This window comes from Garra rufa, chromosome 17 (assembly GCF_049309525.1).
Source record: "Garra rufa chromosome 17, GarRuf1.0, whole genome shotgun sequence".
Lineage (NCBI taxonomy): Eukaryota > Metazoa > Chordata > Actinopteri > Cypriniformes > Cyprinidae > Garra > Garra rufa.
In genome coordinates this window covers 9408690-9470251 of record NC_133377.1, presented here as the reverse complement: position 1 = coordinate 9470251, position 61562 = coordinate 9408690, and the positions used below count along the sequence as shown (strand labels likewise).

The 61562-nt window shown below is 36.4% G+C and overlaps 3 protein-coding genes and 1 long non-coding RNA gene across 5 annotated transcripts in view; all 4 read left to right on the top strand.

Annotated features, from left to right (window-relative positions):
* Positions 1-1943: 1943 nt before the first annotated feature.
* LOC141289762 (sialidase-1-like) lies at positions 1944-14310 on the top strand. The gene is made up of 6 exons (XM_073821941.1): positions 1944-2155; positions 3213-3402; positions 3486-3748; positions 3960-4142; positions 12488-12707; positions 13095-14310. Exons 1-6 carry the CDS (start codon positions 2075-2077, stop codon positions 13313-13315), a joined length of 1158 nt encoding a protein of 385 aa, XP_073678042.1. The 5' UTR covers positions 1944-2074; the 3' UTR covers positions 13316-14310.
* Positions 14311-16123: 1813 nt separating this feature from the next.
* Positions 16124-21931, top strand: LOC141290028 (sialidase-1-like). The gene is made up of 6 exons (XM_073822224.1): positions 16124-16288; positions 16740-16929; positions 17030-17292; positions 20768-20950; positions 21069-21288; positions 21487-21931. The coding sequence occupies exons 1-6, from the start codon at positions 16223-16225 to the stop codon at positions 21702-21704; spliced, it is 1140 nt and encodes a 379-aa protein (XP_073678325.1). The 5' UTR covers positions 16124-16222; the 3' UTR covers positions 21705-21931.
* Positions 21932-27547: 5616 nt separating this feature from the next.
* LOC141289182 (uncharacterized) lies at positions 27548-28211 on the top strand. Its single transcript, XR_012339862.1, has 3 exons — positions 27548-27647; positions 27763-27796; positions 27956-28211. It is a non-coding gene; the product is annotated as an uncharacterized lncRNA (long non-coding RNA).
* Positions 28212-47257: 19046 nt separating this feature from the next.
* Positions 47258-61562, top strand: part of LOC141289175 (protein PRRC2A-like) — a 37775-nt gene continuing 23470 nt past the window's right edge. Inside the window, exons 1-5 of one of the 2 annotated variants that reach the window (XM_073821281.1) lie at positions 47258-47385; positions 56678-56829; positions 59492-59666; positions 60064-60160; positions 60404-60479. In XM_073821281.1, the coding sequence (XP_073677382.1) occupies positions 56715-56829; positions 59492-59666; positions 60064-60160; positions 60404-60479 (463 nt within the window). In that variant the 5' untranslated portion in view covers positions 47258-47385; positions 56678-56714. Of the gene's footprint in view, positions 47550-56677; positions 56830-59491; positions 59667-60063; positions 60161-60403; positions 60480-61562 lie in introns of both variants that reach the window. The other variant, XM_073821280.1, reaches the window with a different exon arrangement.

Sequence of the window (61562 nt, the reverse complement as noted above, 5' to 3'; positions counted from 1 at the left end):
ATCTCAATATCATACAGTCATTGTTGGAAAGGGTTCAAATATGCAAAAATCCTGAAAAACTGAAGAATGTGTGGCACTTGAAGATTTTTTTTCTGAAGAACAGCAGGCAGTTTAACTGTTCAAGACAAACAAGGGACTCATGAACAACTATCACTAAACAAAACAAAACAGCTGTGGATCATTCAGGTAACAAGACAGTATTAAGAATCAAGCGTATATGTAAACTTTTAAAAAGCGGCATTTTTATAAATTCAACTCAAATTTTCTCTTGTGGACTATATATACACATCTTTTATGTGAAATATCTTATTCAGGTTAGTATTACATAAAAAATAGCATGCATTTTGTATTACCCCTCTTATTTTGGTCAAATAATTAACATTTTGCAGATTCTTTTGACTTCAACTGTAGTGCAGCACTCACTGGACTGGTCAAAATGTGTTTGAGTAATTTGTTCTTTAAACTGTCTCAAGGTCCTCTGATATCTCTAATGCATTTATTAGTAAAATAATGTATGTTTTTGTCATGTTGTTTGTTATAACAAAAGTCAGGATGTAACCAACATCTTGTGTTTTTTTATTCCATAACAAAAATCATAATCTTACAGATTGCCTGAAGGCTAAAGAGGTTCATTTTAAAATCATTAAAGAAATGTATGTGTGTAATAAGTGCACCCACCTGAAGTGGACAGTCATCTTCCCTCAAGATTCATGGTAAACAGAATTGGTCTCTGCTGCTATGATCCAGCACATAACTCATAGGTTAACAGCTTCACGTGAAGCAAACACTTGTATAGCACTGATTAATCAACTGTAATCAAGTAAAATTTGATCATGGACGCTGACAGACAACTCTTGACCGCTCACTCACTGACTCCACCTGCTGGGAAATAAAAGTAACCACAAGAGTACACAAAAAGAACACTTGGCCTTGTTAACGAACTGAATCCACTTTGCAGGTAAGAGAAATGATTTGGTTGAGATAGGTCTGATACCACTTAATTTATACTCCCAAATGCCGTTTTAACAGCTTTTCTATATGAGAAATCAAAGTTATGTAAACCTTGTCACATAAAATGATTATGTATGATCGTGTATAGGCTAATATTATATTATTTAAATAATATAAGGCAGGGGTCTTCAACTAAAACGGCTCAAGGTCCAGTAATGAACCCTGCTCACCAGCCGAGGTCCGGACAATTATATATAAAAAACTATTTATGGTTTTTGCGAGACCAGGGTATCTGCAGCATATTTTATCTTAAATTCTAGACATTTAAATACCTTTTTAAAGACCTGAACAAAAAATAAATTAAGAAATAAATAGATAATTAAAATGACTGTAAAAAGCATGATTTACAATTCAGATGCAGGTTTCACAAAACAAAAAAGATTTCTTAAATTATACTGACTATTTTTATTTCAGAATTATGCTGATCTTTCTAGATCTTTCTATTCATCAAAGAATCCTAAAAAAAATACTCAACTGTTTTAAATATTGATGATGATGATAATAATAATAATAATAATAATAAATGATTCTTGAACAGCAAATCAGCATATAATGATTTCTGAAGGATCATGTGACTCTGAATCGGGAATAATGAAGCTAAAAATGTAGCTTTGATCACAGGAATAAATTATAGTTTAATATATATTCAAATAGATAACAGTTATTTAAAATAGTAAACACAATATTACTGCTTTACCTGTATTATGAATCAAATAAATGCAGGCTTGACGAGCAGAAGAGACGTTTTTAAAAACATTAAAAATCTTTTGACTGGTAGTGTGTTTATAGTTTATAGTTAATAAAGTCTAACCAAATTAACAATTCGAGTGTAAACAGATCTCCCCATCACATTTGAACTTATTTCCCACTTCCGCTCTATGTAAATTGATTTGGCATGTGACTCTGACGTCACGCAATGGCAGTCATATGACTCTGTGGATAAGGATGTGAGTCGTATTTTGTTGCCATGTAGATGCACTTAAGGATTCACAAGTCATAATAGAGGAAATACATACCTTAATCAAGAAATTGTCGCTTGTTGTTGCAGTCTTTTGTCATTTCAATGGATTTTATTCGACAGATTGGAATTGTAACGTTACTTCTTTTTGCGGTGCTTTCCAGCACGCTTGCAGACAACCCTCAGGTAAATACATGACTAATGTCACATGACATTGTCCTGTTCTGTCCTCTAACTGTAAGTTTATGTTATTAAAGCTCTTAAATACGTGCTGGTAATTTGTTTGACAATAACATGTCTAAGCAGAATAAAGTGTGTAACGTTAATTGAATTTAAGTTTTATGATGCAGTGGTGCATGACTTTATGCATGTGGTTTTTCATCAAAAGAATAGTGTCTTGAGTTTTATGAACAGATCTCTTTAAAGATAATTATATTTACATATTTACATTTACATGTTCACATCTCCTTGGTTTTCCCTGGTGAAAAAAAAAAAAAAACAGCTAAAACCAGCCTAGGCTGGTAGGCTGGTTTTAGCTGGTCTCCCAGCAGGCTGGTTTTAGAGGGGTTTTAGCCAGGCTGGTCTTAGCTGGTCAGGCTGGGAAACCACCAGTTAAAACCAGCCTGGTCAGACTGGTTTTAGTTGGTGGTCTCCCAGCCTGACCAGCCTGGCCAGGCTGGGAAAGTGGCCAAAACCCCTCTAAAACCAGCCTGCTGACCAGCTAAAACCAGCCAACCAGCCTAGGCGGGTTTTAGCTGTTTTTTTCAGCAGGGTTGTGTTCAAATCCCAGTCTAAATCAGTCAAAATCATTATTGTACATCCCAAAACAGTCAGTCACATGTTACATTAACCCATTGTACTAAACTAAGTTTATTTGTCGCATTTACATTATTACAGAGATACTGCAAAGGAACCACCCTGCTGAAAAAAAAAAAACAGCTAATACCAGCCTAGGCTGGTTGGCTGGTCTTAGCTGGTTTAAGCTGGTCTCCCCTCTAAAACCAGCCTGCTGACCAGCTAAAACCAGGCTGGTTGACCAGCTAAAACCAGCCAACCAGCCTAGGCTGGTTTTAGCTGTTTTTTTTCAGCAGGCCAGTAAAACTGAAAAAGCATTTTATGCACTGATAAAGCATGCTGACAACGAACTTATTGTTTTGTCATGTGTTTGTCTTATGAAAGATCCACCCTAAATCATTTCTTGATGCCTTTGCTTCATTATTGTAATTCACCACCCTCCCGACAGATTGACCCACTGATATACGAAGAGCAGTTGTTATGGGTCGGCGGTGGAGCCGGTGAGGTCAACACTTTCAGGATCCCCCTGCTAACCTTCACCACACGTGGAAGTCTGCTGGCGTTCTCTGAGGGCAGGAAAATGTCCTCAGGTGACATTGGTGCAAAGTTCATCGCACTGAGACGCTCTACAGACAAAGGTGGACTTTCCATCCACTTTCACTAGTCATAAATGGCTATTTTAGATGTAACTGAATTGTAATATCATTTGTTTATCTCTCAGGAGCCACCTGGTCTCCCACTTCATTCATAGTGGACGATGGTGCTCTAGTAGATGGGTTGAATCTAGGTTCGGTTGTTGTGGATGAAGAGACTGGTGCTGTGATAGTCGTCTACGCTCTGTGTTTTCACCGTTACTACTGCAATCCCTCTAGCACCATGATGGTGCAGAGTCTGGATGACGGGTACACCTGGAGCGCCCCACGAAACCTCTCTATTGAGTTGGGGGTGAAGAGTTTTGCTCCAGGGCCTGGCTTCGGCATACAGGTGTGGTTAGAGCTGTTTATTTTCTGTTCCTCCTGAGGAAAACTACCGCTTAGTTTTATAACTTTCCATTGTTTATGACGTCTTGGGTTATATAAAATTTTATTGTCTATGTGGTTAATCATTGGTTTATAAGGTAGAACAGAAAACGCTGACATGGTACTTTTCCTGCTTTTTTATGTGCCTTTAGTTGATCACATGCCTGTTTTTACAGAAACGGTATCCTCCCAAAGTGGGCCGCTTGATAGTATGTGGGCACGGAACCATTGCTGGTGATGGGGTCTTCTGCATCCTGAGTGATGATCATGGTAAATCCTGGAGATATGGAGCTGCTCTGAAGAGCATTCCATACAATCAGCCTAAACAAGACCTGGACTTCAACCCAGATGAGTGTCAGGTAATATTAAACAGCTTAATACACAGTGTGTAAATATACTGAAGTGAAACTACATAGCAGGTAGTGGTTTTAATTGAATGTGGCCATTCCAGTGCTTTGTTTATTTGAGTCATTTTTTAGATAGCATTGCACAGAATTTGCACTGTGAGACACGTATGCGTTGCTTGACAGTGTGTGCTTCCACCCGCCGTGTTTTACTTTATATATGCTTTCATTTATGCCGTTTGGAATGCAGTACTATTAGATGCATGAAATTCGTGCACTGACAGAAGATGAAAAGAACGAATGACAACTTTTCTTGTAGAACTGTGCTTCAAATAAAGAACTTAAATTGACTTAAAATACTTTTAAAAAAACTGTTCAATGCGATGTGGTTGAAAATTTGGGTGCACCTAACTTTTGTGCTGAGCCCTGTACAATATGTCAGACTTTCTGCTTCGGAGTGGCTCTTTTTGAGCCCTTAAAGCCCTAGAAGTCAGTGGTTCTTAAAGGATTAGTTCACTTCCAGAACAAAAATGCATAAACAGATAATTTACTCCCCCCTTGTCATCCAAGATGTCATGTCTTTCATTCTTCTATGGTGCCTGTGAGTTTGAACTTCCAAAATGCAGTTTAAATGCAGCTTTAAAGGGCTCTAAACAATCCCAGCTGAGGAAGAAGGGTCTTATCTAGTGAAACGATTGGTTATTTACTTTTTTTTTTTTTTAATGTGCAATATATATACTTTTTAACCTCAAATGCTCGTCTTGTCTAGCTCTACGATGTGCATGCGTACTCTGTGTAATCTGGTTCAATTCAGTTAGGGTAGATTGAAAAACTCCCATCTTATTTTATCCTCCAACTTTAAAATCGTCCTACATCGCTGCAGAAGTACTGACCCAGTGTTTACAAAGTGAACATGCAAAGAAGGGCGATGTAGGACTTTTTTTTTTTTTTTTTTGTGAAAGAACCAATTGTTTCGCTAGGTAAGACCCTTCTTCCTTGGCCTGGATCATTTAAAGCCCTTTGAAACTGCATTTAAACTGCATTTTGGAAGTTCAAACTCACAGGCACCATAGAAGTCCACTATATGGAGAACATTCCAGAAATGTTTTCCTCAAAAAACATAATTTCTTTACGACTGAAAAAAGAAAGAAAGACACAAACATTATGGAGGACAAGGGGGTGAGTACATATTCTGTCAATTTTTGTTCTGGAAGTGAACTAATCCTTTTGGGCTTTTGACTCCAAGGCACCCTATTTTCATATGATTTTTCAGAATATACTTAAATTCTACCCCATAAAGTATTTTAGAGCTTAGTATTCTATTACTAGAAAAGTGTGTATTCATTATAAAAATCCCAATGGAGTTTTATGATTTTATCTATTTATTCCAGATATTTAAGGTTGAAGGAGGTCATTTATTAGAATTAGAATTAAAAGAAAAAAAAAATCATAAATTTTTTTGGTAGCCTATTTTAATGTGTAAATCAAGATGTTCCTCTTGGAAGTTTGCTGAGGCCCCCTAGTGATAAGAGCCTCTAACTACCAGTGTTAGGGGTAACGCATTACAAGTAACACAAGTTACGTAATAATATTACTTTTTCCAAGTAACTAGTAAAGTAACGCATTGCTTCTTAATTGACAAGAAAATATCTGAGTTACTTTTTCAAATAAGTAACGCCAGTTACTTTTTCCCCATGTTGAGAGAAATTGTGAGTAAGATGTTACTTTAGTTCTAGAATAAATGTGAACATGCATTAATTCATCTCACTCACTAAAAAAACAGATACAGTATTTCTCAAAATGAATAAAAACAGTGAAATTCAACGCAACCAATGTCTTTGCTGCTGACCTTAGATGATCCAATTCATCTATACTAATAAGCAAAAATTACTCAAAATAATCTAACATTTGTTTTCCTTTTTTTATTGCTAAGGAGTTGACATTTTTTCTTTTGCGGTCTACTGTACAGCATAAATTTACTTTTCTCTAAGCCTGAGGCTTTTGGTGTAAAAAGGCTTTTACATTTGTCAAAAATAGAACTTTTTATATAAGTAAGTAACGTAATTACAGTCGTGGCCAAAAGTTTTGAGAATTACATAAATATTGGAAATTGGAAAAGTCGCTGCTTAAGTTTTTATAATAGCAATTTGCATATACTCCAGAATGTTATGAAGAGTGATCAGATGAATTGCATAGTCCTTCTTTGCCATGAAAATGAACTTAATCCCAAAAAAAACTTTCCACTCCATTTCATTGCTGTCATTAAAGGACCTGCTGAGATCATTTCAGTAATCGTCTTGTTAACTCAGGTGAGAATGTTGACGAGCACAAGGCTGGAGATCATTATGTCAGGCTGATTGGGTTAAAATGGCAGACATGACATGTTAAAAGGAGGATGATGCTTGAAATCATTGTTCTTCCATTGTTAACCATGGTGACCTGCAAAGAAACACAGCCATCATTGCGTTGCATAAAAATGGCTTCACAGGCAAGGATATTGTGGATACTAAGATTGCACCTAAATCAACAATTTATAGGATCATCAAGAACTTCAAGGAAAGAGGTTCAATTCTTGTTAAGAAGGCTTCAGGGCGTCCAAGAAAGTCCAGCAAGCGCCAGGATCGGCTCCTAAAGAGGATTCAGCTGCGGGATCGGAGTGCCACCAGTGCAGAGCTTGCTCAGGAATGGCAGCAGGCAGGTGTGAGCGTATCTGCACGCACAGTGAGGTGAAGACTTTTGGAAGATGGCCTGGTGTCAAGAAGGGCAGCAAAGAAGCCACTTCTCTCCAAAAAAAACATCAGGGACAGATTGATCTTCTGCAAAAAGTATGGCGAATGGACTGCTGAGGACTGGGGCAAAGTCATATTCTCTGATGAAGCCTCTTTCCGATTTTTTGGGGCATCTGGAAAAAGGCTTGTCCAGAGAAGAAAAGGTGAGCGCTACCATCAGTCCTGTGTCATGCCAACAGTAAAGCATCCTGAGACCATTCATGTGTGGGGTTGCTTCTCATCCAAGGGAGTGGGCTCACTCACAATTTTGCCCCAAAACACAGCCATGAATAAAGAATGGTACCAAAACACCCTCCAACAGCAACTTCTTCCAACAATCCAACAACAGTTTGGTGAAGAACAATGCATTTTCCAGCACGATGGAGCACCGTGCCATAAGGCAAAAGTGATAACTAAGTGGCTCGGGGACCAAAACCTTGAAATTTTGGGTCCATGGCCTGGAAACTCCCCAGATCTTAATCCCATTGAGAACTTGTGGTCAATCCTCAAGAGGCGGGTGGACAAACAAAAACCCACTAATTCTGACAAACTCCAAGAAGTGATTATGAAAGAATGGGTTGCTATCAGTCAGGATTTGGCCCAGAAGTTGATTGAGAGCATGCCCAGTCGAATTGCAGAGGTCCTGAAAAAGAAGGGCCAACACTGCAAATACTGACTCTTTGCATAAATGTCATGTAATTGTCGATAAAAGCCTTTGAAACGTATGAAGTGCTTGTAATTATATTTCAGTACATCACAGAAACAACTGAAACAAAGATCTAAAAGCAGTTTAGCAGCAAACTTTGTGAAAACTAATATTTGTGTCATTCTCAAAACTTTTGGCCATGACTGTAGTTACTTTTTTTAGGGAGTAACTCAATATTGTAATGCATTACTTTTAAAAGTAACTTTTCCCAACACTGCTAACTACTAATATTGTTTACTTGCTGTAGGATAGTCACAGACATACAAACATTCATTCACAGACACACAAGTCACAGATACACACATTCACAAATGGTACTTTCAGTACTAGCTATCTTGTGATTCACTGTAAGGGTCTGGGTAAAAAAAATGATTTACAAATATGAATTGCGATTTAGTCTTCTAGATTCGCATTAATTCACAAATTTCAAAAATTAATTTTCTAGTTAATGTAATAATAATAGTATAATGTTGTCAAAACAAAAAAGCAACAGCAATGGAGGAGGAAAAACAAATACATCCACATTTTCAGGGAGGGCAAGTGTTTTTAAAAATATTATGTTAATTATTGATCTTTTGTTATTATGGGAAGTATTTGAAAAAGGACAAAAAATGAACAATACGTTCTACGGAGCCATTAAAGGGACATGGTTAGCCACTTGATTAAAGCTAAAAAAAAATCGTAAATCAATTTTTAATCGAATCGTGACCCCCCAAGGATCCATTTGAATCAAATTGTGAGGTACCGAAAGATTCCCACCTGTAAATGTAAATGTAAATATGCAAATATATCTATTTAGTAATATGTACAAATCATAGAAGTTGCATAGAAACTACTGGTTAAATAATGAAATGATAAAACATTAAAAAAGTCACACTTACACACAGCCATTAATTCACTGTATTGCAGGATAGCATATTTTACAATTTAAAACCTTAAAGTGATATTTTGTAATGCTTAGTTTATGCTTTATAATACAGGTGGTAAAATAAAAAAGACACATGATGAATATGAGTTTATCATAAAGAGTCTGACCATAAACATGTATAATAGATGGTCTTTATGGCTTTACTACCTTCCTGGGTCAAGACAAACACCATCAGGTTAACACACATACAGAGCTTGCAAATTGTAGTCTGTTACTGATTCCAAATTACATGACAAAAATTGTAGTTAGTAATAATAATCCATTACATTTACATTACACTTTTTAGGTCATTTAATCAGATTACTGATTGCACTCATTTATCACATTGATTTAAATATGATCATCTTGTACCATATTGAAAACATTTCAATTTGTTGTAATTAACAACATGAAGTGCATTAAACATGGGGGGTTGTGAGTTTAATAAAAAGCTAAGAATTAATTGAATCATAAAATGTAAAATAAAATTAAAATTAATTATCTTAAAATAAAAGCAATCAAAACGAAACGCTTAATAAAGAAATGTTTTATTTGTTTAGTTGCATGTCATGTGACCATTAACAATCATCAGAGAACCGTTAACAAGCAAATGTGATGCTTAATTATAAAAATATTTATTTTAAAGGAACACTCCACTTTTTTTTGGAAATAGGCTAATTCTCCAACTGCCCCCGAGTTAATAAGTTGAGTTTTACCGTTTTGAAATCCATCCAGCCGTTCTCCTGTTCTGGCGATATCACTTTTAGCATAGCTTAGCATAGATCATTGAATCCTATTAGACCAATAGCATCACGTTCAGAAATGACCAACGAGTTTCGATATTTGTCCTATTTAAAACTTGACTCTTCTGCAGTTATATCGTGTACTAAGATCGGTGGAAATTGTAAAGATGCAATTTTCTAGGCCGATAAGATTAGGAACTACATTCCCACTCCGGCGTAATAGTAAAGGAAGTTTGCTGCCGTAACATGGCCGAAGCAGGCACAGTAATATCACGCAGCACATTGCAGCACAAGGTGACCAACTGCATGAACGGAGTGTTCCTCGTTGGAAGTTACCTAGCTGGGAACTAATTTCAGGCGCTGCGTGATATTACTGCGCCTGCTGCGGCCATAAAATGCCAGCAAACTTCCTTGACTATTACGCCGGAACGGGAGTGTAGTTCCTAATCTTATCGGCCTAGAAAATAAAAATGAATGTGTTCATCAGTACCTGCAATGTTATAACACTTCTTAAACCTGAAATGATTTTTGTAAATCCAGTGGTCAAATGCATTGTAGTCTGATTAATAACTGATCTTTGTATCAGTGTCCACAGATTTGGAAGACTTTCTGGGTGTATATAAGTGGTAGGCTATTTTATTATGTTCCTTGAGGTTTACTTATAATGTTAATACATTTTTTTGCACAAAAAAAAAAACAAATATATATGTGGAAAAATGATTATTTTCAACCCTCATTCTGACCCTCTGTCTGAAATGAGCTGTTTTAGGGAGCAGATCCTTTGAGGCTTGTCAGTTTTTCAGCCACTGTTATGATATTGCATAGGAAAAAGTATCATTGGCCCCTCGCCATTGCATTGTGAGTGTTTTGACAATATGATAAAAAACCAGCCATTTCCAGACTAAGCATTATGAAATAATTTACTTACAGTTTGTGATGCAGCTGCAGTCAGATCTAGTACCACTTCATCATTCAACAAATGTTTCTTTGTGAACTCTCCATGACACTGTGCCTCGTTTACAAAACAAAACACTCCGGACATTCCTCTGATATGATTCCGGGACGCTAAAGCAAACATTTTTTCACTCCATTTCTCCTATTGACGACCAGTGTTGGGAAAAGTTACTTTTAAAAGTAATGCATTACAATATTGAGTTACTCCCTAAAAAAGTAACTAATTCCGTTACTTAGTTACTTTTTATGGAAAGTAATATGTTATATTACTTTTGTGTTACTTTTTAAATCTGGACAGGGCTTGCTTGTTTGTTTTTAATATAAAAAGTTCTATTTTGTCTGTACAGTAGACCGCAGAAGAAAAAATGGAAGAAAAATGTTAGATTATCTTGCGTCATTTTTTGCTTATTAGTATGGATGAATTGGATCATCGAAGGTCAGCAGGAAAGACGTTGGTTAATAAAATGGGATTAAATACATATTAGGATATTTGTATTATTTAACATATTTAATTATTGCAGGTTTGCGTTGAATTTCACACAAGTTTCCCCTCAACACTGTTGACGACAGACTCAAGCACATAGACTGTGTCTGTAAGCGAACATGCATCTGTATACTGTATCCAGTGTAGACAAGTTAGCGGCAGTGATTGTAATTTCCCTGCTTTTGATGACACTCACATTCAGTGTATTCAAGTGAGCAGCCGTTAAGTGAATGAATGCCAGTGGGCGGGGCCTATGGTGAGAAGATGACTATTCATTAATGCCTTGCTCTGGAGGCAGTGTTTATGCAAATGTTTGTGCCCGGGTCACATCACCTTGCCCCTCAGATCCAAAACGAGTCGTTTTTGGAGCTTGATTAAATAAATGCCTTGTTTATAAAGAGGAGGACATTTTAAGCTATGAAACTTGCAGGATGTTTTAATTAGGGATGCACCGAATGTTCGGCTGGTTACTGTATGACGAATGAAATCGTGAAATGGCCTTAAACCATTAGTAAATAAACTACAGAACCTTATGTTGTCTAATACACACACAAATTGTATTTATTCTGACAGTGCTGCACAAGCTTGTTTGCCAGTGTTCAAAGTCCAAAGTTTGAGCGAAATCTGCTAGATGAGGATCATTCATAAATCTGCTGCTGTCAGCAAAAATTAGTACTGAGGTCGTCTTGTGGGTTTCCACCAAAATAAAAGTCAACATTCATAAATGTTAGTATTGTAATTTTACTTTGTTCTGTAAAATAAAATAAAAAAGTAAGACAAAAGTAATGGTAACAATCATTACAACAGCTCTATTAATACATTTATTATAATATTCTCCTTTGCTCAGCAAGGCTGCATTAATTTGTACATTAAAAACATGCCTGATTCAAGAAGGAGGTCTTAAAAATGGCCACAGAATATTATTTTACTAAATTATTAATTTTAAGTTAAATTGTGGTTTGTTGGTAGGCTATAATGTCCACTAGAATGTTAAAAATGTTCAGTGTTAAGTAAATATTTTTAACTTGTTTTGTAATTGATGTTTTTGTGTGTGTGTGTGTGTGTGTGTGTGTGTGTGTGTGTGTGTGTGTGTGTGTGTGTGTGTGTGTGTGTGTGTGTGTGTGTGTGTGTGTGTGTGTTTTAAAGCAGGACAAAACTGTAAAAAGCACATTTTGGCTATTTAAGTGACGTTTCATTTACGAATTTCAGGAGGAGCTCGCGCAGATTTAAAAAAAAAAAAGAAATTAACACGGCCAATTCATCATCAGCAATCACTCCCTATCCGATCACTCTCCCTATCTAATTACTACAGTCCCTTTAAATAACCAAGCAGTCCTACCTTCAGCTATCTCTGATGTCAGCATCCCTCCCACCCCCCTTTTATTTTCTCCACACCTCCAGCTGGGGGAGCGCTATTGGGTTCGGGCCAAAGGCCGAGCTCGGACCCCTCTCCCTGGGCAGGGGGAGTGCCCCGGGCTCGGGAATGACTACCGAGCTCGGAGCCCTCTCCTGGACAGCATGCCAAACACGCTTAACTTTTACGCTGTTCATTATATGCAAAAGCGAACTAGTGAATTATGCAATGGTGAAAAAAAAATTGTTCAGCGTTTCATTTTGTTCGGCTTCGGCCAAGAATTTTCATTCCGGTGCATCCCTACTTTACTGTATACTCTTTCTTTTCAGTAAAATGTACAAACATGTTTTTACAGTGTAGGCTTGATATTAAACAACTTACGCTAATTGACTTCCTATTTGACTTGACATACTATCTCCTACTATCTTTTATTTGTCTTAACAGCCAGTGGAACTAGAGGATGGAAGTATAGTCATCAATGTACGCAACCAGAACAACTACCACTGCCGCTGTCGAATAATAGTGCGGAGTTTGGACGGAGGCGAGTCTCTGCCCGTGGAGGAGCTGGTATTTGACAAAACACTAATCGACCCCGCTGTTGCAGCCGGAGCCCTGCAGAAACAAGGAGTGATGTACTTCACCAACCCCTCCAACGCTCAGCACAGTAAGGAAGAGCAATTCACATAGTATCCACCTTGTTTTTCCCGTAAGAATGGACGTGGCAATTTGTAAATTTTATGGATGTGGCTTTCGGACTCATCCACGTCCAGGTATTTTAATCTGTACAAAACAGCTTGTTTTGCTGCTTGATATTGTATTTGGTGTGTCTTACCATATTATTTTAATGTATTATCTTAATTATGAACACACTGGTTTGTAGTGCAAACAGCTTTACCGTTTATTGCACTTTGTTATTCTTCTCGTTATTTCCCTATAGCGGCTAATGAACTCATCAATAGGCTTACTTTTGCATTGAAGAATAAGGTGGATTACTCAAAGTATATCAAAGTTGAATGTTCATGGACGATAATGTTTTTTTTTTCGTGCGCAGGGGTCAATCTAACTCTTCGCTGGTCCTTCACTGATGGGAAGTCGTGGGAAAAGGAAGCCATCCAGATCTGGGCGGGGCCAAGCGGTTATTCGTCTATAACCTCACTCAAGGGAGATTCTCCTGAGGACAGCAAATACATCTACGTCATTTACGAAAAAGGCCATAAAGATTACTGCGAAACCATCTCTTTTGCCAAAATCCATTTATATGGCGGAAAATAATATATAGGTGGAGAGAAGCCAAGAAAAAGGGATATGTAGGACTTTTAAAATTAAGTTTATTTGAGGAAATCAAGGTATCAGCCTGATGCTAAATAATTTTTACATGTCTTTACATTAAATCTGGTCTATATGAACTGTTTTTATATGAATTCCACTCCTGAAAGAATCAAGTCATCCCGCTTTCATGTGAGACTGATCTATACAGCAATATAATATAAAAACAACTATGACTGTACCCACTGGTTTTTACTTGTCAATGCACAAAACCTTATAGGGAATAAGTCTCGAAGTTCTCATCATTTCTTTGTGCAGTTGGTAAGCTGCACACTGGTTGCACATGTGTTTTTAGGACTATTGATGGTTTTTGAACCTCTCATTTGTTTCGATGACCCTTTTATTTCATCTTTTAAATACTTTTTGTTGTTGTTGTTTACGATAATGTAACTGAGGTGAGCTTTCATGAAGCTAGAACATTCGTAAAATGGTTGCTTTCTACTGTATAACACTGATTTGATTTGTAAGTCTTGAATACAGAAATATTTCATTTTAATTACCTTGAGGTGTTTCTCCAATCCCTGGTGTTGTTTGAATTAACAAAAGCCGCTAAAATGACTTGCATAAACTGGAAAACACAAGGGTTGGAGACACACAGACACTCTAAGCAAGCACTGTTTGTTCTCCACATTATACAGCTGTGAAGTCAGAAAATCCCTTTTTTATATATTGAACTGCCATTCATGTGCTTCAGGATATGTGGTTTTGTTTACCCATTGTGGCCATAGAGGATGTACATTTGAATGCCATATAGCGGTAGTTATTTTGGTAACCTCTTACTGTAAGTGAATAAAATAGTACATGGAAGTTTGTGCTGATAGTCAGATAAAAGGCTTTCACGGTATTAAATTTCATATTAACACATGACTTTTCACTTGCTTTGCTGGATCACACGGGGACATATTTTATTGTTCAATAAATTTTCTATTTTGATACAGCAACTCCTTGTTTCTTTAGTTCCAACCATATCAAAGACAAATGAGAAGCTTTACCTGACATTATATTTTAGTAGTACATTTAAATTAATCAGAGATCATCACTACAGTGCCTTGCAAAAGTATTCATACCCCTTCGTTGTTTCACATTTTGTTATGTTGCTGCCTTATGTTAAACTGCTTTAGATTAAATTTTTCCACATCAATTTACACTCCATACACCATAATGGCAAAGAAAAAATAACCTCTTTAACATCTTTGCAAATTTATTACAAATAAACAACGTAAAAGATTCCATTGCATAAGTATTCATACCCTTGATTTGGATGGGCACACACAAAAAAATCTGCCTGTAGAGCTTAGAAACAGGCCACACATCTGGGGAAGAGTTCAGAAAAGGTTCTGCTGCATTTAAGGTTGCAAATCTTGATGGGCAAATCTTGTTGCATCATACCCAAAAAGTCTTGAGGCTATAAAGGCGCTTTAGCCAAGTACTGAGTTAAGGGTATGAATACTTATGCAATGTACTTATTACATTTTTTTTTTTTTTTATACATTTATGAAGTTGTGACAATTCTATTTTTGCTTTATGGTGCATGATGTGGAAAAAAAAAGTTATATAAAACAGTTTAAAAGATAAGGCAGCAACATAACAAAATGTGAAAAAAAATTAAATATTGAATATTATCAAAAGGCTCTGTATAATGTTTGTAACACAAATGTACCATATTTAATTACATGGTACATCTCTCCCTCCTCCTGTCCTTACACTATCCATAACTAAAACATACCACACTTAAAAACAGGAAAAATACACAGGCACAGTACTGTTCAGTTAAATGGACAGAGGTTATTTAAAACAGTACAACCTCTTTTCCTCTTTTATAAGGTTAACAATGTCAGATATTTATGAAAACATTTAGAAAATGATGTAATGTCAAATTAACCCTAAATCCTGAAAAACAAGATCTGTTTGTTTTGTAATTTTCTATCACAGCCATGATCAGCTGACACACAGATATTATGTGACCAAGGACCACAAGTGAATTTCTTAAAACGTAGATGTAAACATCAACTGAAAGCTGAATGAATAAGCTTTCCATTGATGCATGGTGTGTTAAGATATTTGTTTGAGATACAACTATTTGAAAAACTGAAATCTGAGGTTGCAAAAAAAAAAAAAATCTAACTATTGAGTAAATCGCCTTTAAAGTTGTCCAAATTAAGTTCTTACAATGCATATTACTAATCAAAAAAATTATTTTGTTATACGGTAGGAAATTTACAAAATATCTTCTTCAAAAGTATTCTTTTCGAAACATGATCTTTATTTAGTATCCTAATGATTTTTGGCATAAAAGAATAATAACAATTTTGACCAATACAATGTATTGTTGGCTATGATACAAATACACCCATGTTACTTAAGACTGATTTTGTGGTCCATGGTCACATATACATAACTACTACATTATACATTATAATAATACATTTACTAATTTTACTCATTTAAACAAGTTCTTTTAGTATCTACAGATGTTATTTACATATACAAAATACTGTTATTTTGTCAAAATAAAAACTAAAAAAACTAGTCAGTTGTCAGTTCATTCTGAAAGCATCCAGGAGTCTTTCATCTAAGTGTATGCTAGATTTGTCGATATTGAACCATATTTGACTTTGTTTTAACTGATGGTGTCCAAGTAAGTTAGTCAAGTGAAGTCTAAAGGTGCAGCTGATTGATTTGCATGTCAATGAAGTGCCTTATGGTTTATCTCAATGCTGTAAACTAAACCGGTCTGTTAAACCAGTTCTTTTGTCATTCGTCGGCTGACTCCTTTGAGTGCTTATGTGGACTTTAAATAGCATTCAGGAAAAACCACAGTAGTTTGCACATGACTTGACAAAACCTGCCGTCATGAATCGGACACTTTTGCGGATTTTGTTTCTTACAGCGCTGTGTTCGTTGGCGCGAAATGAAACGGTAAGCTAATACGATTCTGTATTATAAATATCACATAACGAAGAAATATTTCAAGTATGAATCCACAATACAAAACATTAACTTAGCAAGGTAGCTGTACTGTACTTTACTTGACAAGGTGCGGTGGCTGGTTGTCACAAGACAAGAGGAAGTTTATAGGCTATATATCAATAACTATGTGTTTGTGTCAAAAGTCCACGTTTACATGTGTTTTTCTCTGGCAGTGTTTTTGTGTATTGTGTATAACACTGCTTAAAACTGTCTTAAATGAAAGTATAGTGAATTCTTTTGTTTAATGGTAAGATTTTTGATCCTGAGTTCTATGTGCCTACACAGAATTTGTCTTTAAAGAGTAAACACCGAAGTAATCTCAGCTCAGCTGTATTTATTTATTAATTTGACATAATTTTGACCTGTTTCATTTTATGCCTTTACTTTTGTACATGTACAGATCAATCCAGCTATCGCTGATGAGCAGCTGCTCTGGGTCGGTGGTCAAACTGGAGAAGTTCACACCTACAGAATTCCCCTGCTCACCTTCACTACTAAGGGAAGTCTGCTGGCTTTCGCAGAGGCCCGGAAGCTGTCCTTCAAAGATAGAGGAGCCAAGTTCATAGCGTTAAGACGATCCACAGACAGAGGTGTGTCAGATTGAGATGTCCTATTTCAGCTCACCTGGTGAGATTCTGTTTTCATTTCATTGTCTTCTCCAACCATCTCTTTCTTCTGACACGTTCTCAGGAGCCACCTGGTCTCCCACCTCATTCATAGTGGACGATGGTGCTCTTATAGATGGGTTGAATCTAGGTTCGGTTGTTGTGGATGAAGAGACTGGTGCTGTGATACTCATCTACTCGTTGTGTTTTCACCGTTATCACTGCAAGCCCTCCAGCACCATGATGGTGCAGAGTCTGGATGATGGGTACACCTGGAGCGCCCCACGAAACCTTAACCCTCAACTGGGGGTGATGAGTTTCGCTCCGGGACCAGGCTTCGGTATACAGGTATTTCATTTGATGGCTAATTTGATGTCTGAGTGCCTCTTTTACATAGCCATTTAAGTGGCATTTACGTAGCCAATTGTCTCATGCAGAACATTATGAAAGTTATTCAAGTTATCATTGTTCTGTGAAATTTCAGTACTGAAATCCAGTCATTTTGATAGTAATTTGCACACCATGGAATTTATTGTGCAAACATTTCTCTATTAGGATTGCGCATTAGGTTCAAGAAGGCCATTTAAATCCACCAACAGAAGCTACTTAAGTTGAAGTGTGAGATGTGCACCTCGACACTATTGACAATGGGCATTGAACCCTTTTTTACCTCTGATATAGTGCACAAAAACTTATCTAATGTTACTTTTGTGCCTTAAGACACTAATGCTCCTTCTGAGCTTGATTTACAGTATTTGTATTTTGTATTTAAATGACTTTTTATTTAATTAAAAAATAATTTCAATTAATTTATTATTTAAACTAATTGTTTAAAATAAATGTTTATTTAAATATGTGTGCTTTGCTAAGTATTAGTTCCGTTAATACAAGCAAATGTAGCTAGTTTTAATTCTCATGATTTGAGAATTAAAATGTAATGCATTGAACACAAAATTTAATAGTTGTGTCACAGACTGTTTGCAGTCAGGGAGAGAGTTAGACTTTCACTTTTTAAAAATAATGCCATAGAAGAAGCATTTTTGGTTCCACAAAGAGCCATTCAGTTGAAGGTTCTTTAAAGAACCATCTCTTTCTTACCTTTTTATAATCTTAAGAACCTTTCGCCACAAAGACCCTTGAAACAGAAAGGTTCTTCAGATGTTAAAGGTTCTTTATTGAACTATTTAGACAAACAAAAAAGGTTCTTCTATGGCATCGTGAAGCACCTTTATTTTTAAGAGTGCAGGATCTGTTAGCACACAGTGTATCTAAGAAATAAAACAAAACAATTGTGAGTGCAAGGGAACTGAGAATAGCGAACCAACACTTAGCAAACCACTACAAATACTGAACTGAAACACAGAGCTAAACATACAACAGGACACACAAAAACTAAAGTAGAAACAAAAGGAGTAACAATGGAAACAAATAAGCACATACTTTGAAAACTAGGAAACAAACAGGAAAAGGACACAGACAGCGGAAAATAAATGTATTATCAAAATCAGAGTCCTTGAACACAGAAACCCAGACAAAACAAGCTGATTATGAATAGTGGCTGTTTTAGACAACGTGAATTTTGGCCAATGAACACTGCCATGAATTCCAGACCTTCAGCCATCAGTCTGAAGGTCTGGCTACGCGAGACTAGGGGTGGATATCTTAACTGAAACACCTGTAACTCTTGAACAGAAAGAGATCATTTCTCCAAACTTGGAACATGGGTGTAAAGAGCTCAATCTGAGATCACAGTAAAAAACCTTTAAGTTTAGACACTTGGTGGCAGTATACTGCTGTAAATAAAACCATTTATTAAATATTCTCGATTATGTAAATAAATTACTTTCACAAACTAGTCCTTAGCTTTTTTTAAAAAAACACTGCAGTACAATACTCTCTAGATTGTGGTCAAATGCATGCAAAAACCTATATTTCCAAACCGAAAACTCAAAAATTCATAAAACTACATGAGCACAAGTTTTATGTAAATCTGACCATAGGTGGCGCCATAATAGTCATTTCACGAGTTCGCCCTTACATCTAATCTGCTTGAACATGTAGAAAGCATATTTTGGCATGCTGTCCTGGGGGAGGGGTCCGGGCCCAGAATACAGGCCGAACCCAGAGAACTCCCCCTATCCCTAGTATAGGATAAAAACAGATTAGAAGTGGGGAGTTGGGGTGGAGGAGGGATGCCAAGAAACTGTGGCAGGATGGAGGTAAGAAGGCGGTCTGTTTATATATTTGTTGTGCTGATTACAGATTACAGGTTACAGATTTGCTAAATAATACAAAATGTCTTTTTTCATATCTCCTTATACTGCCCACTCAGTTTTAGCTAGGGCCTTAAAACTACTGAACCCCGATAATTGCTGCTTGCAGCTATATTTGCTTATATTGTTATTTCTTACCACTTAGCATTGGGTTTATCTGAAATAACTGATACCACAGACCAGGGGTGCCCAAACTCGCCCTGGAGGGCTGGTGTCCTGCAGAGTTTAGCTCCAACTTGCCTCAACATACCTGCCGGGAAGTTTCTAGTATGCCTAGTAATAGCTTAGTTAGCTCCCTGATAGCATACTTACATCTTGGATTTACATCTGCAAGACGTAGTTTGCTCATCTGCAATACTGCAATCAGACGTCAAATAGACGTCTATTAGATGTTTTTAAGATGTTTATGATTTAGAATGTATGTAAAACTGACATCCTACAGATGTCTGCCAGACGTTTGTACACAGCAGATGCTTTCCAGATCAATAGATCTTTAACAGACATCTTGCAGATGTACATGTGCTATCTGGGCTGGTTCAGGTGTGTCTAGTTGGGGTTGGAGCTAAACTCTGTAAGACACCGGCCCTCCAGAACCAAGTTTGTGCATTGCCTGCCATTGACTATGCAAAATACACATTTCATTAAAGGGGTCATCGGATGCAAAACTAACGTTTACATGTTGTTTGAACATTAAAGTGTGTTGGCAGTTTGTGTACACAACCACCCTACAATGATAAAAAATCCACCAAGTGTTTTTTTTTTAATCTTTAAAAATAATATCCCCTTTTTAAAATCAGGTCATTCTCAGCTTCTTGTCGGTGTGAGGACACACAGATAGAGGCCTCTCCCACGATAGTTGATTGACATGAGCGCCTTACCTTAGACCCGCCCTCACCGAGCTAAACAGTCCGACTCCGATCACCATTGTGTGACTCAGGTGCAGAGGAAAACAAGAATGTCTCAAATTGAGCAATTGAGGTGTTCTGTTGTTGGTTGTAAAAATGAACATAGCAGTAGTCATTTACTCCCGACATCTGAGCCGCTGAAGACGCAGAGGATAACCTTACTTTCATTTTTTTAAAAGGAAAGCGCAGATTCCAATCTACATATGCGTCTACTGTTCGTGCGAATCATTCCGATACAGTTTCACCCACAGCAGAAGTGAGTATAAGGGTTTTTATGCATCTTTGCAAATTGCCTTTCTTAATAATGTGCTTGTTGGCAAGTTTTGCGTTAAATGCGGCTAAATGCGGCTAAAGTAAACATCACGTCTCATCATCTCACTGCAGAGAGGGGCGGGCCGAGCAGAGCTCATTTGCATTTAAAGGGACCATGCGATAAAATGAGTTGATATTTTGCAGAGCTGATTTTGACAAGGTTAAAGGGTGTTTTTTTGCACTACTATTGAGGATTTTTAACCAAAGTATATTATAGACTTTTCATTAAGACCCTAAAGAATCATATGAACTTGTGGAAAATGGGCATCCGATGACCCCTATAAAAGATTCGTCATGATCTCTGACCACGTGTTCATATAATTTTGCTTACAGAAACGTCATGCGCCTGCAGTTGGGCGTCTGGTGGTGTGTGGCCACGGCAGCATCGCTGGAGACGGAGTGTTTTGCATCCTGAGTGACGATCATGGAAACACATGGAGATATGGAGCTGAATTGAAGAGCCTTCCCTACAACCAGCCCAAAAAAAACCTTGACTTTGAACCAGATGAGTGTCAGGTAGGAAGATCATGAGGTTTTCACTATTCTGTTCTAGCAATGATTGTAATGGTGGTTGTGTGACAGAAATATGGATCAGAATAGTTTTTAAAATCTTCTGTCTTATGTTTCCTCAAAGCCAGTGGAGCTGGATGACGGCAGCATCGTGATCAATGTGCGCAACAATAAAAACTATCACTGCCACTGTCGTATTGTTGTACGCAGTCTGGATGGAGGAGAGTCTCTGCCGGTGGAGCAGCTGGTGTTTGATCACACACTGGAGGATCCTGCGGTTGCAGCTGGGGCTTTAGTGAAGGAAGGAGTGCTTTACTTCACCAACCCAGCCAACACTAATAGCAGTGAGCATGATGAAATGAGAAATCAGTGTTTCTCAGAGCTGGTCTTGGAGTACCACTTTTTTTTTTACATCTTGATTCTATATTATGCTATTATTTTAATACTGTCTACTGTTCTGTGTTTTGTGAGAGCAGCATGTACAATAGTTAATTCATGTTTATACATAATGTGAGTTACTTTTCTATTGCTGTTTTCCTCAGGAGTGAACCTCACTCTCCGCTGGTCTCTGAATCGGGGTAAATCGTGGGTGAAAGATACTCTGAAGATCTGGGCTGGACCAAGTGGATACTCATGTATGACGTCACTTAAAGGCAATGAAACCGCGGATCATAAATACATCTATGTCATCTTTGAGAAAGGTCAAAAAGACTATTATGAGTCTATCTCCTTTGTGAAAATTGACCTGTACAGCCAATGAAGAAAATCATTGATGATCCAGATAATTGACAATGAAACCCAGCTCTGAATATACAGAAAACAGTGCAATATTCCTTAACCCTCAAGCATCCATTGTATACCAGCCCTTAATTGGTCATTTGTGGACAAATTTGGGCATGAAGGTCTCAGGTGTGATCCCTTTTGTTTTTTTGTAATTTTGTAAAATTTCATATCACTATCTTTGATCAAATAAAAATGATAAATTTATGCATTTTTTGTGTTCTTTATTTACCTTTATAAGTACCGCATTTTATTGTAAAATATGCATTTTTTAATTTTATATTTAATTTTGTTTTACTTCAGTAATAAAAAAATAATTCCATTAAGTTCAGACAGCCAAATCCTAAAAATTTGGTGACTTTAGTGACATCTGGTGACATATGATGGCATGAAAGAATCGAAATACCAGTAGCCACTATATGGCTGTAGTACTTACAGTTTTTCACGATTGCTTAGGCACAATTTTAAAAACAAGGCTCATTTTGTCAAAACCCTACACACAATTTGCACATCTACACACACAAGTAGCAGAACATTTCAGATCTTTTGCTAAATGAAACACTTAATTCAAAACTGTACAATAATTTACCAAAAGCCTGTTTTGGTACCATATGGTGCACACATGATTCATACAGTCGGATTCAGTTTGAACCACTTTCACACTGCTGTGCTCAATCGTAAACACTTGTAACATTGTAACACTACCTTTCTAATGATACAGTCTGGGGTTTGATTTTTTTTTTCTCTTTTTTGAGATATTGTTAAAGAATATGAATATATTGTCCAAACACAACACATGAGACAAATATTGCACCTTGATGAAAGTATTTATTTTTCACTACGTGTAAAATCCTTCAGTACATCATTGCAATTAGGCTGCATTTTGCACTGAAAATCAGAACATATTCTAAATACAATATATTGCATAAACATTTGTGGACAAAAAAAAAAAAAACACCCTAGCATCATCTCTTCATGTAGCTGATATGGGCACTTTGTTCACATTACAATCAATGTCCTCCCAGGCAAGACGACAAGGGAAGAATTTTCTCCAATGGCGACTCCATCTTTGTCCAGACTCTGCTTCTATTACATCACACAGGCTTCCTCCAGAGCTTGAATGAGGGGTATAACATAGAGATCATAAACCGTCCACTGCCATGCGTAAGGGAAAAGGGAAAAGAAGGGAGAGTGTTGTGGAAGGGTACTGTAATGATGGAACAAGTTTCTGGTTGCATTAGTCCAATACCTAGTCTGTCCAATAATTAGTCTGTCTAAAAATGTGAGTATGTGCTCTGTATTGTAAGGATATTTGGGCATGCCAGTGGAGGAGCCCATTCTGCATGATTGCAGCATACAGTATATAGTGATGTTCCCACAGCGTTGGCCCGGGACATTCAAAATAGCTTTGTGGCAAAAGATGTTTCTCCCTATTCCTATTCCTCTTACCACAACCCTTTCAGTTTTGTTGAAAACAAAAATTCACCTGTTGCCTTTTTAGAGTGCTTACACCTTGATTGTTGTGTTTACAGTTAAGCACCTAAGTGTCTGCACACCTGATGGCCCTGTTTGATCAACTGGTTTATATGTGTAATGTTTTGGAAAGCAGTGCCTTAAAATGGCAAAGAAGTGACATCATGTTAGATTTCTGTGTCTAATGTAGAGAAGTGTGTTTAGTGTCTTGCAAAACAATGTGTGTAGTGTTTTGTAAAAAGTGTGAGGCTGAGAATGTGAGAAAAAAAACAATTGAGAAAAACTGTAATTTACATAATTGTTGGTAAACTGCTTCAGAACTGGATAAAAGGTTTGAGTTTAAAGGAACAATATGTAAGAAATTTATTTCAGTTAATCATAAAATGGCCCTGACATGTCACTAGACATTAAGAAATCATGTTCATTTCAAATACTTATATCACTGACAACAGTGGTCCGGCCAGGATATTGTCATTTAAAAGTGAAAGTTGCAGCCCACAACTGATGTTATTGTTGTCATTTTGTATAGGATATGCCTTTGACAGATGGAGACGGCTGAAAACAGAGACGAATTTGAAGACAGATGCCAACGTTGCTAATTTTCTCATGGACAGGTAAGATTCATCTGTTTGGCTAACTTACTACTTAATGTAAATAGACATTTCAAATATTCACGACAGTCGAACAAAGGTATGCTCGTGCAAAGTAACGTTACGTTAGCCCCGTGCTTCCGTACACAGTGGATTTTCCACGGTCGCCCGTGCTAAATGCGTTCATAAAAAGCTTTATATCGCACCACTAGCAAGGTATGAAAACAATCTATGTTCCGACTGAAATGTTGTATTACAGTGCATCTTTACGAAATATTTGGCTAATCGCCTTTAGTACATTTTTGCGATACATAATTACTTCACAAAACATCTCTCGTGAAGCATAAACAAGTAACAGAAGAAAAAAAACTTATTGTGTAGGACTCGTCACTTGCCATTGGAAGCACCTTGTAGCAGCCTACAGTCCTGCGGAATCCTGCGAGATAGGGCCGATTGCAGAACAGCAGAACCATACGTCACAGCAGTCACACGGCAGCAGCGCCGCGGCAGCAGGCTCAGCCGGTAGTGGGCGGAGTCTCCGTCTCAGATCGAAAGTGTGTGAAAATAATGATCAACTTATATTTTTTTGTTTTCCTTTTCTTTTTTAATGTTGTTTCTTTATAACGTGTTGTATGTTATTTGAAAAAATAAATAATAAAATAATACAATTAATGATAAACACCAGAAATTGCACTACTTATCTTTGTGAAGTGTTTCAAAGCTGTTAATGTTAAGTCAGTATTTAATTTAAAGTTAAAGTTTTTAATTGAAAAAAATATGTCTATACATATTTATAATATATGTGTGTGTTCGCACCTGTTTAAATTATATATGCATTTAATCGCGCCTATTTAAATTATATATACGTGTGTAAAATTTTTGTTGTCTTAAAAGATAAACAGTATAAACTGAGTACAAACCTTAAACAAAAAACAAAACAAAACCTGAGCAATAGAACGTTTTTATTTATATAGTTAAACTATATATTTTTTATTTAATCATTTCAGTATTAACCAGTTTTTAGTACATAATACCATGTACTATACACTATACGCATCATTAACTGGATTTTCCAAAAAAAAAAAATTTACAAAATTAAACTAAAGTTATAGCACAGAAGGTACACATTTGACAGCAATCATAACCACACATTACTCAACTTAATTAGGTTAAACCTTAAAAAATAAATCAAAACTCTTTAAACATGCAGTTAATCCTGAGGCATGTTTTGTCCACACACTCTTTAAGGAAAATGTCCATATCATCCTTAAATTCAAAGTGACTCTTTGGCCAGCAGACTCTCATCATTTGTTTCTGCCATTCTAAAAGTTCATTATGTTGCTGCACACAAAGAACTTATTTGCTGCACATGAAATATAACGTGGATAACATACACACACACACACACACACACACACACACACACACACACACACACACACACACACACACACACACACACACACACACACACACACACACACACACACACACACACACACACATATATATATATATATATATATATATATATATATATATATATATATATATATATATATATATATATTATTATTATTATTTTCAGGTTACACATTGATTATTTATAACTTAAACCCCTTTCTCTACTCCGTCCGTTGGTCGCGCGTATCCGCCATGTTTGTAGTTTATACTTTTTATGCGTGTTTGTAGTTCTAATCGAATCCTTGTTCACCGCGTAATGTGATGTGGGCAATATAATAGCAGTTAGAGTGCGCATTGATCCGCATATCGTATTCTTAAGTTAAGTAGCAGACCATCTGGAAATCTTTGGAATACTTTAAACATACTACGATTTGGGACATACTAATTCTATTTGCGAATAGTATTTAAGACGGATAGTTTGCGAATTGGGACCTGATTGGGCCGCAGCAGGAGACTCCGCCCACAACCGGCTGAGCCTGCTGCTGCCGTGTGACTGCTGTGACGTATGGTTCTGCTGTTCTGCAATCAGTCATTGTTGAATCCTGCAGCTTAGCTGGCAACCTCGAGTCAGGGGGGAGCGGGAGGGGAAACACCGTTCTACAGTATTTTGAAGGTGATTGCAGTACCTGTTTTGGCCACAATCCTACATACGGTTCCTTTAATGGCTCTACAATATATATTTGATTTGCTATTTGAGTACATACATTTTTGTTCAAAATCATTAAACTAACCAATATTTTTTTTTTCAGGAATCACATAGTGACTAGAATCCTGCATCTAACAGGAAAAGCAAATACAGCCACGGAATAGCTATTTTTGACTCAATTTTGTCAATTTATTTCTAGTGCAGTACAGATCTGGGCCACCAGGTGCCACTATTATAAAGCATGAAATCAAGGTGTCAGAATTTCTGTTACTCCTTTCTGTTACTTTTTTTTTGTTTTGTTTTTTGCTTGTATGACAATTGGACATTAGAAACCAACAATTTAAGAATACACATCGATATTCCAGTAAAAATAATGCCTTTTAATACAGTAAATCTCTCGATGAACATATACCTCATGCCAACTACACGTTTTATCTGGCATTATTAATAATAAAATAAAAAGCGCTATGACAAAAATAAATATGCCTAGCATAATAAAGTTAATATATGTAAAACTAAGCTTTATAAAACAAATAGAGATTTACTGTATTAGAACATCTCTCAGATATGATTAAAGTACATAAAGTTCAGGTAAAATCGATAATCTGTCACCTTGTAAGCTTTACATTTTAAGATGAATGATTTTGGCACCTGATGGCAGAGACTGATTGTTAGAAAGCGAACAAATCATTTTGTAATGTGATGGTTCTTCTGTGAATTCTCTTTTTTCCTGTAAAAAAAGAATGCGGTACCAACGTCTGCCACCAGGTGCCACCATCAGTAAACATGACATGAACATTCATGGTGACACATTCTCAGTGTTCATGTTCGTGTTTTTTTGCAAATCTCAATCAGGAAAAAATGGCATTTGTTGTCATGTTTGACATATGAAGTTGTTTCTAGTTGTATTTCAGAAACTAAACACTCAATAGTGTTATCAATAACGGCATCAATATTCCAGTAGGAATATCTAGTTGTCACACATGAAAACAAATACTGTGGCTGCGTCCGAAATCGCCTACTTCTCTACTATTTAGTAGGGAAAAGCAGTAGGCGAGCAAATAAGTATGTCCGAATCCTAAGTATTTATAAAAGAGTAGGCGAGAATTAGTAGGCGAATGCACTAATTCTCGCGAGATTCGGGCGTACGTCTACTTAAAGTGCGTCCGAATATGCCTACTTACCTACTATATAGTAGGAAAAAAGAGTACGTGAAGAAAGAAGTACGTCCGAAACCTCAGTATTCATAAAAGAGTAGGCGAGAAATCCCCGGATGTCCTACTGCTTCAGCCCAGATCCTGAAGTCTTCATTGATGGATACTTTTCAATCCCAGGAGTCCACAGCAGGCCAAAACGTCATCATCGAACGTGATTGAGAACCACGACGAGGGTGTTTACAAATGTGAGTATTACAACCAAAACACGGTTCCCTGTCTTAAAAATCATATTTGTTGAGCTACTTTATCGTAAACTGCTGATTTGCATAAGGTGCCAAGATGTTATACAGTATATTTGTGATTTCGCTGTTAAAACATGTTTTATGACGTATAACGAACATTAAGCTTCAGGTAGCACACGCACGTCTTTAAAAGCGGATTTACATAAAACATATACATTTGAAAGACGTTTAATAAATGTCTATTTATCAAATGACAGGAAAATGTTCTAGACTAGAGCAACACAAAACACAAAACATCTGAGTGAGTGATGGACGTTATGTGAGAATTCACTGTCACTGCTTTACATTAATGTAAGTAATGTAAATAAACACATACATATAGTAGGCCTAACTGAACTTCAAACTCATTTCAAACAGAGCTATAACAGAACTTTTCTGATTCTTGATTTATGTGACTTTGTTGCAGATGTTTTGTGGTGGAGCAGGACCTGAAAGGAAAGGTGACTGCAGCATTTTTGGGGAAAAGTAAAATCCGAAACTTAATATAAAGATTGATCATTTTGTAACTTCCAATACAGAGATCTAATGACACTGTGCTGTTAAAATGACAGTTTTTGTATTATATTTGTGCATCTTTGTATGATCTGAAATGTCTGCAGACTGGTGTGTGCAGTGACAAAGGAGAAATCCACAGCAGCATCCTGGAAATGAGACCCTCCATCACTCCACCTGCCCTTTGTTTCATCTGGACCAGATGTTGCTGCGGTCTCTTCATCAAAAAGACTAGAAGACCAATATGTTTAATAAAGCTTTGTTCCATGTGTATTTATTTATGTTCATGGTTACTTTTATTATTTTACTAATTTATTCATGTTTCCTGATGTTGTCAGTAAATAAAATATAACATTTTCATAAGCCTATGCATTTATTCATTACTTCATTGAAAAAAACAACAACATTATGCTTGTTTAACTAAAAATATCATTAATTATTAGTCAGCATTTATCATTATTATTGTTGGTAAGTGTTGGAGTGGGCTAGCAATGCATTCTAAAGTTATTTTAATTTCTAAATAGTAATACTTAAATTTTCCGAGTGTAAAATCAACAGTCTTCTCCAAAGGTAAGATCTTTGAGCAACTGATCGACGTCTCTTTTGTGCAGATGTTGTAAACATGGAGGAGAGCGTACTGGGTAGGGTTGTCATGTTACTGATGCCATGAGGTGTCGCTGTCGCTCAAATTTTTGTATTATTATTACTGCAGAATTTATAATTCCATACAAACTCAGGGAAAGACTTAAGTATCTTTAACAAAGAACAATCATGACAGAAAACATAACTATAAAAGGTTTGCGTACATAGTACAAGATTAGATACAGAAAAAAAAATATTAAATATATTTGAATATTCATAAAATCGCAATGAATTAAAAATTGCCTTTGTTTTTGTTATTTATTTATTATTATTTTAAGTTTCAGGGATGAAAGGACAGAGAAATTCAGCAAGAAAAAGGAAAACAAATCAGATCTAAGCTAGTTTTGCACAATTTTGCCCATTAACATATTCAAGACAACAAATTTGGGGGTTTTAGTCATTTTAGTATTGTTAAAAATATAAAAACTTCAATCAATCCAAAATAAGCAAATTTCATCAACATCAAAATGTTTACAGATAGATGAATTAAATCCGTCGCTCGTATCATTTCATGTTGCGCTTGTTATAACGTCATAGGTCACATGATAACGTCAACATGGCGGAACGCATCCATACTCAACGAGATTTGGCTGTTGAGTAGGTACTCTTTTAGCGCTCGTTAAGTAAGTACTTATTGAAATTAGGCTAAGTACCTACTCATTGAGTAGGCGATTTCGGACGCAGCCAGTATTGTTCACCATGGCTGATAGAACCTTGCTCGCTCGCTCCTCAGTCAGACTGAGACACCCCTCGCTGCAGACTGTAGCGCGGTGACGTCAGGTACCTACGTCACGTATGTGTTTACCGCGCATGCGCAAAGTGACGTATGGTATGTATATAACACGCATGCGCGCTATTCTTACTGGCGTTACTGCGCAATGTGCGCATGTGCATGTTCATTAACTTTTTTTAAACTATTTTTGTTGTTGTTTTCTCTTGTCCTCATGTGTCATGTTTATAGTTTTAATTATTATATATAAAAATATATATGTATTGTGGCGGGAGGAGCAAACGACAGACACAGTGGGTGTGGCGTCAGGCCTCGGAGAGGCTTTTATTAAACAGAAAGTAAAAGAAAACAAGTTTCCAAGGGGGTAAATGTGTCCAAATAAAGGGGAATCTGGTGTCCTCGTCGTGAAGGCGCCTGCTCAGGTCCGGGGCGCGAGGGGCGGCGGCTTCTTCAGCGGCATCTTCTTCCTCCGCCTACGCGGCACTTCTGGGGGATGAAACGGCCCGTCAGCCGTCACGGTGATGAGGCTTCATTCAGTTCACGTGCTCCTCATCACACACCGCCAGCCCGGGATGTTTTCGCGACTCTCCTCTCCCATACACACCCACTCCCGTTGGGAGCCTGGAGAAGGGCGGCGAATAAGGGACGGGGTGGTGATGATAATTAGGGGGGAGGCAGCCGACTCGTCACAGTATATACAATTGTATTTTGTTTTGTTGTTTGCAATAAAAGATCACTGTTATCAGTTTGGTTTTTTAGAGGCACCATGCATAAAATGGGATGTAGACACTGAAAATATACTGTGTGTAGTCTATTTAACTTAATACTACTTTATTGGCTTAAATATTCCACAGGCAGAATTGCCAAAGCAACAGAAAAATGTCCATAATTATACTAAATAAACAAGAATCATGACAGAGGAAAGGTTAAAATAAGAAACATATAAGGTGCAGAGTAATGTTACAATATATACAGTGAAATAAAGTGCAACAATGTTAATACCTTGTATATAATACTACACAAATATTACAGAATAAACTCTGTAATTCCATATAATTTTACCTCAGACATGGTTAAAATCATGGATTTGTGCTGTACTACATATTACTGTTTTTTCCCCTTCTTTTTTTTCACCTTATTATGTTAAGTATGCGCATGCGTTTTAATGACGCGTTACGTCAAAAACGACGCGAAAACGCCTAACGTCACCACGCAATGCAAATTACACAGGCATACCATACGTCACTTTGCGCATGCGCGGTAAACACATACCTGACGTAGGTACCTGACGTCACCGCGCTACAGTCTGCAGCGAGGAGTACTTGGTCAGACTGGCGGCAGCGGTGGCGGGGAAACGTAGTGGGCGTGGTCAACCGGTCACTTCAATCGAGAGTGACCAATAGAAAAAAGGCCTTTCGTCCTGGTAGGTAGAGACCGCCCACTGAGATACAGCTTTAACCATAGATATATATATAATGACTAGATGTCTCGTCTGCGTTGCTGGCCAACGGAGTTGAACGTCCGCATATGGCGGCCATCTTACCACAGGCTGCTCGCTCACCCAAAATATTGTGTTGATAGTAAAACAAGTAATTTTTAAATAGCCATAACGTGCTCAATTTTTAACCGATTTTCAAACAGTTTGATTTATTATAAACGTCAAATATGTAGTTATGACACTAAATACTTTTGAATAATTATCTTATGTTCTAAAAAATAGAATAATGTTCTAGAATAGGTAGACTAAGCCTACAAGATTTCCCTTAACAAATATACATCATGAAACGCTGCATGTTGAAATCCCCACCCTGTACAGTGATGACAATAACACAGCACAAAGAACTAAAGTCCACATAAAATGGTAGTAAACCAGTTTGTTTAGACATTATAAAGGCACTTTTCAAAGATTTTTGAAGATTTATTAAAATCAATGTTTGGACAGAGGTGTTAGAGGCATTTGATGGATTTTTTTTTTTTTACATTTTCATTCAAAATTTAGCGAAGTAACGAAGGTGTCCCAGTGGTGCTGGTTCTGGTCCTCTTCCGGCTGGGCCTGATAATTGATGATGAAGTGATAAGTGAATAGGTTGGCAGGTTGTGGGTCGCTAGGCTGTGCAGGCCAGGAAGTCTGGACAAGGGGACAGCAACAAGAGATGGTAGGGCAGCCGTTGGGTTGCGACGAGGGCCAGTGGGACATCAAATACAAGGATGGCTGATGACTGGAAAAGGTTTACCTCACAAGTGAGGTTAAGAGGGGAAGAAATAGAGTGGGTTAGCATTACTATAACTCATGATCAGTGGCAGCTGGTGAATTTTTTTGTGATTTCCACATACAAACGAAGCATTCTGGTGCATTCTGACATAATAATAGATACAAGTTAACATTCTCTCCCTGTGTCTGTATGTGTATTTGTGAGAAAGTGAGAGAGAGAGAGAGAGAGAGAGAGAGAGAGGGAATGTGATTATAAAATGGGTGAGTCTGTTACGGCCAATCTATTGTGTTGGTAACTTCACTCAAATCTATCTACAGCCAAATACAATAAAATAACAATATAATGTGTGCAACCTTTTATGTGTGGTTGTTCAAGACACACTGAAGGCGTGATGCCACAATAGGTTTGCAGAGAACTGGACAAAAGTCTGGCATCTTGTCAGCAATTTCCTGTAGAAATCATAATGTAAATCATGTCGCAAATCATGTTTATAATGTGTGTATTATATTGAAAAGAAAGCGTAATTCTGCCTCGCCCCAAATTACTGGGTAGCTAGTAGCCTAGCTAGCCGTGATACACAACTAAACTGCACGATTGAGTCAGTTTTTTTTTTCGAGGAGAAAAGCTGCGATTTCAACATGTTCAAGCATCTAGAATTATAACCACGTTAATAATGTTTGTAAGAAAACAGTTTGTAAATCCATCAAGATTTCAGCGAGATAAGTGTATTAACGTTTGTGCAGGTCACTTACCTTACCTCAGGTTCGATTGATCCCGCCAGAAAGCCAGCCTGTGGTAAGATGGCCGACCTGTGCGGACGCTCTAGACCTCGACGTAACACATCTAGTCATTCTATATATATCTATGGCTTTAACTCTCAAGCGAAACTTTTCAACTCGCAAACAAAAATTCAGACCCGCAAAAAAAAGACAGCAGAAAAGAGAGCAACATGTGGTTTCGTGATGAAAACTGTTTGAAGTGCACAAAGAAAAATAAAGATTGTAAAAAAAATTTACACGCATTGCAAATCATTTTGTTATAAATTTCTTTATTTTTGAGTTTTAAGAGGACTTTTTTTTTTTGCAAACTTTTATTTTTTAATTACAAAATAATTAGTTTTACTCTCAAACACAGTATGTGTGACGGTGCAAACAGAGATGAGGAAGCAAATGCAGTGAAAACGGATATTTATTGAAGACAAACAAGGTGAACAAACTCCAACGTGGTGAGATCTCTCGGCTGGGTGACACAGGAGCTTGATGATCCCGTGAAGGTGAGTAATCCAATGATGAAACACTGACGAAATACACATCCACAGAGACGAAGACACGACCAAGACAATCCCGACACGAACCAAATCCAGAATGAACTATCGACAGAGGAGATGAAAACGAGGTGAGTATAAATAGCCGGAGATAATGTGATGCACCTGTGGAAGACTGATTGGCAGCTGCGCTGGAGAGCATGACGTAACACACACAGACAACGCATGATCACGAGACAAAGAAAACACAACAGATGCATGGACCGTGACAGTATGTTTGTGAATAATAAAGAGACAAAAATAACCCCATAAAAAAACAGCCCTCAATATTTATTTTTAAAGGTCCATTAAATTCAACAATAAGAAGTAATGACATTTCGGAAGTGTTTTCAGGAATCTATTTTCATGCAAAAATAATTTTCCAGAGAATTGTTTTAACCGCTGAGTGTGTTTTATCTTTCACAAATGTTTTCTTTTGTTAAAACAGGTAAACCTTTAAATTTAGGAAATAAAATGCAAATTCTCCCAAAAGGCATATTTACGATGGCATGATAGATACGTAACCTGAGCCATATACAAGTAATAGATCAATTTATTGTATTAGAACAATCACGAACAAACATTATGATTACCCTTACAGAAAAGAACTTTATTCAAGTGTGCTATCAGTATACTTTTTGTTCTGGAGTTACTAATGTGGTTCGGGTTGAATTAATCACTGTGGTACCTCTGGTCAAAACGCCACGAAGATGTTTCTCGATTCACAGAAGATTTATTTGCAGTAGCATATGCAAACATGCGGGTGTCTGTGTGTGGTTCTACAAACAAGTAGAAAACTAGTATCAGTTGTTAGCATTATAATAAATAGAATAAACAATAGCAAAGATTAACAATATTAATAGTGAGAAAGACATTCGAACATATCCAAAAGTAATATTCTTCACTTTCAACACCTTACCCATAAGTTATTCAACTTTGCTCAGACCGGGGCTCGAACCTGCGGCCGTTTGTAGGCCTACTAATGGCTAAGAATAGCTCATGCATAACAGAATGACTGAGCATTTCTTAGCGTATTCAACAATGCCGTCACATCGTCTAAATAGTGTTTAAATACACTTAATAAGAGACAAATATACTTCTGCTTTATGTAAACAATAAAAAAACATATAAACAATTATAATGATCCAAGTAGATCGTATAAAGTTACACACGGGTTGATACAGGCCGTATTAGTTAACTCAACGAAACATAATTATGGTAATAACCCATAAACAACACGCTAAATAGGATCAATAAACATAGAAACTTACTTTCAGATGCACGCACACAATTAAATAACACCACTCTTTAGGAAATGAGGGAAACTCTCGTGCACTCCACACTCCATGGATTCGTCGCAACAACGCTTCTTATGACGCACTTTCAGCACATTCTAGTAGACTCCGTATTGTCTTTTTTTTTCTTTGGCTTTTTTTCTGACTTAAACGTATACTGTTATATACAAGAAAGTGGGCCAATTTAGTCCCAAGGAGTATTTAAAAGTAAACTACTAGTACACTGATATTTGTATAGGACTTACTACATACATACTACAAGAACTTTCCTTAAGAATACTTAATTAAATAAACTTGAAGTATACTTCATTTTTGTAAGGGTATAGATCAAGATTGATAATCTTTCACCTTGTAAGCATTAGATTTCAAGATTATTGATCGTGGGGCCTGATGACAGAGGCTGAAATCGCTAGTTAATTGTTAGCGAGCAAAGGTATGATTATGTTATGTGTTGCTTCTTAATGTGATTTTTCTTCTTAATGTCTTTTTTATTGTAAAAACGAGCATGCTGTACCAACTTCTGCCACCAGATGCCACTATCAGCAAGCATCACATGAATATTCATGGTGTTTTTTGTTGTTTCGTCAATCAGGAAAAAGGCATTTGTTGTCATGTGTGACATATGGACTTGCTTCTATTTCAGAATACCAAAAACATATTAATATCATCATTTTTATTATTTGGCATTTTATTGCCATTTATATTCCAGTAGAAATGACACAGTCTTCTAATACAGTAAATCTCTCAATTAAATAAATATACCTCGTTACATACACCTACACATGTTTCATAGGACATTTGTTGCATGATGAAGAAATAACAGCTGCCACAATGAATGGCATATACATTTATATGGTATATAGGTATATAAAATTAATAGAGATACTGTATTAGAATAATCTCAGTTTTAGAAGTGCCTGTTTCTGTTTTAAAGAAGGGGTGTCCCAATACTTTTGTCCATGTAGTGTTTGTACAAGTCATTGGTGTTTAGTGATGAGTTTTTGGCTCAAGGTCTGCATTTAAAGTCACACCAGAGGTTTTCAGCTGGGATTAGGACTTGGTTTTCTGCAGACCAGTCAAGTTCTTGCACACTGACGGAATCAGTAATTTCGATTTGAACCTTGCCTTATACACAAAGGCATTGTCATGTTAGAATTGAAGAGGGTCCTGTCCAAACTGTTGCTATAAATAGAAGCACACAATTCCCTAGAATATCATTTTATGCTTAAACATTAAGATTTGTACTCATGGAAATGACTAAAGTGGTCAAACCTGTTCATTAGAAGGGGGTGGGCTAATACTTTTGGCAATATAGTGTATATAGAATCCTGGATGTGAGCCATGTGGGAGCTTTGGACATCAATCTTAATGGACAGAGCAGGTAATAAATAAAGATGAAATGGTACTCAGAGAGAAAATCCTGAACAACAGTAATGATGTATCAAATGAGTTACCAACTGAACATGATGAAGTGTGACTTGACCTTTCCCTTTGGATAAATGTCATTAAAGATGTTAGTGTGCACCCACCTAAATCAGTGCCCTGTGACTGGACGTGTGCTGGAGCGTAAGCTTTAACAGCTGAGCAAGAAATAGTATGCCTACTTTACATTTGTTTTGATGATCATTGTTTCCAAATCTAAACTGTTAAAATTGTATACATGCTTTTTTTTTTTTTTTTTTACCTCTGCCTTGAGTTGTTTGGAGTTTTACCAACAGCCCAAGCTTGATCCTTACATCTGTAGATTAAGTTGTAAATACATATTCAGCAATATACACTGCCGTTCAAATGTTTGTGATAAAGTTTGTAATGTTTTTTTTAAAGAAGATTCTTCTGCTCATCAAGGCTGCATTCATTTGATCCTAAATCAGTCATATAAAAAAACAGTAATATTGTTAAATATTATTGAAACTTAAAATAATGGGTTTATATTTTAATATACTATAAAATATAGTGTATTCTTTTAATGCAAAGCAGATTTTTCAGCATCATTACTCCAGTCTTCAGTGTCAAATGATCCTTCAGAAATTATTCTCATATGCTAATTTGGAAACAGTTGCACTGCTTAATATTATTTTTAGAACCTGTGATACTTTTTCAGGTTTCTTTGATGAATAAAAAGTTAAAAAGAACAGCATTTATTTAAAATAGAAATATTTTGTAGCAATATATTCTACCATTCAAAAGTTTGGAGTCAGTAGTTTTGTTTTTGTTTTGTTTTTTAAAAAGAAATGAATACTTTTATTATTCAAGGATGTGTTAAATTGATATAAAGTGATAGTAAAGACAAGACAAAAAAAAAAAGATTTCTATTTTTAATAAATGCTGTTCTTTTTGAACTTTTTATTCATCAAAGAATCCTGAAACAGTTATCACAGGTTTCAAAACTGTTCAACTGTTCAACTGTTGCAAACATTGGTATTTCATGTTCATGAATGTAGTGGCAAAAATCCAACGACTCTCATCGCATAAGAGGCTAATTCACTCTTAGGGTCTTTTTAAAGGTTTATTTCTTGCAAGAAATGTCAGACAGTCATACAGAAACACAGGTTGCTGCAGAGTGTGACCAAGAAGGGAGGGTTTCCTCCACTTTTATATCTCTTCCCTAGTCTTCAAGGTTACATCTCCTAACAGCCGGTAATTTTCCACACATAGTAAGGAAACAAAGAAACACATTCTACAATATCATATTCCCAAGACTCAAATCTTTATGTTTTGAGGTCCTGATACCTTTACCTCATGACATCTTCAGGGCAGGTTTAGATAAAGCAGAAACACAATGTTTCATAAGCACATATGATAAGTAATAAGAATTTTTCTTCCACAATGAACCTGTAACATTATTCATACCTGACAATCAAAGGAATATTTTACATTTCATAATATCTTTTTAGTGTTTTTTTTTTAATCTATAGCACCTAGCAACAGAATGGAATGTGTATTACCATTGTTTAACATTATGCATTCATGAAACAAATATTTTGACTTGTCAATATAGTGAAACAACAAACTCCAGAGAAGTATGATTCATAGAAAACCTATAGAGTCATCTAAACTGGAGCTTCACTCCCTCTAGTATTCAACTGAAGAAGTGAAATTGCAATTCAAATGGCATGACAAATAAATACACAGATGTGTAATATCATAATAGAGTTTATTTCTATTGTCAAACATTGTACATGCAACTCACTCTGACATGAGTAACACAAGCATACTTTCAGAGCTGGTTCTCACAATTATTAAGGTGTGGTGTCATATTGTCTGATTTATTGTTTAATTATTCATTTTGGCTATTAGATGTTTTACCAATGAATTGCAAGGACAGTTTTCTTGTTATTCATGGTTGTTAAAAGCTTTTGTGTGTGTGCCCCACTTGGCATGTTTCATGTTTATGTTTGGTGGATTCGTGTGAGTTAGACTGAGATCAATGGATCATGCACTGGATCTCAATGACAAATCAAAGGTGTGTGACAAAAGCACTGGTTTAAATGGCTTTTTGTACAAATATTTTACTGAATTATCAAACTGCATAGCAACAAACAAATAAACAACTTACATTACAGTGTTTAGTCATCATTTGCATTATGCATCATCACCTGTATGCATTTATTGCAATCCAACCACTGTTCTATAGCATACTCAAGATTGTACATTTATAGTGCTACAAAATTTCAAATATGTTCCTTTATTAGACAGGACAGTGTAGATGAGACAGGAAACAACAAGGAGTAGAGACAGGAAATCAGACAGGCAATAGATATCGCTCTGACATTGTTATTCATTTTTAGAAAAATACATTTAGATTTATAAATTTAGCTTATGCTTTTACCCAAAGTGACTTACAAAGTGGAATATAACAAGTGATTTTTCCTAAGGAGGTAATAAGCATGAGAAGTACTAGCAATACACAATTTCAGAAATTGTTTCGTTTAGAATAGTACAAGTATGGCAAGCCGTTTTAACCTAAAATATACTATGCGTTATTTGTCTTAATTGCATTTTTACTAGTAACATTAGTAGTAACAAGGAATTCAATTAGAGAGCTCTGTAATTCAATTATTACTAGTACCAATTCCAATTACAGAGCTCTACAAATAATTTGTTACTAGTACTATAATTTGTTACTAGTAAAAACTGAATTAGAGAGCTCTTTAATTGGAATTGTTACTAGTAAGAATTCAATTGTAGAGCTCTCTAATTGTAATTCTTACTAGTAATAATTCAATTGTAGTTGCTCTGTAATTAAAAATGAATGGAAGTCAATGGAGACTTGAGACTCGACTAGTAAAAATTAATTTGTAGAGCTCTCTAATTGGAATTGTTACTAGTAAAAATTGAATTAGAGAGCTCTGTAATTGGAATTGTTACTAGTAATAATTGAATTAGAGAGCTCTCTAATTATAATTGTTTCTAGTAATAATTGAATTAGAGAGCTCTCTAATTGGCATTGTTAGTAAAAAATAGCTCTGTAATTGAATTGTTTCTAGTAAAAATGCAATTACGACGAGTAACGCTTAGTATATTTTAGGCTAAAACGCTTGCCGTAAACAAGCTAAACAGGAAGGAATATAGGAATATAGAAAACAGGATATTTAATTGCTTACAGAGGAGATAAGTTTGCTTAAGATAAGTTTCTTGAATACTGTCTGGATGGGATTTCATTTCATTCCACCCGCAATCAATGGTGAATAAAAATATTCTGGAAAGTGAGCTTGTGCCTGTCTTTGATGCTACCACAAGATGATCCATGCTCACGGAACCCAAGCTAAAAAAATACTTTTACCAAATTAGCATATTAGAATGATTTCATTGAAGGATTTAGCATCACATGAATAAATTGCATTTTGAAATATATTCAAATAAAAAAAAAATTAAATTGTAATAATATTTCAAAATATTTTTTGCTGTATTTTTGATTAAATAAATGCAGCCTTGGTAAACATAAGATACTTACATTTAAAAATCTGACTCAAACTTTTTAAAATATAGTGTACATATACACTTAAAAATAAAGGTGCTTCACGATGCCATAGAAGAACCTTTTTTGTCTAAATGGTTCCATATAGAACCTTTAATATCTGTTTCAGATAGGTTCTTTGTGGCGAAAGAAGGTTCTAAAGATTATGAAAAGGTAAGAAAGAGATAGTTCTTTAAAGAACCTTTGACTGAATGGTTCTTTGTGGAACCAAAAATAGTTCTTCTGTGGCACTGCTGTGAAGAACCTTTTAATGCACCTTTATTTTTAAGAGTGTATTTTCAGATAAATCTTCATAATTATTCAAAACAACAACTTAAAATGACAGTCTGTTATCTTTTGTTACTTTGTATTAGTGTTGTAGTCCAGACCACTGACCATTGTGTGTTGAGACCAAAACTTTGAGGGGTTAAGACCAAGACAAGACCAAGACCAGCACTGATCAAATGCATCCAAAGAATCCTATTTCCTGCCTAAAAATGCCATATTTTTAATCATTAAATACAATAGTAACAAAACAAAAAAAAAAACGTTTTAAAACAAAACATAAAAATGTTTGATGAATGTTTGTATAAAAGCAATATAAACTGAATGATATTGCTTAATATAAAAATCCACATCTCATACAGTCAAGCACACAAACTCTCAAGCACTTTCTTTGCAACAATATCTTCAATTTTTGTGGGTGTATGTATTAACTTTGGTGAAACACAAAACTTTGGTTTCTGACACAATCCCTCAATAATTTTTGACCCGGCATAACAGTATAAATTATTTATTCTCACCAGGGGGCCAGGGCCCACTATGGGGCCTCAACAAACTTCCAAGGGGACTTAAAATTATTTGAAATAAGACAAAACAAGCCTTAAAATAAACAGAAACTTGAAAAATCCAAGATATTTCCTAGTATTTATTATTATAATCAATATACATCTTTCTAGTCATGCTAAGCTCATGCTAAGCAGTGAATTCAAACATTTTGAGATCCACTTGTATAAATCAAAGTATTTATTTTGTAATTAGTTATTGATTGCATTTAAAGCAGGAAATTTTACATCCAATCGCATTGATGATGGTTGTAAATAAATCAGACAATCTGCCGGCAATTTAGTTGTGGTCTTGACAGGTCTTGAAACAAAATCCACTTAGTCCTAGCTTGAGACCAAAGCAAGTCCAAGTACAAATGCAGTTGAGACCGAGACAAGACCAAGACCATCAAAAAATGGTCTCAAGACGGGGGATGACGTGACCCTTCGGCAGCGATGCACGCATAGTCCTTAGCTCTGCTCACTTTGCCAATAATTATATATCCTGTCAGTAAGTTTTGAACCACACTTTATTTAGTCCACTATGAGTATCCCAGTAGTCAAGGACAGCCGTAAAAGAGAGAGTGAACAATCGCCAATAAAGAAGAAATTCAAAGATTCCACCATCTCAAGAGAGGACCTCGACGCTGCTATAGCTAACGGTATCAAGCTAGCTCTTAGGGAGCAACAAAGTACTCTTGACTCGTTAGTGGCTTCGACTGTAAGAGAAGCGATTGACTCTTTACTGACCCCAGCACTCCGTGATCTACGTCTGCATATACAAACGACCAATGATTCCGTAAAAGAGCTAAAAACAGAAGTTGAAAAGCTAGCCGTCACGGCAAAACAGACTCGTGACAGAGTCGATTCTGTTCAAACAGCTGCACGTGAGGATAGGAGGACTGTCATAGACTTAAGGAATCAGATAGAGCAAATCACCGAAAAAATGACGGACTTTGAGGACAGGAACAGGAGAAATAATGTAAGGCTGGTGGGGTTACCTGAGGGGGCAGAGGGCTCTGATGCGGCTGGCTTCCTCCGAGCTAGTCTTCCCAGGTGGATCCCTTCGCTGAAGGGCCGTGACATAGAGATTGACCGGGCCCATCGCGTGTATGACGGAAGAAAAAACTCGGATCGGCCGCGTACTCTTATCTTCCGTGTTCTAAGATGGCATGACAGATCAGCGATCCTGAAGGGTGCTCGGCAGGCATATCCGGTGAAATATACTCAAGATAATGTCACGCTACTATTCTTTCCTGATTTTAGTCCAGCCACGACTACCAAGAGAAAGAGCTTTAATCCAGTCCTGAAGAAGATGACAGCGCTTGGTCTACAGCCCTTCCTCATCTATCCTGCAGTAATTAAGTTACGGCACAAAGGTGAGCAGATGATGTTCGACTCTCCTCAAAAGGCGGAGGATTTTGTTACTTCACTTTCACCGAAGACATACTCTGCAGCGCTACAAAGCAACGGGAAGGCAACGGCTACCGTCTCAATCCCCTCAGCTCAACGAGGAAAAATCAATGATGAGGTCAGCGGCGATCCTCATAACTGCCCCGAAGAGGACAATAGCAAGGTGGCCATGGACACTTGGTAATTTCTCTCTGAGATCTTGCTCCTGCCCCTGCCCCCCGCACGCTCTCCCGCTAACGGGTAAACAATAATGTTTTTGTTTTGTTTTTTGTTTTTTTGAAAGTGTTTATTATGATTATTTTCGGGCTAATGGAGAGTAGGTTCAGTATTTAAGCTTCTGGCTCAGTGGGCCTTTTGGGAACATGTCTTGCGTTGAAGTGGACTGGTCACGCATCAGCATTTGGTTCTGTTGTTCATGCAGACCTACATTCTCGGTAATGTGCGGTCTGTTTTGGTTCTTCATAGTGGTTTGTCATTCCTTTCTCTTGTTTTCTTCTATGCTTTTCAACAGACGTCAATACTTTTATCTATCTTACTTTTCTTTGAAAAGAATTATGCATCAAAGTGGATTGGTATCTAGGATACACACTGATATTTACATGTCACTAGAAATGTGGCAATGCCTCCTTTTCTCTTCAGTTAGACAGAATCATGGTATTACAAGCACACAATGCATGTCCTAAATATCTTATCATTGAATGTGAACGGCTTAAATTCTCCTGTTAAACGTACTCGTATATTAGAATATTTGCACCGTAAATCGATCTCCTGTGCCCTGATACAAGAGTCTCATTTAAAACAATGCGATGTGGCACGTTTTCAAAATAAGTATTATAAACTGGCAGCCTTCTCTTGTGCACGTAATAAAACTAAGGGAGTGCTCATATTAGTCCACAGGAAATTACAGTTAACAATTGAACATACTGGGAATGATGAGGAAGGTAGATTTGTTTTTATACGCTGCAAAATACATAATGATAGATTAGCATTGGTCTCCGTTTACGCCCCGAATGAGGCAGACAGCACATTTTTCACAAATATTTCCAATGTGTTACTTGAGCATATTGATTGTCCTTTAGTGATGGGTGGTGACTTTAATGCCGTTTTAAATCCTGCACTGGATAAATCTCACCCTGATACTACATTTAAAGCATCCTCTAAGTTATTAAATAAATTTATCAATGAACTCAATGTAATCGATCTTTGGAGAATCCAAAATACTACATTTAAGGACTTCACTTTTTTTTCTAATAGACATAAGACTTTCTCTAGGATAGATTACATATTTCTCAGTCCATCTCTAATCTCATCCAACCCTTCCATCTCTATATTACCAATTTTATTGTCTGATCATTCTGCAGTATTATGTAATGTTCACCTTTCCAACATTAAGACCAAGGCCCCTAGATGGCGCTTTAACATATCATTATTAAATAATCAGTCATTCATTAACTCGTTAAAGGATCATATAAAGGAGTTTCTTGAAAGGAATATGTCTTTTGATGTAGACCCTCAAATATTGTGGGAAACGACGAAGTGTGTAATACGAGGATTTTGTATATCTTTTTCTTCTGCGCTAGCCAAAGCAAGAACCCGCAAATTAACACAATTAGAAAATAGGATCCAATTACTACAAAATTTACAAAAACAAAATTTTTCTGATCAACAAGCAATAGAATTGTCTTCCCTGAAAGAGGAATAGGATTTACTTTCACAATCAAAGGCAGAGTTTATTTTACATAGGACGAGGCAAAAATATTATTTTGAATCAGAGAGACCTAGCCACTTATTGGCCCTCAGGTTGAGAGAATGTGAATCTAGAGCATATATCAGTGCAATAAAATCTTCAGGTGATCAGATTACCACAAATCCCAAAACAATTAACGACATATTTAAAATGTTTTACACAAATCTATACAAAACAGAAACAGATTTTGATGAGTCAATTTGTAAAGAGTACTTGGATAAACTAGAACTGCCTCGGATCACACAGTTGGATAAAGACTCTTTAGAGGCCCCGTTAAGCTTGGAGGAGATCCATGAAGCATTAAAAAGCCTTCAGAAAGGCAAGTCACCAGGCCTAGATGGCCTCCCTCCTGAATTATATTTAGAAATATGGGATATGATTGGGACTCTTATGCTTAACTCATATAATTTTGCAATTAAGTATGGTACATTTCATAGAGACCAGAAAACATCTTTGATATCATTGCTTCTTAAAAAGGGTAAAGATTCATTAGATTGCTCCAGTTACAGACCAGTATCACTCATCCCATGTGATCTTAAAGTTTATGCTAAAACTCTTGCCTCTCGCATGGAAAAGGTAATCCATAGCTTAATTAAAGAAGACCAAACTGGTTTTATCAAAGGACGCCATGCGGCCGATAATATGCGGCGACTGTTTCATGTACTTGATGTTGCAGACTCTCTACCAAGTCCTTGTGCGGTTTTTTCACTAGACGCAGAAAAAGCCTTTGATAGGCTAGAGTGGAACTATATGTGGGCAGTTCTGCAATGTTTTGGTTTTGGTGAACATTACATTTCTATGATCAAGACGCTCTACCACTCACCTGAGGCATCAGTTTTAACTGGTAATATTATTTCCCCCCCTTTTCCTTTACAGCGTGGAACAAGGCAGGGGTGTCCACTTTCCCCTTTATTATTTTGTTTATCCCTTGAGCCACTAGCACAAGCTATTAGGAACTCTGATGTTCCACCAATTAAGATTCAGGATCATAATCATATTATTTCGTTGTACGCTGATGACATTATCTTATATTTGGATCGTTTTGATATGTCAATAACCAGTATAATTAAAGAATTTGACCACTTTAGTAGTTTATCGGGGTACAAGATAAACTGGACCAAATCGGCTTTAATGCCAATCAACAATGTTAAAGTTAATTCTTCTATCCCCTCATTCATTCCTATTAAAGATTCTTTCATCTATTTGGGTATTACCATATGTAAAGACATTCATAAAATTGCCAGAAACAATTTTAATAACATTTTAGTCAAGATTAAAAATGATACTCAAAGATGGAATAATCTTAAAGTTTCTCTTCAAGGCAAAATTTCCACCGTCAAAATGAATATATTACCTCGGCTTAACTTTCTTTTCTCTATGCTGCCGCTTTCGCCTCCTACAGGTTACTTTAAGGAGATCAATTCCATACTTTCCCAGTTTATATGGAATAGTAAACGTCCCAGGATAAAACTTGCCACATTACAGCGTTCGATACATTCAGGTGGATTGGCTGTGCCAAATTTTGAATTATATTACTTGTCGTTCCAACTTAAAGCTCTTCATATTTGGGTTGATCCTCAATCTAAAGTTTCATGGAGAGTAATAGAAGCTAACAAGGTTAAACCACATAGGCTCCAAGATATTTTATTTGCTGGCGTAGGAAATAAAAATGATAAATACAAATTTGGCCCGATTGTGGCCAATTCTATTAGGATCTGGAAAAGGGTAGAATGTCTAATGGGAGGACCTTTCAAATTTTGTAACAACACACCCTTATGGCATAACTTTAAGTTTTTATGTGGAAATCGACCATTTGTCCAGCCCTCTTGGTCTACATTGGGCATAAACACATGCGGTGACTTGTATGACAACCAGGGACTCTGCTCATTTCAAGAATTAAGAAATAAGTTTTGCTTACCAGCATCATCCTATTTTGTCTTCTTTCAGTTACGTTCTGCTCTCAAAGCTTATGGCGTTCCCTGGGCATCCCCTATTCCCTCTCATCCTGTGTGGGATTGGATCGCACCATCCTATGGTCGGCCATCGGTTTCTTTAATATATAGTAAACTTAATGATCACGTTGCAAAGCCTCTTTCTATTAAATTTATATGGCAACGTGAACTTACAGATTTTGACTTATCGGTTGACTGGGACAGGGTGTGGTCCAATATAATCTTAACTTCTAAAAACTTGGCTCATCGTCTAATCCATTTCAAAGTCATCCACAGAGCATACATAACTCCTTATAAGAGATTCAAAATGAAGCTGCAATCGAATTACAACTGTCATATCTGTAACACTGCATCTTCAGGTACTTTTCTCCACATGTTTTGGGAATGTCCAATTATTGTCAGTCTATGGTCTCATGTAAATTTTATTTTGTCCTTTTTACTACAAGTTGACTATGTGTCTAATCCTGGTTTATGTCTTCTCAATGACGATTCTAATTTCTGTATAAGTACACTAAAAAAGAAAATGTTGTTTGCTGGTTTTACAGCTGCAAAGAAGGCAATCATACAAAACTGGTATACTCCGCAAATGTGTGCGAAAACATTTTGGATTCATAGTCTCCTTAAAATAGTGACTTGTGAATGTACAGTAGCACGAATTAACAAGGCTAAACCTAGTACCATTGATGCATGGCAATGTTTTGCTTCCAAAATTTTAGATTATGTAAAGGAATGACCATATAAAGGTTATTGTGTTTTTTTTTTTTTTTTTCTTTCTTTCTCAGATTGTAAAATTTTTGATATGTCTGTTGCTTCTCTTGTTCTTTGTTTGTTTGTTTGTTTGAAAAGACAATAAAATATTGATCACAAAAAAAAAAAAAAATGGTCTCAAGACCAGTTTTGTGGGTAACACATTACAAGTAACACAAGTTAAATAATAATATTACTTTTTCCAAGTAACTAGTAAAGTAATACATTACTTTTTAATTGACAAGAAAATATCTGAGTTACTTTTTCAAATAAGTAACACCAGTTACTGTTTTCCACCATTTATTGATTAAAAGCTCTCCTGTCCCCATGTTGAGAGAAATTGTGAGTAAGATGTTACTTTAGTTCTAGAATAAACGCGAACATGCATTAATTCATCTCACTCACTAAAAAAACAGATACAGTATTCCTCAAAATGAATAAAAACAGTGAAATTCAACGCTAAACTTCAATAATTAAATATGTTAAATAATACAAATATCCTTTATGTATTTAATCCCATTTTATTAACCGATGTCTTTGCTGCTGACCTTCGATGATCCAATTCATCCATACTAATAAGAAAAAATTACTCAAGATAATCTAACATTTGTTTTCCTTTTTTTTATTGCTGAAGTTGACATTTTTTTCTTCTGCGGTCTACTGTACAAATGTGAACTTACTTTTCTCTAAGGCTTCTCTAAGGTGTAAAAAGGCTTTTCCATTTGCCCAAAATAGAACTTTTTATATTAAAAACTAACAAGAAAGCCCTGTCCAGATTTAAAAAGTAACGCAAAAGTAACATAACGCATTACTTTTCATAAAAAGTATCTAAGTAATAGTTACTTTTTAGGGAGTCACTCAATATTGTAATGCATTACTTTTAAAAGTATCTTTCCTCAACACTGGTCAACACCAGTCTCATCAATAAGAATAATTTATTTTATGCCAAAAATCATTAGGAAAATAAGTAAAAAATAATATGCATTCCTAAGAACTTAATTTGGACAACTTTAAAGGCGATTTTCTAAGTTATTTAGATTTTTTTGCACCTTCAGATTCCAGATTTTCAAATAGTTGTTTCTCGGCCAAATATTATATAGATCCTATCCTAACAAACCATACATCAATGCAAAGAATTGAATAAAATAGTATAGAATAGAATAAAAGTACTGTGGCACTATGGTATTTCAGTATATACCATGGTAGACCTACTTTTACCATTACCATAGTTAAAAACAATAGCATTTACATGACACTCCACTTTACTTATGCGAATACCGTGGTAATACCACACGTTCAAAAACATTTTTACCTAATCGCCGACACAGCCAGCTTTTGTTTACAGTGTAAAACAAAGTGAATCATCATTAATAAAAATAATTAGTCTGACTAAGACAATATTATCAAGTTACACCTGTTCGTGGCAAGATGCAAGTCTTCTCAGGCCATTCATAGTTGAGTTCTATCACCGTGCGAGAGGTTTTCTTTACATATGTAATTTATATTTTAATATCTGTGATCTGATTGGCCAAGAGAGCTGTTCGAAACTTATTATGTTAATTTAACCCCGCCCCCTACGCTCGCATCCGCCCCTCTCTGCGCTACCATCCTCAGAAGCCGTTGACGGCTCTAATAGTGACGGATCGACCCCCGCGATATTATTTTATTTTTCCTTTTTCATTTGTTTTGTGGAAAAAAAGAAAAAGGAGTACAAGTAAGCCTCACTGCACACATCCGTCCTCAGCAATCCTCATCAGATCTCTTCAACACATAATCCTGTTTTGAGCTTTTGTAAGAGCTTGTGCTAACGGTAGCTAGTGCACGATTATTGCTAATAACTCAACGATACAACCTCGAGACAAGTCGGGACAAGACCAGGTTAGTAGCTGTGTCTAATGACCATTCGAGTGCACTAAAGCGCTTTCATTATAGAGCTGTTTGTGATCGGAGTGTTGGGGTCCAGCTGTCCTGCGTTTCATCGGTCGGTGTCGGCTAACGTTAGCATGCTATCAGCATAGCTTGTGTGTGTGTGAGACACACATCCTGGTGGAGATGTACCATATTGTTTTTTAATAAGAGCCTGTGAGATTTTAATTTAGACCGCTAGCCATTTTAGCCGGTTTTATGTTCATGTTGAGTGGAAGTAGTAACGTTATAGATTGAACAAATACATAAGACGTGCTTTGGCTGAGACTGTATGTCAGACTAGGGCATTGTTTTGGTTCAAATCAAGGTTCCGGTTGACTTGCTTGCTTAAACATAGATTACATCGTACTTTAAAATCCGTGAACTCGCATTTCAGATGAAGCCTGTGTGGTTAAATCGTCTCAAATCCCGATGCTAATGTGCTTGTAGCTCTGGCCTCACTTTACCGCCGCCATTTTGTTTTGTTCTCGCCATCAAATCCTTTAGTCAAACCCGCAGCATCAGTTATACGGATCAGTTTGTTCCCCGTGTTATATTTGTCGCTTATTGCGTTCTTTCTAGTCTATGGCTCGATTAATACAGCTGTTTGAAGTGACACGTAATTTTGAAGTTATGTATATTATGAAACGCATAGGTCTGCCCCCTCCTCCCAGCACGAAACATGGAGGCCGCGGCTACAAGAAGCGAGTTAACCAGTGAAAACGGACAATTCACCGGTCTTACATTATATCAACCACCCGGTTTTATATCAGATACCGGGCTTTTCGTACGCTTAGATGAATTATCTAAGCCTTTTTGTGTAAAGCTGCTCCGTGTCCTCACGGCCAGTTGGCAAAGCGTGTAAAATAATCTCTACGCAGCTCCTGTTCGCCAGCGCTGCTTCATGTTGCGTAGAGATTATTTTACACGCTTTGCCAACTGGCCATCACTGCTATTCCTAATCTGCATCTGCCCCAATCAATGGCAGTGATGTGCAATGCACTGCCATAGCGTTAATGTGTTAAATAGACAAGCAGGACGGTTCAGGACTGTGCTCTTCACAAACGTAATGTGCGCTTTTAATATTTATGTGGTGCAGGTTTGTTATTGAACAGCCTTTGGATGCTGTTTTACTTGTCCTTTGCAAAATTACCGCCAAATTAACACTTAGCACAGTTATTGTTGTTGTAGAATCTCACAAAATATGTATATGTGACCCTGGACCACAAAACCAGTCTTAAGGGTCAATTTTTCGAAATTGAGATTTATACATCATCTGAAAGATGAATAAATAAGATTTCCATTGATGCATGCTTTGTTATTATTAGCTGAGATACAACTATAAAAAAATCTGCAATCTAAGGGTGCAAAAATATCAAAATATTGAGAAAATCGCCCTTCAAGTTGTCTAAATTAAGTTTCTAGCTGTGCATATTACTAATAAAAATTTATGTTTTGATATATTTACGCTAGGAAATTTACTAAATATCTTTATCAAACTTGATCTTTACTTAATATCCTAATGATTTTTGTCTTAAAAAAATCGAATTGTATTGTTGGCTCATGCTACTTATGACTGGTTTTGTGGTCCAGGGTCATATACATTGCCCTCCAAAAGTTTGGAAACACCCCTTGCAAAGTGTGGTTTTGGACTATAGCATAGTGTGAATCATCTTTGGGCAATCCTTCAGGAGGCTTGGAGTAATATATCAAGTCAATGGTTGAATAAACTGACAACTCGGATGCCCAGATTATGCAGAGCTGTAATAGCTGCTAGTGGTGGATATTTTGATGAATCGAAAATTGTATTTTTTCTATGCACAAACTGTTTATGTAGTAAAATATGTTTTCGTGTTGTGACGTATCAGTGCAAGATTATCACAAATTAAAAAGGATTCACGCCAATATTGTCCAAAACCCCACTTTTCTAGGGCGCTTCCAAACTTTTGGAGGGAATAATTTATGATGATAGTGAGAGTTAGAAAATTAACCCCAAATTAGTTCTGAATTTATACCAGCATTTTGAAACTATTTTATTTAATGATATTGAAAATGGTGGCTATTCCAAATATTGTAGTAACTAGTAGCTGTTATTTTGGTGGTTGTCATTGTGATTTTTTTTTTTTTGCAAGGGATGTTAATGTGTGTTATCTGACATTTGATTCGTAAAAAATAGCAGTTTTAATCTAAAGTACCCACAACTTTAAGTGAAACCAATACAAAGATATTTTATTGATTCTATCTTATGAAGAGAAATAGCGCATGTGCAGGCGTATTGACTGAACACACACATGTGCACAACGTCACTGTTTTCACATAATGACGTTTTGCAGTTAACCGTATCATTTTCTAAAACTTGCAGTTTGAAGCATGTTTTCACAAGTTTGCGTTTTCAGGCTCCAAAAACTCCTTAGTTGTGTAAATGAAAACTTTTTCAGCTTTTAGTTGAAAATGTTGTCATGTAAACTTACTGTAAAAACTGTTTATTTCAATAACTGATTTAACATAACTTTGGGCATGCCAGTTTACAGGTTTTCACTCTAAATCGTAATAAGACTGTTCGTTTTTACTTTAAAAATCCATACATTTAACAGTATTTTAGTGTAGTGACACAAAATTCAGTAGATCTTGTACATTTTAAAAGTGGTTTTATGAATATATATATTTTTTTAAACTAAGAGAACCTGCCATAAACCAGTTTTAAAATAATTTTTTTGTGGAGAGCCTCGTGTCCAAAATGGATGAGCTCTGTGAAAACTAGCACTACCAGTAAAAGTTTTTGAACATTAAGATTTTTTTTTGTGTGTGTTTTTTTTAATTTCTCTTCTGCTTACCAAGCCTGTGTTTGATCCAAAATACAGCAAAAAAAGTAATATTGTGATTTTTTTTTCAGTTTAAAATAACTGCTTTCAGTTTGTTTGTTAGAATGTAATTTATTCCTGTGATCAAAGCTAAATTTTCACCATCATTACTCCAGTCACAATGTTTTCAACATAATAATAATAATAATGTTTTTGAGCAGCAAAACAGAATATTAAAATGATTTCTGAAGGTGTGACACTGAAGACTGGAGTAATGATGCAAAAAAGCTTTGAAATCACAGGAACGAATTAAATTTTAAAATATATTCAAATAGAAAATGGTTATTTTAAATAATAAAAATATTTTTGCTGTACTTTGGATTAAATAAACGCAGGCTTGATGAGCAGAAGAGACTTCTTTAAACATAAAGTCTTACTGTTCAAAAACTTTTGACTGGTGGTGTATTTGGAAATAAACATGCAGCGCTGAGCTGTTCAACCTCTTTTATACTATGACTCCATCACTGTTTTAATATGTTGCTTTGTGTTTAGGGTAACGGATTGTGCACCTCTGTGATAATTGATCTACAAATGACAATATGTAGGCCATTTTGGTTTTTGTCAAACTTCAGGCTATTTATGTGGTTTTGCAAATGTCGTTCAGTGTTTAACACAAGACTGTTGTAATGAATATATTATAGCATGGTGAAGAAATACAGCTTTTTGATTGATTTGTGTTAGCTGGAGTTGACTTGTGTTTGTTTTAAAATCAGAAATTTTCTGAATGTATTTGAGTTGAGTGGCCGTTACTGGTTACAGGGCTCGCAAAATCGCTAGCTATTGTATTTTCCAGTCGGGCTACCAAAATGTTTCACCAGCCTGCCTGACGGGCTATCGTAAAGTAGAGGGCTCCTGCAGGTCCTTGAACTCCTCAATTTAGTTGTATCAAATTTAAGGCCATAAAATGTTTTAAATATGTTAAATAGTATAAGAAAAGTCTTAATTATAATTTAGGAGGTCTTACATTTGGGGACGGAAAGACGAGAATGGCAATAGGGCTGGATTAAACTTCAAAAGGCAATGATGTCATTGAATAAATATGCTCACTGCACGTTTCAAAGTCAAAACGCGGCACTGATGTCTTTATATGAATGTATCAGGGTTCAACGCTAAGGATTTTTTCTACTGGCCGGGGCGGGCCAGTGGTTCAGATTTTTACTTGCCCTGCCAAAATTTAAATAAAAAGCAAAAAAAAGTTAATAGTTATTTCTTAGCCACATATTTTAAATAATATGTCAAGAGCCAAAAATAACTGTACTTACACTTTTTATTCAGCATAACTTTTCTTTAAATACAATTGACAATTTAAGAAATTATAACTGTGATGTGACTATATTTATGCACAACAGTCTGTCCAGATCGATGGTCCCAGATCAGCAGTTAACTATACATAAATGGAGGACTCCTATTAAAGGAATGTTGTTGCAAAGAAGAAAATTTAAACAATATTAGTAAACAGTGTTATTAAGCAGAATTTATGTTAAAAGTTTTATTGTGATGGATTGTGTCTGGTCTTGATCAGAAGATCCCAAATATTGTCTCTGTTCTAGACCAATACTCTCAGAGCCCTTTCTGTCTGAGAGGTGCCACCTTTCAACTACCTTCTGGCAATTGAAATGGTCCAGATCGGGCCAGTGACGATCCTGTCTACTGTCCCGAGCGTCTTGCATGCTGGCCCCGGGCCATCGGGCAGTCCTTATTGTCTAGCCCTGATCTGAAGGGAACCGACTGTCCTCAGAAACGTATCGTTGGCATTTTCATTTCATGCCTGATAAATCAACGTTAATGCTGCTTTGTGTACAGCAGTTACTATGGAAACCTCTGTATTTCAGCGCTCCTAAAGCGCCCCCTCGTGACAGAGAATGAATTTTTATTTCCACATTTTTTTTCAGCTGTTTATGGTCAAATGATTGCAATTATATGTATATGTTTTTATGCAGCAAACACATAGAGTTGTAAATGTGAATGAAGTTAATGTGCCTTCTAAAATACTAAACAATTAACAATTTATTTAAACAATGTTTTAAATAAATATAATAAATGATATACTCGATTTATAAATTGCCTTAAATTGATATTTAAAAAATCTGCAGATACACCAAATAGTGAAATAAAATTCCATCCGTGATATTTGTTTATATTTGTGTATTGAAAACATTTTTGATTAAGTTAAGACTCCTATCTGATTTTCTATATTTTAAAAAAATAAGTCTTTTTTTTTTTATTTGGGCTAGTTAAATTAATTTTCGGGCTACCAAAATCTGAAGAGTACCTGGCTGAAGGGCTACCAGAGATTTTGAAATTTTGCAAGCCCTGGGTTAGCAGTAAGACGGCCCTGGTGTTGCTATGGATGCAACCTCTCACAAGGCAGAAACAGAGAAACAACATTTATAATGCATCACCATGGTAACACCAATCGCAACTACCTTTTCTCGGCCTTTAAAAAAATATGTGCTAAAGTCATTAATGGTTTTCATTGATAAAGGCTGACTTTATGAATCAGTGAGGGGGTTGCCTAATGGCTTACTGTACAGATAGAAATACAATTTAGAGGAGAAAATTGGTTTTAGGCACTTTTCGAATTACCTTGATCCTTGTGTAATGGGTTTGTGCAAATTTCTGTCTGGTCTGGAGTAAACATGGCTTATATGCTGTAAGAACCCCAGTATCTTGGCTGGTTTGAGTTGGATGAGCATGAGACTTAGAAGGACCTATGTAAACAAACCGTAGGCTGTACAGTGATATACAGTAAATCACCAGTAAATGTTATGTTTTAAAGTATTCATTGATTTGACATCAGTTTTCTCATCGTTTTAATTGAATATATGCGTGGTTGAGCGACACAGAATCTATGTGTAGAGATCAGTTTTAAATGATTAGTTCACTTTCAGAACAAAAATTTACAGATAATGTACTCACCCCCTGATCGTCCAAGATGGCCTTTCTTTCTTCAGTCGTAAAGAAATAGTTTTTTGAGGAAAACTTTTCAGGATTTCTCTCCATATAATAGATATGTATGGTTAGGGGTGGGCGATATGACCTAAAATTAATATCACGGTATTTTTCATCTTTTGAACGGTGCCGGTATAATATCACGGTATTACTTTTTTTGGTACATTTTCGGAGAAGTAGCCTGTCCTGTCCATTTAGTATGTGAATAAAGTTAATCTTTTCATAATATAATAAGTATATGGTAGGTATCCTTATCAAAAAGAGACATGGGAGAGTATTATGCATTCTCAACATATTTATTTTGCAAAAAACCTAAAGATCTTACTTAACAGTGTACAACAAAACAAAAATTATTTTTTTAAATTTAATTTCTGCAATATTTAAAACCTTTAAATAACTGGGGGAAATCAACCCATGGCAACAGTTTAAAAGTAGACCAATTCTGTGGGGAAAAACGCGGACTTGGCAACCCTGCATCCAACATGAGCTGCTGGAGTTAATGTCTTTGCACACGTGAGTACGAAATTTTCGTCCGACATTTTTGCACGTTAAAAAAAATACAGGTTATGTTAATCGAGTTTACACACTGCCTCTGAAACTTTCATCCGTCATAAAAAAATTTGGATCATGTTTGATGTTCTGCATTTTCACATCCATAATAAGCATTTTGATAAGGATGGCGAATAAGAGAAAACTAAAAAAAAAACATACGAAAATCGGACTCAGTGTACAATGACCTTTAGATTTGAACGATCACGGGTCGAAAGTAAAGAGAGATGACGTTCGCCTCGCGCCTGCTCAATTTGTGATCCGCTGTGTAAATCCTTTAGCCGGCCGACCGGGAAAAGTCCTGGTCGTCCCAAATGCCACTCCGCCCCTGGTATAGGCTACAGGGCCGACCTTTCTTCACGATGTTTCACCAGCCGTTTAATGGCCACTCCCCTTTTACCTACCACCTGCAAAGCTGATACGAATATGTTTTACTTTTTTATTTACAACAAGATATATAGTATAAGGACAGGTATTCAGACCACAACTGAACGTTTGAAGAAAATTTATTGTTTTAAATATACCGGTATTGACGGTATTAGAAAATCCATGTCGTGGCGCTATCTCACACCGGTGATGACTATGACACCGGTGTACCGCCCACCCCTATGTATGGTGCCCCCAACTTCCAAAATGCTGTTTAAATGCTGGAAGTTCAAACTCAGGGGCACCATAGAAGTCCATTACATGGAGAGAAATCCTGAAACATTTTCCTCCAAAAAACATAGTGTCTTTATGACTGAAGAAAATAAGACGTTAAAATCTTGGATGACAAGGGGGTGAGTACATTATCTGTTAAATTTTGTTCTGAAAGTGAACTAATCTAGTAACTAAGTTTGGCCAGTGTTGTAATAATTACTATGCTTGGCCTTTGTGAAGAAGCCATAACATTAATAAAATGTTTTATGCTTGGGAGAAAAGCATAATGGCAAGTACTACACTAAAAATCTAGTGAAAACTGAGACTTTTCTTCAGTATGCCAAATGAAGGCTTATGAGTACTTCACTTTCCGAATGAAATTTTTCAGCTAATTAACCCCCACCCCCCCTCATGTCATCCAAGATGTTCTTGTCTTTCTTTCTTCAGTCGCAAAGAAATTGTTTTTTTGAGGTAAACATTCCAGGATTTTTCTCCATATAGTGGACTCTAATGGGGATCAATGGACTGGAGGTCCAAATAGCAATTTCAGTGCAGCTTCAAAGGGCTCTACACGATCCCAGCAAAGCAAGAAGGGTCTTCTCTAGTGAAACGAATGATCATTTTCTAAGCAAAAACTAATTTATATACTTTTTAACCACAAATGCTCGTCTTGCACTAGCTCAACCTCACGCATTAAGTGTTTACAAAGAGAAAAGCAAAGAAAGTCAAGCAACCTTTGCAAAATAAGGTAAAACAACGATGTTGGACTATTTCGAAATTGGAGGAGGAAATTAGAAGGAGTTTATCGCCCTACTCTACCTTTTTGAACCGAAGTACGCAGACGAAAAACTAACCATGTGTGACTTTTCCAACGTGATTACGTAATGTGTAAGTTCGAGCTAATGCAAGACAAGCATTCGTGGTTAAAAATGACATAGGTTATTTTCTTTAAAAAAATAAATATCGTATCGCTAGATAAGACCCTTATTCCTCGGCGGGGATCGTGTAGAACCCTTTGAAGCTGCATTAAAGCTGTAATTGGATGTTCAAACCATTGGGAACCATAGAAGTCCACTGTATGGAGAAAAATCCTGGAATGTTTTCCTCAGAAACCTTAATTTCAAGAAAATGACATTAACATCTTGCATTACATGGGGGGTGAATAAATAATCATGATTTTTTTATTCTGGAAGTGAACTTATCCCTTAAGGGATATGCTGGCTTCAGTATGACTTCAGCTAATGTTGATAACTGAGTAGTTTTGATCTCTCAGGATTATCCCCCAAAATTGTGTTTACAGAGGAATGATATACCAGTTAAAACTAAAGGGAATTAGCGGAGACCTGGCAATATTTAAAGCTTATTGTATCACATACTTTTATTTTCTTGTTTGTATTTTACCAGTTTTTAATGTAGTTGCTTTGTGCAGGTGTCATTTATCTCATCTAATCTCATCTCAAGTGTGAATTTGGATGAATAGAAAAGCATTTGACCTAATTTCAGACTTAAGGCCTGTTCACACCAAGGACGATAACTGTAACGTTTTAATAATCAATCCAGTTCAATGAGAATAGAAATGTCCACACCACAGCCATGAGAAAAATGGCACAATATCATTGGAGTCGTTCTTAAAAAATGTTTTTTCAACTGATGACTTTAAAGAGCTTGAGCATTAAAAGTGGCAGATGATTTAACTGCAGAAAAGGCTTATAATAAACTGAATGTAATCATCCATCTGTGTTTTTCTTAATAAGGTTCAGAATTATTGTAAAAACTAAAACCATTGATTCTTGTCTTCAGAATATCCATACTCATACCCATGTAGAGCTGATAATCTTGTAGCTTTCATTTGATGTGTGGTAGGATATAAGAAAAGGACTACGTAGAGAAAAATACACAAGTAGAAATTGCATTAGCGGTTTGAGTCTCATAGTCTAATATGCAAGTAAAACATAAGCAATACCAAACACACTCACTTTCATGCCTACACTTGGCTGTTCAGTTCAGCATTTATTTTGATCCTGAAAACATTAGGAACGCTTGAAAGGGAACACCCCACGATCTCCCTTTTCACTCTCTCTTTCTCTCTTTCTGTGTCAGTCTCAGGACTCACCATACTCAATGAGCGTACAGCGCAATGTCAGAGCGCTCTGGGCAAACGGCAAAGGGGAAGGATGGCAAAACCAAGTATGCGTCTCTCAACCTGTTTGATACCTACAAAGGAAAGAGCATTGAAGCACAGAAGCCTGTTGGTGAGTATGCATTGACTACAAGCTTATGTTTAAAGTAATTAGTCCCTATCTGTTTGTGTATGGAGGTTAAAGTGAGGTCAACACGAAATTAAAATCGACCCTGTTAACTTTTCTAATGCACATTTGTTGGTGTTCACAATTCTGAGCTCAGTTTTGAACATCAGAAATATGTCACATGAAATGGGTTCCAAATTCAAATTTTTAGAAATCAAAAAGCATGTCTAATTAATTATAGGCCTACAATTCAACAGTAATATATTAAATTAAGTAAAAAAAAAAGTTTTGTGACCTTTGAAATCTGTTTTAATTTCCGAAATTAATAATACAAATGTGTTATCACAAAGTCACAAAACATTAACAATTTGCTACGTTTGAATTCTTTTATAACAATTATTCTCTGACAAACAAAGCACAGGTTTACTGTTAAAACATGGATGATCAATATCGATCGATGAGATATTCCTTAAATTATTTAATCAATTTGAGACATACATTCTACTGTAAAATAGTAATTCTACTGTAAAATAGTTCTGTCACAATTTCTTCAAGTTAAACTAAATCTTTATTTTGATGGCTTTTTGTGCAGACTTTTGAGTTACATTTGTGCAGTTTTCAGTGGTGAGACGGCAGAAAATTCACTTACATTCTTTGTTAAAATACAGTAAATTCCATTTTTATGACTGGATTTGTTTGGCCCTATGAAATCAGTTTTATATTATTTCCCAAATTCTGTTTTATTTTTACAATTTTTTTCTGCATTCCGTTTTTTTTCTGATTTAATTTTTCAAGAAATATTAATCAAAAATGAATTAATTACTTGAAATAATTAAACTCACACAGCGATCAACTACCAAAGCATCACTAATTAATTTTATTAAAACAAATATTTCTTATAATTTATTTTTCACAGAAATACTGTGTTGTGTGTTTTTAGATTTTTCTGGTAAATTTTTTTGGGTGAATATTTATTTAAAAAATAGTGTTTTAGTAATAATAATTTTATTAGTAGTAGTAGTAGTTCTATTGTTACATTAAGTAATATATTTCAGCTTCTTAGTTCAAGTTTAACATTTTATTTGGGCAGGCTGTTGTGGCAGTTTCTTTTTGTATATGATGTGACTGGCATTTTTCTCACAAGAAACTGTAAAATGCTCAAGAAGTGATTCTAAGAGCAGTTCTAGAAATTGTTCATGTACTCATGTGACCCTGGACCACAAAACCAGCCTTAAGCAACACAGGTATATTTGTATGGGTCAAAATGATCGATTTTTCTTTTATGCCAAAAATCATTAGGATGTTAAGTAAAGATTATGTTCCTGTAAGGACATAATCATGTTGTAAGTTTCCTACCATAAATATATCAAAGCTTAATTTTTTTAATCGTAATATGCATTGCTAAGAACTTCATTTGGACAACTTCAAAGGTGATTTTTCTCAGTATTACATTTTTTTCACTCTCAAGATTCCAGATTTTCAAATATTTGTATCTCGACCAAATATTGTCCTATAAATTATTTTTAAAAAATAGACTGGTTTTGTGGTCCAGGGTCACATATATTAATGAGGCAGAGGCTGAAAACACTGCAAGCGTCATGCATGCTTTGGTGTGTGTAATACACAAACAGACACCGATAATGTGCAGGATGCATACGTAAATAGTATTTTGCTACTTAATATTCAAATACATGCATTAAGTGTGCTGACCTAGTTTTGATTTATTTATCCAAAATTCAGCAAATTCCATGACATTCTGTGTTATACGGTAAATTCCATTTTTATGACTGTTCTGCAGTTCCGCATTGTGGAAATCATAGGGCCCTAGATTCTGTGATTCAATCTGTGTTTTGTGCATCTCAGAAATCATACACCCTGGGTTTCCACTGCAAGACTCTTCATGTATTAGCAGGAGGTGTTAGCTGCTGTGCCGATAGGACTGATGGAGCTTATCTGTTTATGCCACAACTGTGTAATACAGCTGTTGCATATTAGGACAATGCAGTCCTTTACAGTGTGCAATCTAAGAACATAATCTATCTGGGCTTTCTGAAACAAAGCTGATTCATGTTCACTGAATTCTATGTTTCAAAATCCCACTCTAGTGTTATTTAAACAGTTTCCAGTTGTGTCAGCATTGTCCAGGGCAGCTTGCTGAACGTTTGAGGTCTCGCCCAAGACAGAGTTCTTCTTGTGATCGTCGTTTTCCCAGCTTATGTTTTATTCAGTAGCTAAACTACCAAGTCTAAGCAGCTGTCCCTGTTTTCCAAAACACAATTCTCCCAGCACTCCAGGCCGCTTGGCTCCACGAAACAAATAGGGGATTGAGAGTCAGGACAGATGTGTTTTTCAGCTTCTGAATCCGCCAAGGACTTCTCTGTGCAATGCTCAACCTATTTTGCATTGGCCAAGTCTGCCGTGAGAGTGTTAAAGTGGGATTTTTGACCTCAAGTCAATTTCGAGTCAACCACTTGAAACAAATCCACATAAGATAGTTTTGCTCCTTTTACTGACCAGCCAAGCATTCCTAAGCCATAATGGATGAAGGAGTTTGATGGTCTCGCACATGCCGCAGTCTCTCCTGCTTAGTCTCAGGCTGTGTCCCTCAAGACGGTGTTAAGTTTCTGGGCTTGTTTATTTACTCTTCCTGTCGCTCTCCTACTTTCAGTTGCCCCTCGTCATGGCTTACAGTCTCTTGGTAAAGTTGCCTCTGCACGGCGCATGCCCCCCCCTGCCAACTTGCCTAGTTTGAAGGCGGAGAACAAAGGCAACGACCCCAACGTCACCCTCGTTCCCAAAGACGGCACAGGATGGGCAAACAAGGAACAAGCAGACCCAAAGAGGTGAGATGTGTTCACCATTCTGAAGGAGCTACATTGCATCATGGTATTCTCTGTGTACCTCAATACATAATAAATATTAAACTCTACCAGTTCTATCACCATCAATATTACTGTCTGCACTGTCAAGAAATACTCAACAATGCTAAGATTAACTGTCAGTGTGCTCTAACGGCATACTGTTTTTATTATGGACCTCTCAGATGTTTAAATCAGTTGGTTTGTAGAGATAAATCACATCAAGTCTGGTTCTGATTGGACTGTAGAAAACTCTGGCAAAAGCATAATTGTCTTTGGAGACCTTCCACCTTCTGCTGTCTGTAAATACAATCTGATTGGGTGCATGCCCATGCCTGCCATCTAATGTCTGTTGTTTATGTTTTGATTTTTTTTCTCGTAGTACCGATGTATTGTCAGCAGCGCAGCCGGAGTCGCAGCCGCCTGTGGTCTCACAGACGTCTGCGCCGAGCGTGCCGAGAACACCCCCAGCTCAAGAGGTGCCATGAAAAATCTCCTAAATTATGCATGTTTTCCAACAAGTCTGAGCTAATGAAGCCTGCACCTTACGGCTGTAGTTGTTGTATGACAAGACATATACCAGTGAACATGTTTAAAGTCAAGTAACTCAGGATTTTTCAGCATACATTTACATTTAATTAATTGATGTCTTTATTTAATAATTCATTTTTTTGATACACTGGCATGTGGTTTGGTTCTTGACAATCCTGTATGTCTCTTAGGCCCCAACTCAAGCTCTAGCCGCAGGGCCAAGGTCCTGGGCTCCGGCCGGTGTTACACATGGAGTACAAGGAGATGGTAAGAGACAGTGCCAAAAACATGCATGCAGCTGAGAACTCAATGTGTGTATAGTGTTAATCAACCAACCAAAAAACCTGAGATTGGCAGTCTACAATTTGAAAGTAGAAAAAGAGTTGCCTATAAAAAAAATGTAACTTTTGGCGTTTCATTATATAACTTTTTTAATTTTTTAATTAAATCAAAATTAGTGAGTGTTTAAATTAGGGTGATGAACTGAACATTTGAAATCGAACATTGGTTGAATTAGGACTAATAGCTGTATTTTAGGGATGCACCAAATATTCGGCCACAGAAAACTTTCGGCCGAAAATGGCCCAAAAGTGCATTTTCGGTTTTCGGCCGAAAGACTTTTATCACCGAAACAACACGGCCAAAACAGTATGTTGACGCAAACAGAAACCGCAGCCTGCACGTGCTTGTCTGAAGCAACACATCTGCGGTGTGGACGTATATCAGTATATCTGAGAAAGACCCACGGATAGCGATTTGCAAAACTTGAATGCCGAAAGTTCAAGAGGGGGTGTGTCTGCAGTCGTGCGCACAGACAGTGATGAGAGCAGAGATCGAGACAGATGTAGCTTTCAGTGAGTGAAAAACAATGGCTTAAGTTGGTGTTACGTCACAATATTTTAAAGATATGTCTTTTCTATATACTGTATTTTTATAAATATTTATGTTTTAAACCATGGAGGTGAGACAATGGATATCACACAAGCAAAAAACTGCGCAATATGTTAAAGTGAGACAGTGAATGAGAGACGATTGTACTTCATATGCTGATATTAATTTAGTTCCCTAATATTTTTCTTGTGCCCTGAACATGGTGGGAAAAAAATAAAAAGAAACGTATTTTGTGTAAGGTTTGTTTTTGAAAGTCGGTTCTTGAAATAAAGCTCTTAATTTTTCATTGATGACTGCAGTGTTATTAGGGGTTAAGAAAGTCTTAATTATGATTTCAGGTGGTCTTAAATGTGGGGACTGAAAGACAAGAACTTCAAAAGGCTATCCATTGAATAAATTGAGCGCTGCACGTTTCAAAGTCATTTGCTGCGCTGCTTTGTATACTACCTCCTGCTGGAA

Coding starts and splice junctions, on each gene's coding strand:
- LOC141289762 (XM_073821941.1), top strand. CDS start 2,075: ATGGATTTTATTCGACAGATTGGAATTGTAACGTTACTTCTTTTTGCG. Junction 2,156..3,212: donor CGCTTGCAGACAACCCTCAG/GTAAATACATGA, acceptor CCCTCCCGACAG/ATTGACCCACTGATATACGA. Junction 3,749..3,959: donor GGCCTGGCTTCGGCATACAG/GTGTGGTTAGAG, acceptor CTGTTTTTACAG/AAACGGTATCCTCCCAAAGT.
- LOC141290028 (XM_073822224.1), top strand. CDS start 16,223: ATGAATCGGACACTTTTGCGGATTTTGTTTCTTACAGCGCTGTGTTCG. Junction 16,930..17,029: donor AAGACGATCCACAGACAGAG/GTGTGTCAGATT, acceptor ACACGTTCTCAG/GAGCCACCTGGTCTCCCACC. Junction 20,951..21,068: donor TTGAACCAGATGAGTGTCAG/GTAGGAAGATCA, acceptor GTTTCCTCAAAG/CCAGTGGAGCTGGATGACGG.